The 72,089-nt window shown below is 41.9% G+C and overlaps 1 protein-coding gene across 1 annotated transcript; it reads right to left on the minus strand.

Annotated features, from left to right (window-relative positions):
• Positions 1-11,902: 11,902 nt before the first annotated feature.
• On the minus strand, positions 11,903-32,315 carry DUSP5 (dual specificity phosphatase 5). Its single transcript, XM_027851744.1, has 4 exons — positions 31,505-32,315; positions 24,492-24,634; positions 20,147-20,366; positions 11,903-13,695 (listed from the first exon to the last, which is right to left on the minus strand). Exons 1-4 carry the CDS (start codon positions 31,878-31,880, stop codon positions 13,292-13,294), a joined length of 1,143 nt encoding a protein of 380 aa, XP_027707545.1. The 5' UTR covers positions 31,881-32,315; the 3' UTR covers positions 11,903-13,291.
• Between the last annotated feature and the right edge of the window lie 39,774 nt (positions 32,316-72,089).

Below are 72,089 nucleotides of genomic sequence, written 5' to 3' on the forward strand. Positions count from 1 at the left end.
ATTTTGGGAGCTGTGTGGTTCCTGCTGAGTCAACTAACTAGGTGTTTGGCCCCAGCCTGCCTGAGGAGGCAGGAAGCGCTCCCACCCTGCTCCCGATGAGGGTTAGTCATTCTTCACAACACACAGGATGATGAACCTGGGGGGGGGGGGGGGGGGGAAGCAGAACTCCTAGCTGGTTGGGAGAAAAAGTCAGATAAAGAATTCTTAGAAGGCGACTACCCGTCTGTCCCCCCTGGCTTACAGGAGAAGAAAACAAGGGCAAGGAACCAGGGAGCCATTATTAGGAGAGAGGGAGGAGGTCGGGGCGAGGATCAGGTCGTAGGAGAATTCACCTCTGGCCCCTGGGAGTCATTTTCAGATCCTCCCCTGTGAACCGAGACTTTTGAAAATTAATTACCATTTGTCCAAGGCTTTGAGATTCCACGGATGAAAGATACCAGCAGTAGGAATGTGATGAGGAATTATGTTTATGGGAACCAACGGCTGATGACACTTCCTCAGTCCACTCTGGTCTGGCTGAACCTTCCCCCCAAGGTAGTCCATGAGATGGAGCATGAATTTGAATGAAAAGCATTCCAGAGACAAGGAGCAGTATGAGCAAAGGCATCATGGCCTTTGAGGATGACGATGTTTTGAGGGGTAGCAAGTGGTCTACCGACGGCTAACAAGGTTAGATGACTTTTCTAAAGGTCTCACAGGCTGTAACTGACAGAGAAAGGATTTGAACTCTTTGAGAAGGCCCTTTGCAATAGGTATCTCCTCTTCCTTTCTTCTCGGCCTCTTCTTAACTCTGTAATCAGCTTCTGCCTCATCATTCAACCAAAACTGTTCTCTCCAGACTTACTAAGGATCCCTTAATCACCAAATCCAATGGCTTTTCCTCAGTCTTCATCCTTCTTGACCTCTCTGCAGTCTTTGGCACTGCAGATCACTCCTTTTCTTGTTCTGTCTAGATTTTCTTGACATTACTCTCTCCTGGGGGCAGCAAGGTGGTGAAGTAGATAGAGCACTGGCCCTGGAATCAGGAGGACCTGAGTTCAAATTCAGCCTCCGACACATAATACTCACTAACTGTGTGACTCTGAGCAGGTCACTTAACCCCGATTACTTCACATAAAAAAAACAAAAACAACAACAACAACAACAACAACAAAAAAACATTGACATTACTCTCTCCTGGTTCTCCCTTTACCTATCTAACTGCTCCTTCTCAGTCTTCTTTGTTGGATCTTTATCCGGGTCACATCCCACTAGTGCTGGGCCCTCTCCTCTTCTCTTTTTATACTATTTTCCTTGGTGATCATTTATCACCTCTAAGCCAGTGATTCCCAGATCTACCTATCCAGTCCTACACTCTCTGCTGACCCTCAGACATTTGAATCTCCAAATGTCTATTGAATATCTGAAAATGAATGTCCCATGGACATCTTAAATTCAACATGTCCAAAACTGAACTCATTATCTTTCCCCACAAATCATCCCCCATTCCTAACTTCCCTATTACTATCCAGGGTACCACAATACTACCAGCCACCAGGTTTGCAACCTAGGTGTCATCCTTGACTCCTCACTTTTTCTCATCCCCCCACATCCACTATGTTGCCAATGCCTGTTGATTTCACCTCTGTAACATCTTTCCTCTGACATGGCCACCACCCTGGTGCAGGCTCTCATTGCTTCTCACCTGACTTATTACAATAACCTGTTGGTTGGTCTCCCTAACACAGTCTCTCCCCATTCCAGTCTATCCACCACTCAGTTGTCAGTCCCCCTAGTCAATAAATACTAATAGCTCCCTATTACCTCCTAAATCAAATACAAAATCCTCTGCTTCGAGTTCAAATCCATCCTTAACCTGGCTCCCACTCTCTCTTTTCAGGCTTCTTACCCCTACTCCCTGACATACATTCTTCTATCCAGTGACCCTGTCCTCCGTGGTCCGGAGAATAAAACATTCCATCTCTTTCAGCTCTGGGGATTTTCTCTGGCTATCTTCCGTGCCTGGAATATTGTCCTCATGTCTATCTTCTGGCTTCCTTGACTTCCTTCAAATACCAACTAAAATCCCAGCTGCTACAGGAAGCCTTTCCCAATCCCCCTTAATGCTGGTGCCTTTCTTCTGTTAATTTCCTCCTATTTATCCTGTATACAGCTCGTTTGTACGTAGTTCTTTGCATGTTGTCTCCCCGACTGGACTCTGAGTTCCATGAAAACAAGGACTGTCTTCCACCATTCTTTGTATCCCCAGTGCTTAGCAAAGTGCCTGGCACATAGTTGGTGCCTAGTAAGTGCTTTTTGCCTGACTGACCACAGGCTTCTTAACTCCCAATCCGTTGCTGTTTCAGCTGCACCACACTGCTTCTGCTTTCATCAAATAAGGCTGAAGAGGTAGGTTAGAAAGATATTGTTGACGGTTTTGAATATTTGGCTAAGGAGTTGGGACTTGGAAGACTTTGAATGTCATGGCTAAGGGGAGTAGGCACTGAGAAGCCATTGAAAGTTTTTGAGCAGTGAAATGACATGGTCATATCTGTACTTGAAGACAGTCCTATATAGGATGGAATAGAGGCACCCTTCCAAAAAAAATACTGGAAAATGTTAGGGACCCTTATTGACAGAGTTATCATAGCCCAAGGGAGTGATGAGAATGTGCTGCCAGAAAGCAGGTGCCCATATTGATCTAGGAGAATGTAAGTTCCTTGTGGGCAGGGCTGTTTCATTTTTGTTTGCATTCCTAGCCCCTCATACAGTGCCTGACACAAAGTAAGTGCTTAATAAATGCTGTCAGATTGAATTGTTTGGACTCTCGTGTAAGCCTTCTCTGACCCAACTATTACAAAATACCACATTTTCATCTAGCAAGAGACTGCAAGGGAAGAGTAGAATTTACATCAAGACTACTTGGTGGGGTTTTGACCTGAATGCTACTTCACTAGAGGTATGATGCCAAAAGAATCCCCCAATTTTTTTCTAATTTAAGAAACATAAAGTAGCTGATTGCTTCAACCACTGAAAATAATGAGGCAAAAACCCAGGGCAGTGATTAAATTAAAGCATCTGGTCATAAAACAAATTACAGAGGGGGAGCAAAATTACCAGGTACCAGAGAGGAAGAGCAACTGAGAATCACAGAGAGAAAGAAACTGGGAGGCAGGTGCAAATGTGGGTGTGGGGTTTTTTTTGGGGGGGTGGGGTGGGTAGGGAAGTGACCTGGTACTGGAAGCCTGTCTTACTAATAAGGTTGTGTGTGTGCATGTGTATGTGTGTACACAACAGAGAGGAGTGCAGCCCTATATGACTAAGTCAAAGTATGCTTGGCAGAGTGATGGAAAGAATACTGAATTCACAATCAAGAGACCTAGATTCTGGTCCCAGGTCTGGCCCTGATAAGCTGTATGATCTTTGGCAAGTCACAACTCCTACAGACTTCAGTTTCCTCAGTTATAAAATAGGAGGTTGGAGGAAGTCCCTTCTGACCTTCCATTCTGTGCTTGTGTGAATATGCTTGGAGGATGCAGGGATCCGGAGACTCCAACAAGCTCTAAGGAGGTTTGGGGAAACCTGGACAGTACCTTGCACAGGAAGAAGGCTGTCATAAACAGGAAGTCTGCTGAGAAGTGTGAAGGCTAAAGTAAGCAGCCCAGCACTGCGGGATCAATAAATATTATAAAGCAAACAAATCTGAAGCCTTCTGCCAGGCTGGGTAATTATTTGCCCTCTCTCACAACGTTACCAATATCCACTCAGTCATTTGTCCCTTGTTTTGGCTCAACCCGTGTGTTATCAATAGAGTGAGACATGGCAGGGTAAGACTTCAAAGCCAGCAGTGTCGCTGAAATGTGGTCCTGGTGAGGCCAGCCCAGCCTCTCTGGAGGTGTCATAGCTACTAAGTAAACAATATTAGGACTCTCCCCCAACACACCGAAGAATGCTTTGTGGCCAGCTCTGTAGTTCAAAGAGTTAAGTGATACTAGAGATATTTTAGGAATTTATTCCCTGAAGACAAGTTCAAGGGCATATTATCAGTGACCCAGAATTTGAAACAAGAATGGCCGTGTTCCACTCCTCAAGCTCCCATTTACTACTCTTATGACCATAACAAAGTCCTTTAATCTCTCTGAGCCTCAGTTTCTGCATCTGTAAAACAGGTATAATAGTACTTGTATTACCTATGTCACAGGATTGCTGGACAGGGAAAATGTGTAGAAAGTGGTTTCTAAATAATAAAGCATTATATAACTGTTAAGTGATTATTAGTATGAGAGTCAGTGGAGAAAAAAATTATTAACACCTTATACTTGTATAATGTCTTATAATTTACCAAATTCTTTGCACATACATTGTGTCACGTGATTCTCACAACTCTGGCAAATAAGCAGAATAACTAGTGTCATCCCTGTTTTTCAGATGAAGAAACTGAGGGCCAGGAAGAAGAGGGGATTTGCCCAATCCCTATTATTTAGTGACAAAGAAAGGACCTAAACCCCAGGTCTCCCAACAGAGAGGCCAATGTCACTTCCACTACACTCCTCCTAATATATCGCAATTATCAAACTTTGGAAAGAATGCCAGGAGGAAACAGCTCATAATAGAGGGTGTGTACCCATATCTCACACACGCACACCCCCCACCCCCCCACATACACACACACACACACACACACACACACACACACACACACACACACCACACACATCCCTACACCCTCTCTCCTGACAGTAGGTTAAGTGACTTGCCCAAGGTCATAAAGCTTTGTCCTAGTTATACTTTCTGCAGTCCTTTGCAGCTACATGTCCAAAGCTGAGTAAATTTTTTTTTTTTATAATATTAGTTTGTTACCTAAAGATTTCCATTTAAACTTTGATTTCCTATCTATCCTCTACTGGCCTGGCATCTATAACAAATCCTGTTGGAGCTAAGTTTCTGTTTGTGTAAGTCTTCTGTTTTAAGTGTAGGGAAGAGGGGTGGGGTGAAAATCATGTCTTCTGCATTTATAGGGTCATAGAATCATAGTTTTAGATCTGGAAGGTACTTAAAGATCATTACTTTACTACCCCTTCACTTTACAGAAGAGAAAGCTGAGGCAAACAAAGGTTAAGTGACTTGCCCAAGGTCATGTGGCTGGTAAGTGTCTGCAGTTTGAATTTGGACTCCAGTCTTCCAGACACCCAATACACCACTGGACAGAGAGATGTTCAGTCTATGCTCAATAAATCCTTATTAACTCAATGATTTATAGGGTCAAGAAGGTTACCAAGACCAGCCTGATAGAGTGGATAGAGTGAAGTCAGGATGATCTGGGTTCAAATGTGGCTTCTTGCATGTACTGTGTGACCTCAGGCAAATCTGAGACCCAGTTTCCTCATCTACAAAATGAGGATAATAACAAAAACATTTTACATAATAAGGAAAATACCTGTCCTACCCACCCCATGGGTCTGCTTCAAACAACATAATGTATGTCAAATGCTTTGTATACTTTAAAGCACTTTGTAAGTCAGTCATTATTAGAAAAGATGTGGGTGAATGTGTAAGGGGAAGTCACAAGTAGAGCTTATACCAGATAGCAGATTAAAAACATTATCACCTTTTGGGGGGGGGGGATATTGAATGTATGTGTTCTGAATACTGAATTATGGTACATATAGCTTTAAATCTCTGGTTTATTTATAGTTAAATATTTAATTCCACCTCTCTTTCCCTAGTTCTTCTGTAAAGTTTACCAAAATCTAGCCAGCAGGCTTGAGCTTAAAATAGATACTTCCTGAAAGGTTGATATATTTCTCCTTTTTGCCTCCGGGCAGGAGGATGTGCTCACGGGAGAAATAGCAAATTCATATTAGGCACAAACTGGAAATCTCACTAACACCTGACTGAGGAAGTTGTTCCTATCTCCATGGAAGGAAGAAAAAGGCCCTTTCTCTTCTTTGGAACAAAGGGAGTGAGACAGAAAAAAACCAAGCTGTGCTTCTTTATCAGGAGGAAGGGTTTGTTCGCAGAGAAGGCCCTGGTCTGTGACTTTCCTTCCAGAAGCAACCCTAGCCCAGGCTGGCCTCACTGTCCTAGATGAGGCTTCCCAGGAAGCAGATTCTTAGCTCCCTCCTTCTTGGAAGCCATTTTTTTTCTTTTCTTTTTTCTTTTCTTTTTTCTTTTTTTTTTTTTTTGGCGAGGCAATTGGAGTTAAGTGACTTACCCAGAGTCAAACAGCTAGTAAGAGTTTTATGTCTGAGGCCAGATTTGAACTCAGGTCCTCCTGACTCCAGGGCCGGTGCTCTATCCACACACCACCTAGCTGGCCCAGCAGCCATTTTCTAGACTGCTTACCTTTGCTTAGCCACAAAGTGGGCTGACTTTGACTTCTAACTTTCAGTGAAAGGCAAAGCCACAGACTGAGTACCCAGTAAGGCCAGAGCTCTTTCCCAGATGTAGGGAATACACCCAAAGTGAAAAGGAGCCCTGCCCTCAAGGAACTGACAGTCTAAAATGGGCAGATGTGGAAAAAACCAAAAATATATTTAAAAAACATTTTTGAAAAAGCAACATATATATATGTATGTGTATGTATATATAATTAGGAGGCCCAACTTCTATTACTGGCTCTGAAACAAAATGTACGATCTTCAGCAGGTCTCTTTGTGACTCTTTCTTCACCTGTCAGTTGAGAAGGGTAACAACTATCCTGCATATGGGATGTTTGAGGAAGGTATATGAAAATGCTTTGAAAATCCCATACATTAGCCCTATTGATGTATATAGAAATATAGAGTCCAGGACAAAGAATATACTCTTCCTTAGTCAGATGACATTCATTCCTAAGCACCACATTTTAGGAGGGACATTAATAAGATGAAAGGTAATAAGAATGAGGAACTCGAAACCCTGTAATAAGAATGATTAAGAAAGTTGGGGATATTTAGCTCATCTGAGAAAAGACTTAGGAGAATCATGATAAGTATCTTAAAACATCTGAAGAGCTTATATGAAAGAAGGATTAGACTTGGTCTCCAATGTTACAGGGAACAAATTTCTGTTCGGTATAGGAGGAATTTAACCCCTGCTGCCACCCAAAGATGGAATAGGCTGTCTTCTTTGACAGTGAGCTTTCCCATCCCTGGAGGTATGCTTTGGGAAAGAGTAGATGAGGAAGGATTCCTGAATCAGGTAGAGGGTTGAATCAGATGGCATCTGTTAATCATCCATTCCATCTTTTCTTTGATTCTGTGATTAACTCGAAGTCCAAGTCACTGTGCCTCAGTTTCCTTACCTATAAAATAAAGGGGTTGGGCTAGAAGATCTTTAAGGTACCCTTCAACTCTAAGATTCTAATAAAGACGCTCATCTATGTGTTTCTCAAAGGTAACCGAAGTGGAATTGAATCTACCATCCCTAATTAATAATAATACACAATTGTATAGCACTTTAAGGTTTGCTGAGAGCTTTATGTCCATTATCTTATTTGATCCTCACAACAATACTATGTGGTAAGCACTACATTTTACAGATGAAGAAACTGAGGCTCAGAGGTTAAGTGGCTTGCCTAAGGTCATAGCTGCTCATAAGGGAGAGCTGTAGGATACCAACCCAGGTCGGCCAGCATGCCTCCCACTAGTCATGCTGCCTCTCATTCGTTAGTTAGTTAGTACTCACTGAGTACTAACAGCTTTGTTTTTCAAGGTGATTGTAGTGAGGTGAAGATGGGAGTGCAATTTACAGGTGAGAATATTAAGTGTGGTGGGATTTACAAGAGTCAAATCAGCTCTGGAGTTTTATTTGCTTTAAACCCCATCTCCGTTCCCCACCACTGGTGACTCAACCCTTCTTATGAGCAATTGTCATGTGCCTTATTTAGAGAGAACTTACTCACACCTCTGAGAGTGGCTTTCTTGCAGAAAAGCCTTTGTCAGGAAATGGATTGCAGTGGTATCATTTCTCCCCCTTGAAAGACTAACTTCCTGCTGTCTGGAGCTCCTTGCATCAATGGCAGCAACTCCCCCGGGGAAAATCACGGCAGCTTGAACTCTCTGGTCAGTTAGCAGCCCTTAGCCTGCTCCTCCCTACAGCTATATGATACTGACCACAATGGGGTCGCTGGGGATTTTGGGTGGACTTAGGAGTTTTCTTCCTAGAAGGTGCTCTTTGTGGGAAACCTTGAATCACTGCAAGCATGTAAGACACATCCATGACAGGAGGGGGTGAATGGTTTGGGGATGTCTGAAGGAAACTCCTGATGGCCCTAATGATATATGATATTAGGGTTGTGAAGACCAGAAAGCAAAATGTCATTGCTGGAAGGGATCACAGAAGCTATCTGGTTCAACACTCTTATTTAAAAAAATGTTTATGTATGTATTTTAAAATTTTAATTTTTTAAATAAATAAATTTTAAAAATATTTTTTGTTATTAAGTTATAGTCACTTATGGAGAGTCATATATTCTTTCCTCCTCCAACCCTTTGAACCAGCCCTTCCTTATAACAAAGAAACACAGAGAAGACTATTGGACATCATCACTACTTATAAAAGTATACCTAGCGTTCTGTATCTGTAGTACTTCCCTGCCATCCAGATACAGAAAGGAAGCAAGAGCATTTTCTTATCTGTTGTTGGAGGCAATCATTTGTCATTATAGTCACTCAGCATTTAGCTTTGTTTTAATGTTCTTTTTGGTCTACATTCTTTTAGTAACTATATGTTGTAATCATGTATCATCCTCTTGTTTACTTCAATCTGAATATGCATCAATTCTTAAAAGTCTTCCCGTGTTTCTCTGATTTTCTCATATTTGTTATTTATTGTCACAAAATGTTCTATTTCATTCATATGCCAACCCCCCCCCCCACTATTCCCTGCCATAGAGGCACCCACTCACTTCATTGCCAGTTTTTCATACCACAAATGAATATTGCTATGCATATGTTGGCATCTATAGGTCCTCTCTGTCTTTGACTTATTTAGGGCATATACCCAATACGGCTACAAAAGGTAAGAACAATTTAGTGACTTTTTTCCCCTGTACAATTCCAATTTGTTTTACAAAAGGATGAGACCAATTCAGAGCTCTACCAACAGTATACCTGCCTTCCTGCATCCCCTCCATTATTGATCATTGCTACCTTTTGTTATCTTTGCCAACTTGCTAGGTATGAGGTAAAACCTCTCAGACTTAGTTTAATTTATATTTCTTTTATTAGTGATTTGGAACAATCTTTCACATATTTGATAGTTTATAATTCTCATTTTGAAAACTATTACATATCCTTTGACCACTTACCTATTAGGGAACAATTCTTGATCTTATAATTGTGCTAATTCTCTTTATATCTTGAATATTTGATTTTTATCAATCTGATACAAAGATTTTTTTTCCCCAATTGACAATTTCCCCTCTTATTCTATGTCAGTTTTTTTAAAAAAGCTTTTAAAAAATTTGTTATTGAAATTGTTTTCTTTTTTTTAATGTTCATTTCTATCCCTTTTTTTGGTTAATACTTTCTTCCCAAGGCTAGAAGGTTGGGATGTTAAATGTGCTGTCAGCCTCCTTTGTTGGTTTTCCTTAGCTGTTTTCCTTTATTACGTGGGAAGGCTGTGGGGAGAGAATGGGGAAAGGGGGGAAGATGTTTATCTAGAAATGACTATGATGTAAATACAAAAGGCATCAATAAAACTTATGAAAAGCACCTCCTTTTGTACTTCAATTATTTTTATTGATGTGACCCTTATGTTGAGGTTCATAACCATTAGGAACTTATTAGTATTTGGTATAAATTACTGTTGTAAATATATTTTCTGCCACACTGCTTTCTAGTTTTGTCATAGTTTTTGTCAAATTGGAAGTTCTTTCCCTACTAGTATCTTACACTTTACATTTGATGCAGATTTCTAGTAAGTAGTTGACAATTTGGGGCTGGAGCTCAGGAGAGATTTGGAAGTCATCTATCTTTAAGGAAAGAAAGTTTGAAACAGGTAGGAAAGAAGGAAACAAACATTTATTATGCACCCACTGTGTGCTAGGCACTGTGCTAAGCACTTTACAAATAGCATCTTATCTGATCTTCACAGCAACCTTGGAAGGCAGATGCTATTATTATTCCCATAAAGGAAACTGAGGCAGAGAATTAGATTTAAACTTTTGTCTTCCTGACTCTGTCCAGTGCTCTATCCATTGTGCCATCTAGTAACTCTTTAACAGCTGTTGTCAGGAGCATGATAGGGGAAAAAAATAAAAGCTGCTATGCAGCCATGAGGGCCTTATAGAGGTTAGGTAACAAGAATTTGTAGTGTGCCCAGGTGCCCCAGTTTTGTTACTTCCCCCAATGACACTCAGCAGGTTGGGAATAGGAACAGATAATGGACTGAAGAACTGGAAGTTTGACAGAGTATGAATGGCAACGGGGCCAGGGAATAATGTAGAGTTGAACTGGTAAAACAGACTCGACCACAAAGGGAAGAGTGAGGCCAAAGCAAAGGTAGCTGGGAAAACAAGGAGGGAACACTACTGAAAACTGAAATGAAGAAGGGGTTTAAGAGGAGTTAGAAAGGAATGAAAAACAGATTATGATCAGAGAAGAAATTCAGAGCTCTAGACCATAAGGTGGAATGGTTCTGAGGTTCTCACGAGTTCATCATAGTGAATACTATGATCTCTAAGTATGAAGACAGAGGTTGGAACCAAGACTGTGAAAGTGACTTTGTACTTGGTTAAGAAAGGAGGGCAAGTGGAGGCCAGCAGACCATGGCAAAGAGAGTCAAATAGGGCAAAACCGTGGCTTGTTTGTTGGAGAGATGGTAGTCTAATCTCCTTATTCCTCTATGCCTGTGTGGTTGGTTGTGACGGAGGTCTGAACAGGCAATGATTTGTTATGGTAATGGTGGAGGTCAGACAGAACATAACAGCTAAGGAGGGCAGAGTGAGTAGTTGCTGCCCTCACAGATGGCATCCAGAAAGGGGGCAGAGGAGGCATCTGTGATCTCAATTATCTAAAGGCTAAGGCTGGGTCTCCATCCTCCAGTCTGCAATGATGGGAGGTTGAAAACCCCAACATCAACAACTTCTGACTCCAGGATGGCACAATGGCAAAGTGTTTTCAGAGGAAAAAAAAAATCATGGCTGAGTTAGATCATTTTCTTTTTATTAGAAGGGGTTACTCTATCTGGGGAATAGTATTGACGTAGTGTAGCTAGATTTCATTTTAGCAAAGCATATGGTAAAATTTCTCATGCTATTCTTCTGGTCAATAAAGAAAAATGTGGAATAAACATAGTACTATTAGGTGAATTTATCATTGGAATCACCGGTCCCAATGAGTAACATAGAAAGAGGTCTTTGGCTGAGTGTTCAGGGATATGTCCTTGACCAATGGTACAACTTAGGATGACAGTATATGTGGCACCTATATGGTATAATATGAATGAAGCTGACACAAAGTTGGGATAAGCTAACATGTTAGAGTTGGTATCCAAAAAGATCTTTTAACAGATTGAAATAGGCTGAAATCTAGTAAGATTAACTGCAATAGGGATAAATGTAAAGTCTTACGCTTGGGTTAAAAAAAAAAAAATCAACCTCCTAAGTCTAGGGCAGGGATGGTGGTAGAAGGGATATCAACATAAAAGGACCAAAAACATAAGCTAAAGTTAGAATGATTCTGATTCTGGCTAATGTTCCTCCCCAACCATCACCACCCCTCAGCCTGTACTTTTAAAAATCTCTCTCAGCTTTAACTCCTAAACATGACTCACCAATGACTGCTTAATAAAAATCCAGACACTGTTATATGTGATATGTATATTGAGGATTCAGGATCCAAAGACCATTTGGGAAAAAATTCCTGTGATGATGCACTCATTCCAAGCCCTACTGAAAAACTAGTTCTCTTTGCTACATCACCCAGAGACACAGAAGAAAGGTTGTTGTTGTTTTTAAACATTTTTATTTTGTACTTTAAAAAAAAGCAACCAACAACATCTTGGTACAACAACATCTCAGCTTTCTTCACATTCACGTTATGTATTTCGGGAAATTATTGCCTCTTACCCTGGAGGAATAACTGACAGACAAGTACCATGTTTTTGGATGACACTGCAGATCTACAGAAAAATGACATTAACCCAATAGCTTAAAGACGACCTTCAGGGCAGGGATGGGAACGATGTTACAGAAACACACAGTACATTCCATTGTGAGCAGACAGATATACACACAAACAGGTAAGCAAGCACATACAACAGGCAAGCTAAAAACTAAGTACATCAAATTTCCAATGCTACTGACCTACAGAGCACAAGAAGCTATTTGTTTTCTTTCTTTCAAATTTTAAAGGAGCTGGGGGTGGGGAGGTTGGCTGTTTTTGGTCTATAGTTCAGCAGTTACCGTTTTCAAATGGTAGAAGGGTTTCTCAGGGTATGTCAGGAGATATTCAAGTATGGCAAGAGCCATGTTGGGGGGTAGGCTCTATCTTAATTGGCCACCTGGGTCCCTTTGTTTCACCCATGAATTAATCCACCTGGTCCATGGAAGTATTAACTCTGAACAGTGGGAAACCCAGGGAAAAAAAAAATCTCAGCTATCTGTCCCAGTGAAACTGACCTCCATTCTACCACAGGAGTCTATGACTGTATCTCCATCACACTCTTAGAAATTGGAAGCTCCAGAGAAAGGTTCCCCAAGAGCCATATACAATGTTCCTAATGGGACAGACCCGGCATGGTTATTTTCCTGACTATAGCTGATGATCAGCTTATGCCCTGATGTCACAGGAAACAGTTATTTAAAAAGAAAAACTAAAATAAAAAATAAAGCAGGTTGGCCAAATCCAGCCAAAGTTCTGGCACTGCTACCTAAGAAACTCAAGGTGAGAAATTGTGCTTCCTTCAGAGTAAATTGGCTTTTTAAAAGGTCTTCTCCCCTTGGCTGCTGCAGGTATTTATTGCCTACACTTAGGAATGAGAAGGCAGACCATGAGGTGGAAGGACTGAAAGAGTCCTCTAAGGAGGAAAAGGAGAAAGAGAAAGAAGTCTTCCAGCAGCCAGGAAGTTTTAGGCTGGAAGCACAGTAGGTGGCGCACCTCACAGCACATGAATGGCTTTGTGTCCCATGTCCCCAAAGTCCATTTAGTCTAATTGATTGGCTCTGGAGCAGAAACATCTCTGCTTCCCAGAACTACCCCCACCACTGCCCTGACTAGAGCTTGGATGGCATCAATGAGGTCATCAGTATTGCACAGTTATGAAATGTCTTGAGTTTGAAAAATCACAGTTGCTCTCAGGGCCCCCCATCTACCTCTTCCTGCCTTCAGCAGGTTGAAGATGCAGTAATGGGGCTCAGCTTCAGCTGGTGGACCGGCGAGTGGATGGGCACTGTTGTCAGCACAGAGGTAGGGAACGTGTAGCAAGAACCTTCAAACCCCGGGGTCAGAGTCAATTCATCAGTAAAGAACGAGGCAGCTGCCTCCCTCTTGCAGGAGGCAACCTGGGGGTTGGGCATGGAAGATAGGATCTCTGATTCATACTGCAGGAGCTGGCCCATGAAGCCAAAGTTGGGTGAGATCATGCTCCTCCTTTGCTTAATGTAATCAAAGGCCTCCTCCAGGCGGAATCGCTTGGTTTTCATGAGATAAGCCATGCAGATGGTGGGAGAGCGAGAGATTCCAGCCTCACAGTGAACCAAGATTTTGCCACCAGTTCTCTTGACATAGTCTAGAAAAGAAAGGGAAGGAGGGTCAGTTATGATATATGATAGGAAAGCAAAATCAAAACAAAGGACTTATCAAAAGCAAAATTATTATATCATAGCTTCATAGATCTGTAGCTGGAAGTGACCTTCAGTCTATGCAGTTCTACTCCTTCATGTTGTAGATAAAGAGACGGGGGCCTATGGAAGTTAGATGATTTGCCCAAGGTCACATAAATGGGATTTGAACCCAGGTCCTGAAGTTAAGAGTCAATGTTCTTCCATTGTACCACAGCATTAGAGGTCTTTAGATCACCATCTCCTTGGCTGAACCTAGGTAACATCATGACCTTATGTGTTGTGGCCTGATACTCTAACCCAGGGATGGGGTACCTGTGGCCTTCTAGGTCCTCGGGTATAGCCTTTTTGACTGAGTCCAAGTTTTACAAAACAAATCCTTTTATTAAGAAGATTTGTTCTGTGAAGTCTGGGTTCAATCAAAGAGCTGCACCTGAGGACCTTGAGGCTATAGGCTCCCCATCACTGCTCTAACCCTTAAGGGACCCTACTTCTGCAATTGGGAGCATATATCCCAAGCCTGTAGGATTTTAAGACCCTGAGAGTAGGAACTATTTTTGCTTTTCTCTTCATAACTTCAGTGCTTGGTTAGCAGTGTCTGGCTACGTAAGCACTTAATACAGGCTTCTTGGTTGATTTTTCCTTTTTTCTGTGGCACCTCTACATAGCCTAGTGCTAAAAACACAGTAGATATATAACAAATGTTAGTGGAATAGAATGAAAGGTAGAATTCTAGACCTCATCCAAGGCCTACCCCACAAATCAGAAAACTAGTGGCAGGATTCCCCACCAGGAGATTGCCCTCTAAGTGAAGGAGCTAAACACTAGGGTCCCTTTAGGTAGGAGTTCAATATTTTAACTTCCATGGGTGGGGTATAAGATAGACTTGTATAACTGATTTTCTTTGTAATCCTACGTATTTTATTCTTTGTGTTTAAAAAAATTATTATAGGAAGGGGGTCTATAGTTTTCACCAGACTGCCCAAGGGGTCCATGACACAGAAGAACCCCATGGACCTTGGGGAAAATAAAAAAACTACAAGCCATATGGCATTTAATCCCTAACTTTTTTTTTTTTGATTGGGATTTGGAGGGAAGCAAGGACAAATCCTTGCAAGACCTCTTTCCTACCTCAGCTTCTCCGAGGCTTTCAGATGGCACACATCCTTCCTTGGCTGTCACAGGAGAGGGGTGTCTTACTCAACTCCCCTGGGGCTCCCACCAACCAAATATACACTAAATAGTATACAATCTCTAATTACAGTCCTGTCTAAGTGATGCTTGAAATCAACTGAGGATATAAATGACTTTGACAAACTACCATTTTGTGCAACAACAGTAGTCACTGCTACAAGTCACCATCACGAATTACTGTTATTCTGGTTCAACATTTTAAATAAATTTTTGAAGAGCGGGATGGGAAAGGTTCATGCCCTCACCCACCTCCCCAAAACTGCTGTGAATAGCAACGACTAGGACCTGCTGGCTTTTGAAGGGATTGGAGGGAGTAGGAGGATAATAGGGGAGGAAAAAAGAGCTTTATCAGAATGAAACTGTAGAAACACATGGCCTTTCCAATTCCCTCACTTACTCGGTGAGGAAATGGTTATGCCACAGGGTGTTAAATATAGTTGTGTGTACGTAAGCACCAAGGGGGAGACTGGGTACATGCAGTCATTGAAGGTTTTGAAGACAAAAAAGCAATCTCCAATTTTGAAAGTTTTGAAATGAGTCAGCAATGTTAAATTCAAAGATAAGACACCTGTGAGACGAAGAGTAGGTGGAGTTTCCTGTGAAGCCAAAAGTCCCCCTGGAGCTTTTCAGAACTTAAGAGATAATTGGGGTAGAACTCTCACTCACGTCTGGGGGGATGGGAGAGGAGAGGGTGATGGTGGCATGGGTGAAATGGAGCTAGCCAGTCACCACTAAGGGGAGACTTAAAAGTTCTTGCCACCACTAAGAGGAGACTTAAAGTTCTTAGGACATTCTAATTAAGGAATCACCTCCTACCTGTTTCTTTGGCTCTCCACTTGCCCAGAAGTAGAATGTTAAGAGCCACAAATCTTAGTTAGAGATTATCTAGTTTATGGAGGTCTTTACCTGAGGTCCATGGGCTCAGCATCTATGGATAAATTTCAGGAGGACTAGATGTTTTTAAAAATATTGTGATAACTGTATTTCAGTATAACTGGTTTCCTTAGTAATCCTATTTAATGCATTTATAAATATTATTCTGAGAAGGGGTCTATAGGCTTCACCAGACCACCAAAAGTTACCATGATACAATAAAGGTTAAGAGCACCTGTTCTAGTCCAGTGCTTTTATTTTATAGACTCACTTGCCCAAGATAAAGCAGCAAGTTGATAACAGAGCCTGGACTACAAACCAAGTCTTTCAACTGGACCAAGCTCTACTAGGATCCCTTTCAAGAAAGACTGCCTTTCAAGGAAAGTAGTCTAGTGATGGGGTCCTTTGGACAGTTTAATACTTCACCTCCCATGGATGGGGGTGTGAAAGATGGACCTTACAAAAAAGACCAGTGGGTTTGGAATTAAAGGTTCTAGACTTGAATTTTGGCTTTTCTACTTATTTACTGTGTTGTGTGGCTGTAGGCAAATAACCTCTCTGTACCTCAGCTCTCTCATCTGTAAAATGAGTGGATTGGTTTAGCTTACATCTTCCTCTAAGGGGTTTCCCATCCTTTAAGCTCTAAATCCCATCCTTCTAATACCTTGTGAATTTGCATATCACATTATCTTTTTTTAATTGACCTTCAGAGAAAGAACTGATGGAGTTGGAATACAGACAGAAGCATACTTTTAAAGACTATTTTTCTTGGTTTTTTGCATTTTCTTTCACAACATAACTAAATATGGAAATGTTTTGCATGACCACACATGTATAATCTATATCAAATTGCTTGCCTTCTCAAGGAGAGGGGAGAGAGAATCTGGAACTCTCAAATTTTCTTTACACATTTTTATTTAAAGTTTTTTGAGCTCCAAATTCTATTCCTCCCTCCTTCCTTCCTCCCCTCCCTGACAGGGTAAGCAATCAGATGTAGGTCATACCTATGCAATTATGTAAAACATTTCCATATAGGTCATTTTGTACAAGACATGAATAAAAGAAAAAAGAAGGAAAGTGGAAAAACAGTATACTTCAGTCTGTATTCAATCAATCAGCTCTTTCTCTGGAGGCAGATAGTATCCTTTGTCTTGGATCATTGCATTGCTGGGAAGAGCTAAATCACTCACAGTTCCTCAAATAATATTGCTGTTACTGTGTATAATGTTCTCCTGGTTCTGTTCACTTCACATCAATTCATATAAGTCTTCCCAAGTTTTTCTGAAACCATCCTGCTGTCATTTTTTGTTTTTGTTTTTTGGTGAGGCAATCAGGGTTAAATGACACACAGCTAGTGTCAAGTGTCTGAGGCCAGACTTGAACTCAGGTCCTCCTGACTCGAGGGCCAGTGCTCTATCCATTGTGCCACCTAGCTGCCCCAGATCTATCATTTCTTATAGCACCATAATATTCCATTACAATCATATGCCATAGCTTGTTTAGCCATTCCCCAATGGATGGGCATCCCTTAGATTTCCAATTCTTAGCCACCACAAAAAGAGCTGCTATAAATATTTTTTTGTACAAACTGGTCCTTTTCCATTTTTTTTTATGTCTTTGGGATAGAGCTAGCAGTAGTATTGCTGGATCAAAGGGCATGCATTTTTATAGCCCTTTGAGCATAGGAACTAAAAAAAAAATTTAAAAACAAATGTTAAAAATTCCTTTTATTTGATCATTATGACAACCTACTAAGCAGAAAAGGGCATATTATCATTCTCATTTTATAGAACAAGACACTGAGGTCCACAGAGTTTAAGTGACTTGCCCAGGGTCACATTGTAAAATTAGGTATAAAAACAAGATGAAAACTCAAAGTCTCCTGATTCATGTATTGGCCACCTCAATTCCAGGAAGCTCATTTCTTCTTTGTGTTCTAATTTTTTTTAATTGCCTGGTACCACTCCCAAGGAAGCCAAAGCTCAGGCCTGGGTTTCTACTGAGTAGATAGATCCATGGTTCTGGCCTTCTCCCAATCTAAGCCACACCTGTTTAAACCAAAGGGCACCTTGTAGGTGTTCCTGACTTCAGCCTCCCTTCTGGTCTTCAATGCATTGTTCCACACCCCCTTAATTAAGATGTATTAGTCCTCCCTTCACCTGGGTAATAGCCTGGGAACCAACATGGAAAGGTTTTCCAAACACTGAGTGGGGGTTTGGGTATTTGTATTCATGGATTCTCCACACACAGGCACGTGAAGCCTGCAAATAAGGGGACGGAGGTGGATTTCATTACCTCGTTAAGGAGTTACCTAGAGAATTAAGTAACAGAAGAGGCAAAGGCATTCTTGATGACTGTGAGAAAAGACTAAAGATTCCCCAATGCGAAGCCATCATTTGGGGGTACTTCTAATAGTCCCCAAAGGAATCCAATCAGCCCAAAATCTCAGGGATTTAATAAATGTCTCTGCAAAAGTGGGAAGAAATTGTTTTTTTGTTTTGTTTTTTTGCCTCTGGCAGGATTTCCTTTGGTTGGAGTTCTCGTTTGGCTGAAATCATCTTTGTATTTACTGCCATCACTCCATAGCTCAAAGAGTTCCATGTAATTGCTGTCTGTGCCTTGTAATTATTGCTGCTTCTAGCTGGTCCTTCCTGGACACCTGCCTTTTCCAATGTCCCCAGAAACAGATTCTTCTTAGGGAGAAAAAAAAAATCCAGTCTCCTGTCAGGCAGAAGGCAATAGCAGGGAAAGAAAGAAACCTACATTATTTCCCTTCAAGTGGACATAGAGGAGGAGAAGCAAACAGGTCCAGCTGTATGGAGCCTACTCTCCCACTTGACTTGAAGAACTCTCATTGGCCATAGAGCCCTGGCCTCTGTTGGCTGAAATAGAGCTGGTAAGCCTCATATACACACAGGAGGCCAGCTTCATTTTCCGTCTTTATAAGATGATAGGACTGGACTAAACAGTCTGAAGGTTCCTTCTAAGTCTAACCATCTAAGATTCCAGTTTCCCCTACTGCACACATCCTTGTCACGGTAGTACTCACAAGTGTGTGACAAGTAGGATCAATGTCAGTCAGGGAGGGCCCTATCACTGATACCCCACATACCCTCAAAAGTTCCCCTTTCTACCTTCTCTGAGCCTCAGTTTTCAGACTTGAATAATGGGTCTTAATAGCAGCCTCTCTGCAGTATTGTAAAATGGACATATTACAGCTTTTAAAAAAAATGCATCATTTCAAAATACATCATGAAAATGACTTAAAAGTTATTTTGCACTAAATGCCACACTAACTCCAAAATTTGCTGATACAAGAATACCTTGTTTTTTGCACTTTGCTTTATTTTGCTTCACAGACAACTGTTCTTTTTTTTTAAATATACAAATTGCTTGCCTTTTCAATGAGAGGGAAAACAGGGAGAGAGAGGATTTGTAATTCTTAAAACTGTTAAAAAAAAAACCACCCCCCCCAAAAAATCAACCTCAAAACTTAAAAAAGGTTAAAAATTGTTTTTATATGTAATTCAAAAATATATACCTAATTACATAGAAGTCCAGTAAGGATACTTTGCTTGGTCCTTTCCCCCAGCCAGCCCCATGTATTATTATGTGGGAAATAGAAGTTTTTTGCTATCCTCTTAGCCAGGATCAAGAATCAAAGCTTCAGGGGTAGCACTATTACATGATATTAATCCATTTGTCTCAAAAATTAAAACTCTTATTCACTGTGCTTAATTTGCATGCAGTCATGGCAGAACTGACCTAGTAGTCCAAGATGGGCTATGGCATAATCTGAATCAGGACAAGGTGGAGAAGTGGGAGGCAGGATTGTATCACAGTGGCATGTGACCTCACTACAGCCTTTGTATTAACAATAAAAAAATTCTAACCAGGGCAAATGAAAACTAAAAGCTGCTATTGATAGCAAACTAAATACCCTTTCCTCTGCTTTTTCAGCAATCTCTCTTTGTTTGGCCCTATGTCTTTTTGCTGTGGAATCTTTTCCCCTCATTTAAAAAACAAAAATAAACTAAAGCAAAAACAAGGGGATGGGATTTCAAGTCAGAAGGGAATTTACAGAAAAGTCCCATCACCCCCATTTTAAAGATGGGGAATCTGATGCCCAGAAGCGAATGAGCTTGCCCGAAATTCCACAGACAAGAAGAAGCAGAGTTAGGACTGTAGGTCCTCTGATTCCAAATCCAACATTCAGACCATGATACTCCACACTGACATATTATAAAACTCAAGATTCCCCACCCTAACCCCTCCCCCCTCCCTCCATACTTCTTAGAGGTTTCTCAAACAAAGAAAAATGGTTGAACCTACCAATAAAGTCTATTGCTTCCTGAAAATGAGAGCTGATGTCTGCTGTGTGATTGTCTTCTACTGGGATCCACTTGTAGTCAAACTGAGAGGTACAGGAATCTGAACTTTTCCTGGAAACATTGAGTAGGGCAGTGATGTGGAGATTGGCAAGGAACTCGCATTTAGAAGCATGGTAAGCACTGCCAAGGTAGAGGAATGGTAGAATTTCAACTGGGCCACCCTGCAATAAACATAGTAGGTGGGGGGGGGGGGAGAAATCAAGAAATATATTATCTTATCCTTCTGGGGAGAAGATAGGAAAAAAACAAAACAACAACCCAACTTATTTTTATCTTCAAGTCATATCCAATAGTAGATTTTCTGGTAGAAACAGTTGAATGGTACAGCTCAGTCATGCTGATGTGGGTGTCGCCTCCATATTGAATAACTCTCCATCCTAGTATTATTGGCCTGTGACTCATCATGATGGCAAAGCCCACACAGTAAAGGTTTTCATTTTCCTGTACCCATTTGGAGATGGGAAATCCCAACTGCCCTCCTGGAGCAGCTAGTATCTTGTGCCGTGCTACGCTACGTGGTACACTGGATTCAGAGTTAAGAGGACCTGGGTTGGGTTCTGCCACTTATTTCCTGTGTAACCTTGGACAAATGACTTTACTTCTCCAGGCCTGCCTCAGTTTCCTCATCTCTGAAATAAATGGCTTCCTTCTAGCACTCAACCTATGATTCTATAATATCAATTTATTGAAAAGTCTGGAGGTGAAGGAAAGGCCACCAAACCTGGGCATCAAGAAACAAGATTAAGTCAAAACCTTTGACAAATTTCAAATAAATTGTTTAGACTAGAATGATCTCTCAGATTCCTCCAAGCTCTAATAGTCTAAAATTCTAAGAAGCCATCTAAGGGTTTTTAAAAGGTAAATGGCTCATCTCCTAAAAATAGATAAAATATAAGCACTAATGAGTGAACAGCTTCTCTCTCTCCCTAAAGCACCATCTTCCCTGACCTGAGGAGAAAGATAGATATAAGAAAGATATATAAACATATATCTGGCATTTCCACTATGCCCAATCTACATGCCACATTTTTTGAATCTAAAAGTTATACAGTTTCAGAATGAGAGACCATCTAATCCAAACCCCTATAAACTAATGGAAAAATCAACTAACATTCATTAAGTACCTAGTACTTGCTAAGCATTGGGGATCCAAAAGGAGGCAAAAGACAATTTCTGCTCAAGAAGCAGAAATAATCACAACTACAAAAACAATTACAATTTAATGAAACCTTATAGAAGCCTTGTCAAGGGATAAATTGTGTAAAACCCAAAAGACCACTCATCAAGTCAAAACCAAAATAGAATGGTAATTTAAAATTAATGTGACTTCAGTTACTTAATTTGGGCTACTACTGGACTGACTGTAAGTTCCCTGAAGGCAAGGTCCATGAAGACTTACTGGTTTCTTTGTTCTTTGTATCCCCTTCAATGACAAGCACAGGGCTCTCTCTGCATGTAGTGAGTATTGAGTTAAGTTTATTGAATTGGATACAAAAAATGTTTGATAATAGTAGAAACAGTGACCTGGTGTCAAGGAGCCCCTTTCTTAGATTTGGAAGTGAACCAGGCTGGAGGACACACCAGTTATTTGTTTGCACTGAGCCTCCTCCCCTCCTCTACCCCCCAGCCCAGTGCTACTCCTAATCTTTCCATTTCCTGTCCTGGCAGAGAGCAAAAGAGCATAATGGAAAGGCTGAATAGGTTGCCAGGCCCATGCTGGAGAGGAAGGATGGTGGTTAGAAACAGCTGAAGTTCCTGAAGTACATGTGGGTATGAGGCTTCTCTCTAAACCCAAGGGGGGGGGGGTCTATGTTAGGAGAAGGTTCAATTCCCCAGAGATAGATGTCTCAAATCCAGATGTTACATGGAGGAATTTTGGGCAGTCACCTATGCCTGCTTCCATTTCCCTCCAAGCACTTGTCCTGGAGGGAAAGGTGATGAATAAAATGAAAAGTAGATTTGTTTCTCCACCTTTAAAATGGGGGTAATAACTAACCCCTGACCATGTCACAGGTGTTGAGGATCAAAGAGATTGGGGGGCATATGAAAGTGGTAACATAACTGTCAAACACTAAGGTGAGCTTATTATTACGGTCTTAGATCCCTCTTAAAATAGCATCTACACAAGAGAAAGACAGCTGACTCTGCTGATTCTAGTCGTTGCCCTCCTCAGGCCCCTAGAGCCTTTCCTCAGCAAGATGTCACAGATTCCCAGGGTCCAGATACCCAAAGGTGAGTGGGTGGGTGAGGGCAGCCGTATAATGTAGCATGAATAGAGCAGGAGCTTTGAATGTGAGATCTGCAACCGCTGTTGTTATTGATGTTTTGATAACTGCTATTTCAATAGAATTGATTTACTTGGTAATTCTATGTATTTTATGCATTTAAAAACATTCTGTGAGTCTCATGGCACAAAAAAGTTAAGCATTTTTGCTTTTGAGAAACTTGGATTCTAAGTCTGCCACTAACTCATATTACCAACAAGTCACTTCTATTCTCTGTGCCTGTTTCCCCATGAGTACAAATTATAAGATTTCCCTCTCAGTCCTAGGGCAGTATTGATATGTTCTGTTCGTGAGGTCTTGAGATCTTGCCCACTTCCTTTAGTGCTGAGCCAAAACACCACTGAAATCAAATGGGCTCTTCTTTCTCTTTCTGAATTATTCAGAGAATTTATCTTGGGAGGAATGAGGCAATCTCATTTTAAAGAGCCTCCAGAGCCCCAAAGTTTACCATAATCTTGCCCTGGTGGTGCCAAGGGATTTCCCCCAGTACATCCCCAAGAGTTTGGACCGCCCACTGGGGTTTCACAACCTAATGATGCTTCTTGTTTCTCTTTCACTTGTTAAGAAACAAAAACAAAACAAAACCCTAAACAAACAAAACAAAAAAAATATCCCCCAAAAAACACAACTAGGTTAGATCCCTAACAAGCTGTGTCCAGGACAGGAAGCACCTGGCTTGGGGTCAGCACATCAGACCATATACACTCAGCACAACTGTTCCTTTTAATCTAGCCCAAAAGTAATGGGGATCCTTGACCAGAAAGTCATAGAAGAATTATCGCCCAGCATTTCCTAGAAGCATATTCCCAGGAGCATTAGAAAATGCCACTGCTGACTCCCATTCATTGTGTAAGGCAGGAAGCTTGGATTTCAGGCTGCATCTTTCAATATATATTCCATGGATTCCATCTAAATTCAAGTCCACTAATACTTGTTATGTTTCTGTCTTTGCTAAAAGCTTTAAGAGACCTTCCCTCCTCCAATGCCTAGAAGTCTAGTCCCCAGCTCTGCCACTGAATACTGTAGGACATTGGGTAGGTTCCTTGACTTTATCTGGCTCTGTTTATCTATCTGTAAGAAGATAATAGTTCTGCTATTTCCCTATTTCACATAGGAAATTACTCAAACATTTGCAAGGGGGAGGTGGTGGAGGTATCAAGAGCCCAATAAAAGCTCCCATTTCTACAGTACTTTATAAAGCATTCATAACATAAACAGCTTGTCAAGGTAGGCAGGCAGTTATTATCATTCCTATTTTACAGCTGAGAACACTGAGGCTCAAAAAGACCAAATTGACTTCCAATGTCACACAGATAGTTAAGTGGTAGAAGACTTGAAGTCAGATTCTTGGGATTTGTTCTCACTGTTCCCCACTGACTCTGAGAGTTCTTTGAAGAAAAGGAATTTTGTAAAAGAAAACTATTTTACAGTCGCACATATAAGAGTAGTGTCCTTGTGTGTCTTCTGGTCTCCTTTATTTCAGTAAGAAATTATAGAATGTAATGAAGAGAAACCAGAGAGGAACCTGGTTAAGCATTCACACAAGAGATTTTTTTGTTCCAGCTAAAATTACCAACGTGACAGGGCTTGATGGTTATTAGAGTGCTGGTGGTTTGCGGAAATTGCCGAACATGAATAAATAGGAAAGAAGGTAAACGCAGGAACCATTACAGCCAGCTCAGAAACTTGAGGAAAATGAAAACCGATCTGCAAGCTTCTCTGAACCTCAACAATCCAGCTAATAATAGGCTATCTCCCATTTCCTCTTTTCTCCAGAAATTGTCAAGCTCCCCATGGCTAGAGTTTGCTCCACTTTGCTTGCTAGCTGGACTCAAGCCCATTAGCAGAGCAGCAGTCACAAAGGCTTGGGGCAGAGCATCTTCCCACTCTCTCTGAGCTGCCCACCAGCATCACTGTTCAGTTTCAAGAACAGGATGTGGATAATGATGTGGGGTACAGGATGAAGACAGGAAGGCTGGGGACAAGTTCCCCTAAACATACCTGATCATAAGCAGGTTTTCGGCTCATGTTCTGTTTCTCACAGTGACTGATGAGGTTTTTCTCTGTTTCGGTTTTGTCTTGTGAAATGGGTTTTACATCCACGCAACACTCAGGATATTGTGAATAAAATGTCTCATATCCTCCTACAAAAAAAATTGTGGCAGAAGTCAGCAGGGAATTCTCATTCCACCAGAAAAAGGATTGCTAATGAAGCCAGGTTCAGAATATTGGTCTGGGAGTCCTGAATAGTTCAAATTCCAGATTGGTACTGACTCTCATTAGTCATTTTTTTTTGTCAGTCAAAATGACCCAATAGTGGCATTTGGTTTAAAAAAAAAAAGATTTTGCAACAGAAATGGCCTTTCAAGGAAAAATGATAGCCTCAAGGGAAATGATTAACTCATCCCAGTCTACCAGGGGCAGATACCAAGCTTCTATTGAAAACTAAGAGCAATCCCTCCCTTCCAAAAATAGATGCTAATTCTACAACATTCTTTCAACATAAACATATATGGCAATATTGAAAAGAATGGGACTTTGTCAAGGAGACATGTGTAAATGGATTTCTTCTACTGTCAGTCCATTCATAAGAGATTTTCAGGGATATGATGAAACATCCCCAATTCACAAGGGATCTAAACTCTTGAGTTAATGAAGTGGCAATTAAGCTCCTTGTGTGACATACTCTGCCAGAGCTAAGAGCAATGTTGACAATCCTCCCTATACTTCTAAAGAAGAGCAATTAATTCCATTAATTACCTCCCGAGCCAAATTTTAGGAGTTGTTAATTTATTTCATTTAGGAATTTCTAGCTAGCTTTGGAAAGACATAGAAATTCAGATCTACCCTCTCTATACTCCCTCCCTACTATACACTCTCTTTGCCTCAGGAACCTCCCATCATTTCCCCTGAATTTTTAATACTGGGAAATGTATATTCCACCTAATGCTGTTGACAGGTTCTTCTAAAATTTATATTGGGTGAAATCCAGTAAAATGTAAGCTCCCTGAGGGTAAGTGTTTTTGTCTTTTTACCCCCAATGCCTAGGATACAAGTAAATATTTTAAAAACACTCTCAATTTTATCAAAATACTATTGGGGGTGGGGGGTGGGGAGAGCAGTTAGTCTATAGGAACAAATTTATAAACAGGCAATCCCTGAATAGTACTGTATATATAAGGCAATTTCACAAGTAGGGTTTCATTATAATGTAGAAAAGATTACTGTGCAAAATGTTGATCAGAGCAACCTGAAATGAGCATGCTGATACTCCTGTGTGACCGGACTGCTTCCATCCTAATCTTCACCAATATGTATTTACAAACATGCCAGCAGTTTTGTTATCCTTCAAATAATCCCATTTTAAATACAAAATCCATAATTTTTAACTTAAAAATGGTAATATTAAAACACAAAAAACCCTTACAAGCATGTTACTTGCTGCGTAGGAAGCAATTACTAATGAGTTAGGATTAGAAGAATGGGAGCTCATTGATGTAAATAAATTTGGCCCTTTTAGATCACACACAACTGTAATGACTTAATCAAATAAGCCATGGCACCCAAATCTTCTGAATGAAATTTTTTGGAGCCATTCTAGTGGCAAGCACATTGTAAAACAGGCTGGCAAAAATATTAAAAAGAGATCACACCTGCAGAATATATTCCGTTTACAAGTATTATAACATGCATATGCCCCATTTGATCCCTATAACCTTGTAGTACAAATATTGCTATTTCCATTTTTACAGAAAAGAAAACTGAGAGTCACTGAGAAAGGTTAAGAGACTTCCCCCAAAGTCACATGACCAAGTCAATGGTGGTGGAGGTGAGCTCTAAGTCCAAGATTCTTTCTACTACCCTGCACTGAAAGACCTCATTGACAGCAAAAAAAGTGGAACCAAGGTGGATGCTCACAGATTAGGAAATGGATGAACAAATTAAAATTAGTTCATAGCTAGTGTAGATTATTATTCACAGTGAGAAATGAGTTCAGAGACATTTGGGAGTACCTGTATGAAATCTGTAACAGGAAATTCCTTGCCCTGCCTCTCTTTCCCACAGCCCATTCATTCCAACCAAGAAGAAGAGGATAAAGGAAGTCAAAGAATACTATACCTATACAATGGCTGCATCAATGTAAAGGAAAACACTAAATGACATTATAAGTTAAATCAAATCAATCCTGACCTCACCATCAGGTCTATTGGCTTTTATGGCAGAGGGCTAGGGGAGAAAATTTTTGAAAAGGACAGTTTGAAAAGGCAGCTTGGTGGTACAGTTGGATATAACACTAAGACCTGGAGTCAGGAAGACCCAACAAGTTCCAAATGCAGCCTCACTTACTAGCTGCATGATCTTGGGCAAATCATTTAACCACTGCCAGCCAAAGTTTCTTCATCTATAAAATGGGAGGGGGGGTGATAATAGCACTAACCTCCAAAGACTGTTGGGAGGACAAAATGAGATAATATTCACAAAGTGCTTCGCAAACTTTAGAGCACTATATATATATGCTAGGGGATATATATATTAAAGGCCATTTTGAAAAAGGATCTTGAACAATTATCATTTTGAATAGCATAATTAATAATTATTCTCATGAATCCCTTTACTATCTACTTTAAAGCCCTTCAACTCTTAAAATCCATTTCTGGGGTTTCTAATTCACAGAATTTAGATCTTAATTCAGGGTCTCTAATTAGCAACAACAGATCTTGAAAGAATCACATCTTGATTAGCTCTAGACTCTTCTTTTCCTGGTGCAGCCCTTACCTTCAGCGATCAAATGGTTAATGGATTACAAACAAGTCTCCAACATCTAGAGGCTGGCTGCGGCCAATTCCTAGAATGAGTCATTTTGCCATCATAGCTTCCTCTAGCTATCTCCCGCTCCCTGCCCCCTCTTCTTGAGCACTAACACCCAAACTTCCCTTGTGGTCAACTTCAGCAAATGCCATATTGCTCATCCTCTGACCAGGTTCCTGGACCTCAACAATGAATATGCTCCTGGTCATGTTGACTGGAGGGCACCTGGATGTTTGTTGCTTGCCTGACTCGATACAAGTATAGCCCAGGAGAGCACAATCCCGTTAGCTCCTGTTCACCAGTTCCCTAGGGTCCACTCCTCAAGCCTGGTATTTACAGATTCCTCCAAAAAGATATTTCTGTGCAATAAGCAAGACATTCCACCTTTGTGGAACTCTTATGTCCTTACTCATAAAATGGGGGGGAGGGGAGAGGACCAGTCTCTAAGGTCATCCCCCCCCACCCTTCCTGTTGTGACAATTATATAATTTGATGAAAAGTACTAAGCAAACCAGAAATGACTTGGGATTTGGGCTTTAGGATTAGAGTAGCCCAAGATAGAAGATTTTAAAAAAACAATGTCTGCCTTCTGTCTCAGACTGGGACAAAGATAAGGCTCCCGAACCATCCCATCTCATTGACTTATGAGTTGGCTGGGGAGATGAGGATGTGGGCAGATACTCTAGGCAGATAAAGTGGCTCAATATAGTAGAGGAACAGATAAATGTGGACTAGTCCCAGGGAGCTGGGGTCAACAATTCAACTTGCAATTATCTGCTATTCGAAGAATGCACAGCTAGGTGCTAGAAGGCGTGAGGGGGCCAATAGATAATGGTTGTAACTGCCCTCGAGAAGCTTACTGTCCAGGTAGAGTCAGAAACAATTGTTAGCAGTGTACAGTATCTCTTTTTTCTCACCAAACTCCACCTGCAAGGACAGAGTAGCAATGAACATTCCCCAACCTGCATGAAACTGACTGAATCCATACCTTTAGTCATTTTCAGATTGAGTCTTTCCATCACATATTGACATTACTTGCCCTCCAGCAAGTCTTAGTGCAATTCTAAACTTTAACTTTGGGATACCTTAAATATTGGGGGGGGGGCTTTTATGCTTAGATAGGTTCGTAGGATCATAGAATTAAAGCTAGAAGGGGCTTTAAAGAGGCCATCTAGTCCAACCAACCCCTTTACTTTTCATATGGGGCAAGATTAGTTCATTAAATGTCTTGCCCAAGACTATTAGTCTGTGGCAGGATTTTAACCCAGGCCTACTTGACTCCAAATCTAGCACTCTATCCACTGCACCGCAGAAACCCACTCAAGGACACATGCCTACAGAAAGCACTATGGCATCCTAGAAAGCGCCTTGACCTGGGAAATAAATCCTAGATGAATCCTGGCCTGGAAAGGATTTACAGGCTATCTGTCTTTGGAGCTGAAAGGGAACTTAGAAATCATTTATTCTCATTCCCAGACTTTACAGAGAATAGGTTCAGAGAAGAACAATGACCTACCAAAATATCAATTCACCTGGGCCTCAGTTTGTCCATGTTGTTCGATGGTGTCTGACTCTTCATGATCCCAAGAGGTCTCCTGGACAAAAACACTGGAGTAGTTTGCCATTTCCTTCTCCAGTTCATTTTACAGATGAGGAAACCGAGGCAAAAAGGGTTAAGTGACTTGCCCAGTAGTCACACAGCTGGTAAGTATCTGAGGCCAGATTTGAAGTCAGGTCTTCCTGACTTCAGGCCTGGCATTCTACCCACCTAGTTCTCCTGAGTCTCAGTCACTCCTCCATAAAATGAGAATGTAGAATTAGGCAAAAATGTGAGGTACTTTCTAATCCTAAAATCTTATGATTTTATAAACAGCAAAGTGAGAACTAGAAGACTTGTCTTCTGATTTAAAGCCTAGTCTCTGAGGTCCCAGGCAGTTTCTTTATAGAGACTTATGCAAAGGTTTTAGTCGCTTTCTGAAAGTATATTGCCCACAATCTGGGAAAAGGTTGCGACAAAGAGTACATTATTTTTCCTTTCTAAGTTTGAGATGCTGCCTGATTAAAACTTAAGAGTTTCTGAACTTCTGCTCAGTGTCTGCTGTTAAATGTCATTTTACTAAAACATAAGCCAAAAAAGTTTGTTTCCCTTCGATCACAATGACTTCAAACTGTTTCCTGTACTGAGTCAGCATTGATTGCTTGGAATGGGCTGTGGGAAGGAGAGGTAGGGTAAGGAGTTTCCTGGTACAGATCTTTAAAACCTCCTCGAACAGCCAGAAATATGTACTGTACTTAACTCAGCCCCAGAACAGAAGGCAGAGAAACCACATTAGGAAGAAAAGGAAATCTGTGGTGCCACTCATGAAACCTCTGCCCTGCTGAGGAGGGGCAGGTCTGATTTCCTCCAGCCCTCCCTGGGTTTGCCAAACACCTTTTGTCTCTTCATTTTGGTCTCTCTCTCCGGATCTCAGAGATATGCAGCCTTTTCTTCTGTCTAGGTGGGTGATCAAGGGCCTACATACTCGTGATAGGATTCCAACTGGGAGTAGAGGGGAAGGGAGGTGGAGGTGATTCAGGCAAAACCATAGCTTAAGAAGAAAATTCCAAGGACTCTAAGGCAATAGGGTAAGAGAACTTAAAGAGAAATCTCACAGGACTGGATAGGTGGGGAGTTGTTTTTTAGAAAGGGGCCTGATTTTGAACCATATTTAGATCTGGAAGAGACTAACTCTACACTAGCCAATGGAATCGTGAATTTGGAGGGGCTTACAATACATTTGTCATTGTTCTCTAATTTTGCAAAGGATCTATGTGCATCTCCTCTCCCCAGTAGAACTGTAAACTATTGGGGAGGAGGTGAAGCAGGGAAGGGCTGTTATCATATACTCCATTTACTGAGTTAAAGGAAGGGCTGAAATATGCATGATTCAAAGGATGAATGTTGCTTCTGTGGGGTTTATGTGGGGACGAAGGGAGAGGAGATTTAGAATGACTAAGTACAACCCATGAGAGAAAACCTAACAAGGTCCCCAGTACCTCACTCAGCAAACTCCCTGGCCTGCTTTCTCTAATGCCCTTTTGAGATTAGTTATGGCCAAAGCACCTCTGGCAACCATCTCCCACCCCTAAAGTGAGCCTCTAAGCCACGTTCTCTTCTGTGAGCCCTACGAATGTTACTTCTGAAAGCCTTCTTCAGAACTCTCTGGACCACAGCATGGGGTTTGGTGGCAATGATTAATCAGGTTGGGAATGGGCTCTCTTGGAGGAGGCTGGGGAAGATGAAAAAAGAAGCCAAGAAAGACAGGATAGGATGAGAGGAGAGGGATCCAGGGAGGCTGAGGGGAGAAAAAGAAAAAAGTCAGGGTGGAACAGGATCACAATGGAGACCAAAAGACAGCACTGCAGGACAAAATGCTGTTTCTTTTCCCAGAAAGATTGTAAGCATGAGAGCCTAGGTAAAGGCGCCACTTTCCCCAGGGTGTCAGGACAAGCTAATCTCTGCCTATCTAAATCTCAGAGGGAGAGAGAAGTGGCCGCATAATGCTCTGAGGGGTGCCGACCCGATCTCCCAACCCCCTTTCCCCCCTGCCGTGCCACAGACTCCCAGAGTGATCCCAACCCGCTTAAGCACCGGCCCCCACCCTTGAACCCCCACCTCTCCAGGGCGGGAGGAAGGAGTGTTAGCGGGCATGAGTGGGCACACTTTCTTGCTTTTGATTTCTGCAAATGCTTCCCACAATCTGAATCCTCTCTCGGCCCGGCTTCAGTGCTACCCAATACAGGCCCAGTCCGGCCAGAAGGATAGAGCACGGCCGCGCTTTCGAAGAAACCAAGGTGGAAGCTGGTAGCCCCAAGAGCCCCGGTCCGCCGCGGCAAAGCGTGTCCCGCTTTTGTCGCGGCCTCCAGAGCTCTCAGCCCACAGCGTTTCCAACCCAATTTTCAGGTCGCCCTCCCTCCACCTCCAGCCCAAGCCCCTCCAACTATTACAAAAAAATAACTAAGAAGAGAGACGGTGGGGTGGAGGTGGAAAAGCACACGTCCAAAATGAAACCACTTCAGTCCTGGGCTCTCAGTCCTTTGGGACTCCTTGAAACCGAAGAAGGGAAATCCTGCTCCATTCTTCCCGACCCTGTTTTGCGCCCGCCACCCACGACTGCCGATCTAGCCAGCCACCCCTAGGTCGGAACGTACGGGGATGTCCTCACCTTTGAGAAAGCAGATCCTGGGGCCGGCAGGGAGGCTGGCCAGCAGCGTGCCCAAAACGATGTGCGCCGTGCTCTCTTTCCGCAGTTTCTGCCAGTGACGGGTACCCTGGTCCAGCACGATCACGGTCGTCGCGCCGGCCCCGTCCTCCTGCAGCAGCCGAGCCCGGGCCGCCTCGTCGGGCACCACGAAGCGCAGCGGCACGGCACCGCCCCGGGCCCGCCGAATCACCACCGAATTGAGGTTCACGTTGAGCGAACCCCGCACACTGGAGGCGGAGAAGGCAAGGTAGGGCCGGCAGTCCAGCACAATACAGCGGGCCATCTCCTGGCGCAGCAGCTTCCTGAGCTGGCGACCGTCGAGCGAAGCGACCTTCATCCCGATGCCCCGCAGTGGCTCCGGGCCACTTGGACGGGTCGGTCCGCAGGTGGCAATGGCCAGGGTGCAAACCAGGAGGGAGGGGAGGCAGTTGGGATTAGGCAGCCGCGAGGCTAGGGGTGGCGAGGAACGGGTGGGACGGGTTCGTAGGCGAAGGTGGGGTCAGGACGCCCCGCGCTGGGGCTGCTGACGCTCCTGCCTTCGGATCGGCTTCCCTGCTCGGCTTCTACAAATCTTTATTTTGCAGGTGACCGTGACTCGTTTCCCCTAAAGCCGGGGATTCCTTCTATTTTATGTGAATGGAGCGCCGGGCCCTGACGCCTCTTACCATATAAGGCGAATGACGTGACGCTCCCTGCCCAAACATGGGCATCCCCGCCCCCTTCTCTCCCCAAGGACACGCCCCCTGGGAGGGTAGAACATCCAAGTGAAACTAGCAGTGGGGCGGGGGAGATTCCCCTCCTCCCCCGGTGAGCGGAACGCGTGGGGATGGGAAGTGGGAGAATAGGGACGGGGGGGGAGGGGGGAGGGGGGAGGGGGCGACAAGCGTTAGTCAGATTGAAAAATAGGAAGTTGAAAAGGACTCTAAAAATTCTCCATCTCGTTACGACGCAGTGGAGTCATTGAAGCATCACCCTGGTCTGTCAGCGGGGTTTCGAGATCGAAACGCCAGGCGAGTGACCCATTCGAAAGGGAAGGGGAGCAGAGGAGGAAGGAGGAAGGAGGAGGAGAGGTGATAAGAAGAAAAAGGGTCTCTTTTTACCCTCCTTTGTGGAGGGGGTGGGGTCAAATTATTGTCAATGGGAGAGAAACCTGAATTGCCTTAGAATTTGTTGCAGTTTTCAGATTCCCAAAGATTCATTTTGTGTAAACAAACAAAAACGATCTTCCCCACCCCCTTTTAATGACTCTTTTTTTCCTGAATTCTGGAAAGTCCTTTTGCCAGATCATCTTCTATCACCACCTCCATCACCCTCACCATCACTGAGCAACAAAAGCCACAACTTAGCTCAGGAGCAGACTAGGTAGGATCCGTGCTCTCCACAAAAAAATCACATTTCACGTCTACATCTCCTTCCTCCTTCCTCCTCCCCACAGGTCTGTGAGGTAGAGAGTGCAAATACTATCTCCATTTTACAAATGAGAAAGCTGAGATTCAGAAGTTCCCCGAATTGCCTCCTTGAATCTCCCACAGCACTGTATTTGCATTTCTTTTACGTACTTCTTTCATTCTACTTAGGATTATCAAATGAGCATTTCACCAACCTTAAACCTTATATAAATATAAGGTTGTATTGCCCACTGCCATTATTAACGTAGTTATTGGCAGTCTTTGGTATAGACTAGGAAAGAACCTAGGTTTGGAATCAAAGACTTGGATTTGAGACCAAGCACAGCAATGCAACCTATAAGTACCTATAACCTATAATGTTACCTATAAATTGTGTGACCTTCAGTAAGCAACTCCTTCTTTGGGACTCATTCTTCTCTGTAAAAGGAGGAGATTACATGATCTCTAACATCCTTCATCCTATAACATTTTGTAACTGTATATGTCATCTCTAAGGCAGGGACTGTTTCATAGCTCTGGGTCAACAGCCCATAATCATAGAGCTGAAAAACAGGAAATGTCTAAATTCAGTTCAGGTCTTCTGATTCCACAGTTGAATGTTTTTTTCCCTCGCATCCAATCACCATCTCCTTTCTACATCCATCCACAAATAAAACCCCTAATGAGGGCCTGCTGTTGCTTACTGTTTGGCCCACTCCTGTCAAAATTTATTCTTCTTAGAGCTTATTCCATGCAGCGAATGTTCAATCTGACTCTATCCCCTGCCTGACTGCTAACATCTTTGCCCGACCATCTTCCTGACTCTGGCCATCAGCCAAACAGTGCTCAGATGATAAAAATGAATTTTCATCTTAACCTTAGTAGAAATACCACTTGGTCTCTTGCCCTCACCAAAGAAGCCCCTAGCCTCTGAAGATATGCCTACTTTGCTATTAACAGGAGGTCAGGGGACCCTTATTGAACATAATTAGGAAGGAAAAATAATCATATTAAAAGCTGAACACAAGCAAACCCATTATTGTACAGTTGCCAATACACTTCTGGTCTCCTGACAAATGACTTCTTTGTAAAAGCCTGATATAGTGGAAATGGCACCAAACTAGTTAAAAGTCAGGAGATTTGGAGTCTAGCCCTAATTGTTGTAACTGGGGGCAGGCAATTTCATTTGCCCTCTCTAGGTCTCAGTGTTCCCATCTTTAAAATTTGAGATTGATCTTTCAGGTCCCTTCCTACTCTAAAATTCTGTGATCTAAACTACCCAGCTCCCCTGGGACAGGATGTCTTACATTTATTTTACATCCCACTCTTCTGGTCCCTAGTATTGGGCTTCAGAATCGGAAGAGCCCTAGGCTATAGAATGAGGTAATCACCCACCCCAGGCCTGGATTAGGTGCTTGGTCACACATTTCAGCTCAAACATTGCTAAAGGCTAGGGAATGATTCTGGGAGGCAGGTGGGCCGGAAGAGAGCCTGGGAAGGAGATAGCTTTAGCAATGGGTCCTTTTTTTAAAGACCAAAGACTTTCAATTATGAGGTAATCACCCACCCCAGGGCTGGGTTAGGTGATCGGTCACACATTTTGGCCCCAACATTGCTAAAGGCTGGGTGGTGACTCTTGGGAAGCTGGTGGGTGGGATGAGAAGGGGAGAGAAGGAGATACCTCTGGAAATGCATAATTTTTTTTAAAAAAATCATCACAATTATATCCATGCCCACTGCCCATCATGCTGCCCTTTTGTCACTTTTTTTCTCTTAGAAAGCCTCCATACTGTCATTTCACCTTGATAGGAACATTTCCTTGGAGAGAACACATATCCACACTTGTTAGGCTGTCCCTAAATCCCAGGACATGCCTGAACACAGTAGGTGCTAAATAAATGTGTAGGTGCTGTTATTATTTCCATTTTATTGTGGAGGAAACAAAAGGCAAATAGAAGTTAAGTGATTTGCCTGAGGTATACAACTAAATAAGTGTTTGAAGTCAAATTTCAGTTTGGGATTATCTGACTCCAGGCCTGTTGCCCTATCCACTACATTACCTAGATGCCCAAGGCAAAGTTTACTTCTGGTAAAATAACCCAGTCGAAAGGATTCATTTTCTCTAGAACCAATATGCTGACCTGAAGCGGGTACAAACTAGGAAAATAAGTGACACGAAACTAGAAAAAGAAAAAAAATGCAGCTCATCCTTTCTTTTGTGAATGCACATTTATAGCACTCCTTCTGAGTGCCATGGCTGATGGGGGGAGAGGGAGAGGAGGAAGAAGAAGGAAGAAATTTCTTTCTCCCCCACTAAGAGATAAACAGCTAAATTCTTTCCCAAATGCTGCTGGATTCCTTCAGACTGCCTCCAAGTCTCCCGAGCTCAGCAATTGAAAGCGCCTCTGGCTTGTGCTTGATTTTTTTGCTCTGTCAATTAATTGTGTTGCCCCTTCAGACTCACTAGAAAAAGGTACTCATACCTAGCAAAGAGAAGGCGATGTTAACACCTTAATAACAAGTCAATTTCAAGTATATTTTACGACCTCAAAATTGAGTTAGAGCTAGGTGGTACAGTGAATAAAAAATGCTGGACCTGGAGTCCGGAAGACCCGAGTGTAAATCCAGCCTCAGATATTTACTAGCTGTGTGACCCCAGACAAGTCACTTCCTTCATCTATAAAATGAGCTAGAGAAGGAAATGGTAAAGCACTCCAGTATTTTTGTCAAGAAAACCCCCAAAGGGGTCATGAAGAATCAGATGTGACTGAAAATGACTAAACAACAAAGAAAACTTTGCCTGAGGGATTGGAAACCATGTTCTTTTGGTAACAATTGAAAGAACTGGGTATGTTCAGCCTGGAGAAGACAGAAAGAACATGATTTCTGTCTTCATTCTGAAGGCTAACATATGTCCCCAGTTCTCTTGGGGTCATGTGTTTAAGCTGAGTGTGGAAGGAAGAGAATCATTCTATGAGGCAGAGGAGAGGGGGGAAGCCTGGAGGATGGTGGGTACAGAGGTGCAAGGGCAAGGGTGGGAGATGGAGTGCCATATGTGGGGAACAGAGAGAAGTCCAGTTTAACCAACCCCCTCATTTTGCAGATGAGGAAATTGAGGCCCATAGAGGTGAAGTCATTTAGTAAAAAGCACAATGATAAGTTGCAGAGCTGGGATTCAAGGTCCTCTACCTCCAGATCTAGTCCTCTTTCCACTGTATTGCTGTTTCTACTTGCTTGATTTCTTTGAAGTACTGGGGTCTAGCTGCTTTATCTCTCCGACTCATTTATAAGCACTTGCAGATCAGGTTTCATTTCTTGTTTCCTGCTTATACCCACAGTAACAGCCCAAACCCGTACACAGAAGTCTGTTGAACTAAATGTAAAAAAAAAAAAAAAAAAAAAAAGGAATTCAGAACTTCGAACAGTTACAGAGAAAAGTTACAGGGAGACAGATTTTTGCTCAATATAATAACACTCTTGAGGTAGTGACTCTCTCTATCACTGGGGGTATTCAAGGAGAGAGGGAAGACAATTCCTGAAGGATACTGTCTAGAAGATTTCAGAACTGGGCAGGATGTTAAACTAGAGCAGAAGTATCAAACAGCCATTTGCAGCCCACAACACTTTTACCAGCAATATAGCTGTCACACTGGGAACCAGATTTAAATGTAATTGGGAAATATATAATAAAATAAAATATGATAGACCATAGATAATGTGAATATGTGGTTTTCTAAGTCAATTAGAGGCCCACAAGGATTTCTGTCTGGTGATGGTTAAGCTCTCCAGGGTTATTGTTAGTGGTCAAAGGTAAAATAAGTAAAGCACTTTGCAAAGCAAATGTCAGCTGTTTTTATTATGATGATTCTATGAATTCTGAACTATTAAGCTCTAGGGAACAATTCTCCTTTCTTAATGAGGTTCCTGATTCCCTAGCATTTAACTCTCTTTCATCCTGCTTTAAAATTCTGAGAATAGTCAGATAAAGGAGTCTGGGACCAGTCAAAGGATGGTATTCCCGGCCTAGGACAAGTAGCCCAGTAAAGGAGAGGCTTCCTGATTGCCATAGGCCTGTGTGAACATGACAGAAGAAAGAAGAATGAGGGTCAGCATCTTAGACTAGCCTTCTACATCTGGATCACTTCATCTAAATCAGAGGATTTAAAATGCATATTTTCCTAGAAGGCCTGGGAGTTTGGGTGGTGATGCTTTGGATTCATTTGAGGATATTTTTTTACTTCATTCTTGGCGAGATTTACCCCTTGCTGGTTTCATTCTTTTCCTCAGCCAAAACCAAAGGGCAGAGCCGCTCTGATATGCATATGAATGAGGAAAGATTTTGGTAAAGAGGGAGCTTCTTCCTCAATGCAATGGAGATGGGCAAAGGGAAAACTATGAGGGGATGTCTGGAAGAAAAAGACTTACCGGGGTCGTACTGGAGGAGTGGGGAAGTGGGTGGGTGGAAATGCAATAGAGACGGAATGATTTTAGGATGATAGATTTAGAATTAGACCTTAGAGATTATCTAGTCCTACTCAGCCCCCACCACAAATATACCTATTTTATGGATGAGAAAAATGAGGCCTAGAGAAATGAAATGACTTCGTCACATAGGGAATAAGCAGCAGTCAGGATTTCAACTAAAAATACTAAAAATCACACCCCCCTTCCCACCTTTCCTTTATAGACCATAAAATCCAACTTTAGTCTTTGCTTCTCTGAAAACCTTCCCAGCCCAAGCAGAAGCTGAGCCCAAAATTATTTAACCATAGGAGCCCTAGGCTACTTCTTGCACTTCTGTTTGTATATTTATGTATGTTGGGTATAGAATATATACCTGGTCCTGTGTCTATAGTAATATATGTGTGTGTCTTCTACAGATTTATAACCCTAGGTCTACATCTTCAGACTTATCTTTTTGTGAAAACTCTTCTTCAACTCATATTTTGAACAGATAGCAAAGTGATGTTCTAAGGGACAGGTCTAATCATGTCATAGTTCCCCAGCTCCAGGGACTCCCTGTTGTATCAAATACAGACTCCGGGGCTTGGCATGGAAAACCCTTCACGGTTAGGCTCCAGCCTGCCTTTCCAAGTCTATTAACTGTTAAACCCCTTCATTTAATCTACGTAGAAGTCTTGTTGTCGTTGTTCCTCATGCATGACATTGGATCTCAACCTCTGTGCCCTGGCACTGACTGCCCTCCTGAAATGTACTCCTTCTTTACCATCACCTCTTAGAAACTCTCAGGTCAAGTGCTGTCACATACAGTCCTTTCACCACAAGCTGCTAGAGGGGCTCCCTACCCACCCCAACCCCTTCCCCCAATTGCCCTGGATGTATTTAATTAGTTTATTTAATATTTTATTTAATTGAGATATACTTATATGATACAGTGTTTCCCCTGATAAAATGTGTTTTTAAGAGCAAGGACTGTTTCATTTCTGTTTTTCTATCCCTAATACCTGCCCTAGCACTTAGTAGGTAATAAATAAATGTCTGTTGATTGATTGAATAAATGTTTGATGACTGAAATCAACAGGGCAGTTATTATTAGTCCCATTTTATAGAAGAAGAAATTGAGGTCAAGAGAGGTTAAGTGATTTGCCTAAGGTCCTATAGATAAGAAGGGGCAGAGCCAAGTTGGAAATTCTGCTCTCCTGATTCCCTGTCTAAGCTTTTAGTCTCCTCTCTCTGTATTACAGAGATGGCCTCAGCTTACTTCAGAAGGATTGAGGGTAGAAGTGGAAGGGGCAGGGTTAGAGCATGTAGAATCCTGTGGGAGGCATTAAATATGACAGGGAGTAGTGATGCAGAGGAAATACAAAGAATCCAAAGGAAACATAAGGCACTGAGTACTGCTTTGAGGACCTGACAATATACTCAGAAAGACCAGAGTAGAAGGAGAGAGAGATCTTTGGGGCTGAAAGAAATACTAGAGTTATCTAGTTCAGCCCTTTAGGGTTTTTTAAAAATTATTTTATTTCCCCCCTAATTAACAAAAATATGTTTTCTCTCCAACCCACCTCCCTCCCCTCTTCATTGCAGGAAAAAAGAAAAAAGAAAAACCCTTGAAATGAATATAGTAATAGCCTTTGTATTTTACAGATAGAGAAACTGAGGCTCATGGCAAGAAAGCGAGTTTCCCAAAGTGATCTAGAGAGTGTCACGTTTGGGACTAGAGGCCAGGTCTTGTGACTGATTCCCAGTTCAGGGATCTTGCCACTACTATCACATGGTTTACATTTCAAAAACAGCCCTTCAGGAACCGCAGATGATTAAAGTCCAGGCCAAACATATGGGTGCTGGGAGGAAAATGTTCTGGAGAGAAACCACAATTGTGAGTCAGGTGCCATTCGGGGCGGCAAAATGAGAAGCTGCAGAGAAATCCAGCGCTCCTCACCTCCTCCTCCTCCTCCATGACATCACTCTGAGCTGCCTTCACACAGAAGGACTCCGCTGAAGCTTCTCCCTGTCAGGACTCAGGGCTGAATAATTCTCCCTGTGACCTACCTACCCATCCTCAGTTTGTAGGCGCCTCAGAAAGCATGTAAAAGGAGACATTCTTGAATTCCACTGGGCTGTTTCACCACACTGGAAGGAGAGATGATTCATTCCTGAACCCGTTTTCTTGTAAGCATGTGTCACACACACTTTAAGCTCCAGCCTTTATGCACATTCCTTAGCATCAGCTACAAGAAACAGACCTCGCCGTTTAGAAGAAAGAAAAGAAAAAAAAAATCTCAAGAACACATGGAAGGACTTGCTTCAAGACATGGGAGGTGGAGGGTGGGTGGGGGGGGGGGGGGAGAGGCAGGGCAAGGAGTGGTATCAGACTTCTCATTCCAGAAATGGAAAAACAGGTCTGCTGGGATAGAATGACTTAGAGCTTCTGTTCCTCTAGTATGGGTACCCCTCTGCCGTAAATGTCGGTCTAGCACAAACCAATTAAACAATCAATAAATGATTGATTTTACTTACTGTGTGCCAAGCTCTGTGTTAGGCACCCAGGAATGATTCAATGGAGTGCAAGCTCTTTCCTTCTGGAAGCTTAGTTAGGGAGACAAATTAACATACAAGAAGCCATAATGAATAATATTAGACTATATTTTAACCACTAAATTGTGGGAAATAGACTATATCCTGTAGGGAGTTCAGAGGAAGTAGAGGTCCATTCATTTGACAAACATTTATTAAGCCACAATTATATGCAAAGCACCTTGCTTGGTGAAGGTGTGAGGGGGTGGAGAGGAGAGATGCAAAGAACAAGGTTCCTGCCCTCAAGGAGTTCTTATAGAGTAGGAGGGCTGAAGGTAGTGGAAGAATGTTGGAGGTGAAGAATTCTATGTGGAGAGACCCATAGCAAGGAAGGAAGGAAGTGAATCATTGATGAACATGGATGGTATACCCCTAGGCCAGTGAGGAGGCAGATTTGACCAGATCAAGAGATGTGTATTAAGAATAGTGGGATAAAGTTGGAAAGATGCCATTAAGAGTTTCTCCAGCATTCAATATCAGGAAAACTATCAGCATAATTGACCATATCAATAACAAAACCAACAAAAAATCATATGATCATCTCAATAGATGCAGAAATAACTTTTGACAAAATACAATACTCATTCCTAATTTTAAAAAAAGCCAGCAGAAAACAAAGGAATAAGTGGAGTTTTCTTTAAAATGACAGGTAGTATTTATCTAAAACCATCAGCAAGCATTAATTGTAATGGGGATAAGCTAGAAGCCTTGCCAATAAGATCAGGGTTGAAACAAGCATGCCCATTATCACCCCTATTATTCAATATCGTACTAGAAATGCTAGCTATAGCAATAAGAGAAGAAAAAGAATTAGAACAGGCAATGAGGAAACAAAACTATCACTCTTTGCAGATAATATGATGGTATACTTGGAGGATCCTAGAGAATCAGCTAAAAAAACTAGTTGAAATAATTAACAATTTTAGCAAAGTTGCAGGATATAAAGTAAACTTACATAAATCATTAGCATTTCTACATATTACCAACAAAGTCCAGTAGCCAGAGATAGAAAGAAATTCCATTTAAAATAACTATAGACAACATATAAAATATTTGGGAGTCTACCTGCCATGACGAACCTGGGAACTATATGGGCATAATTACAAAATACTTTTCACACAAATAAAGTCAGATCTGAACAACTGGAAAAATATTAATTGCTCATGGGTAGGCTGAGCCAATATAATAAAAATGACAATTCTACTTAAATTTATTTACTTACAGTGTCATGCCAAACTACCAAAAAGTTATTTTATAGAGTTAGAAAAAATAATAACAATCATAAGAAAAAATGCTCTAAATCATTAATAATTAAAGAAATACAAATTAAAACAACATCTGAGATATCATCAGATTGGCTAAAATGATAGAAGGGGAAAATGACTAATGTTAGAAGGGCATGTGGAAAAACTGGAACATTAATACACTGTTGGTGGAACTGTGAACTGATCTAAACACTTTAGAGAGTAATCTGGAATTATGCCCAAAGAGTTATAAAACTGTATATACCCTTTCACCCAGCAATACCGCTATTAAGCCGGTTTCCCAAGGTGGTCAGGGAAAAAAGAAAAGAACCTATGTGTTTTAAAATATTTATCATAGCTGTCTTTATGATGGCAAAGAACTGGAAAGTGAAGGGATGCCTATCAACTGAGGAATGGCTAAATAAGTTGTGGTATATAATTGTAATGGAATACTAGAGTGCTATAAGAAATGATATGGGGCAGCTAGGTGGCACAATGGATAGAGCACCGGCCCAGGATTCAGGAGGACCTGGGTTCAAATCCAGCCTCAGACACATAACACTTACTAGCTGTGTGACCCTGGGCAAATTACTTAACCCCATTACCAAACCAAAAAAAAGAAAGAAATGATGAGCTTTTTAGAGTTTAGATGAGTTTTTAGAAAAACATGGAAAGACTTGCATGAGATAATGAAAAGAAAAATTAGCAGAAGCAAGAGAATGTTGTATACTTAACAATAATATTGTTTGAAGAATAATTGCAAGCATCCAAGTTATTCTGAGTATTATACTCAAATAAACTACAAAGAACCTGTGAAGGAAGATGCTATATACCTCCAGAGAAAGAACTGATAAATAGAGGTATACATAGTATGGTTTTACATATATTTATGAATCTGTTAAATGGTGACTTTCTCTAGTGCATGTTGGGGAAGGAGACAGTTCAGGACTGGAAATGTAACAAAAAAAATTTTTTATAATAATTTGAATAAAAAGAAAAATAGTAAAATTCATCTGGAAGAACAAAAGGTCAAGAATATCATGGCAATTAATGAAAAAAAAATGTGAGGAAAGGTGGCCTTCCTTCTCAAACTCTGATCAAACTCAGATCTCAAACTCTGTTACAACATGGTAATTATCAAGATAATCTGGTACTGGCTAAGAGATAGAGAAGTGGATCAAAGAAATAGATTAGGTACACAATGCACAGTAGGTAATGACCATAGTAATCTAGTGTTTGATGAATACAAAGATTCCAGTTTTGGGACCAGAACTCACTATTAGACAAAAATTGCTGAGAAAACTGGAAAGCAGTTTGGCAGAAACTAGATAAAGACTAATATCTCACACCATATACAAAGATAAGACCAAAATGGGTACATGATTTAGATATAAAGGGTGATACTGAAGCAAATTAGGAGACTATGGAATAGTTTACCTGTCAGATCTATGGATAAGGGAAGAATTTATAACCAAATAAGAGATGGAGAACATCACGAGATGTAAATTGGAAAATTTTGATTACATTAAATTAAAAAGATTTTACACAAACAAAACCAATGCATCCAAAATTAGACAGAAAGCAGGAAACTGTGGGGAAAAAAAATTTACTGCAAGCTTCTCTGATAAAGGCCTCATTTCTCAAATATATAAAGAACTGAGTCAATTTTATAAGCATATGAGTCATTCCCCAATTGATAAATGGTCAAAAGATATGAACAAGCAGTTTTCAGATGAAGAAAGCAAAACTGGATCTATACTCATATGAAAAAATTCTCTAAATCCCTTTTGATTAGAGAAATGAAAATTAAAATGACTCTGAAGTATCTGAAGTAAAAAGATTCTGACCTCACATCTATCAAATTGGCTAATATGACAGAAAAGGAAAATGCTGAATGTTGGAGGAGATGTGAGAAAATTGGGACACTAGTGAATTTTTGGTAGAGTTTCAAATTGATCCAGTCATTCTAGAGAGCAATTCAGAACTATGCTCAAAGGGCTGTAAAATTCTTTGACCCAGCAATACCACTACTAGGTCTGTATCCCAAACAGATTAAATAAAAAAGGAAAAAGAAAAGGATCTATATGTACGAAAATATTTATAGCAGCTCTTCCTGTGGTGACAAAGAATTGAAAATTGGAGGGATGCCCATCAATTGGAGAATAGCTGAACAAGTTGGGGTATATGATTGTGATGGAATACTATTGTCCTATAAGAAATGAAAAGCAGGATGCTCTCAGAAAAAAACTGGGAAGAATTACATGAACTGATGCAAAGTGAAGTGAGCAGAACCAGGAGAACATTGTACAGGTTAACAGCAATATTGCATGATGATCAATTATGAATAACTTTGCTATTCTCTGCAATTCAAAGATCCAAGACAATTCCCAAGGTCTTATGATGAAAAATGCTACCTCCAGAGAAAGATCTGATGGAATCTGAGGGCAGATCAAAGCATACTATTTTTTTCCTTTCTTCATTTTTTCCATTTTGTTTTGGGTTTTTTTTTGGTCTATTTTCTTTCATAACAAGATGAGTATGGAAATATGTTTTGCATGACTGCATATGTATAACCTATATCAAATTGCCTGCCTTCTCAACGAAAGGGGAGCGAAGGGAGGGAGGGAAAGAATTTAGAACTCAAAATTTTAGAAAAGAATGTTAAAAATTGTTTTTATATGTAATTAGAAAAAAATAAAATATTTAATTAAAAAAAAGTTTCTTCAGCAGTTGGAAAGTACTGTTGGAGAAACAAAACTGAGCTGGTGTCAGCCCACAGTCAATTCATGGCACTTAACCTCAACTTGGTGGTTTCTTGTTTGTCAGTCCTTCAACCATACCTTTATTGACTCCCTAAGCCCTATCTCAGGACTTAAAGTAATTTTCAGATCTTCTCTTCTCTCTTTCCACTTCAACATCATATCCTCTCCCCTCCCTACTACTCCCCCAAAAACACAGCAGATGACTTAGTTTCCTATTCTCATGAGTTCCTTCAGTTTCCAGCCTCATAACTTCCCGTTATTTTTATCTTCTTTGATCTGATCAGAGAAGAGGCAGCTCTACTCTTCCATAAGGCTAACCTTGTGCCCATCATCCCATTCCCTCTTGCTTTTATCAGAACCTTGCTCTGTGATTAGGATTAGTCATCCTAATCATTCCCTGTGTCTTTGATTGTTCCCAGATCAGTGGTTTCTTCTCACCTCCAGACACACTGTACTTGAATCTTCCTTAATCTTTTTAATCCCATTCTATCTCCCATCTTCTTTTCGTTGCAAATTTCTAGAAAATATTACTCATACTTGACTTCTCTCCACCCACTCTTTTCTGTTGTTGTTGTGGAGTACTTTCAGTCCTATAAGATTCTTTGTGACCCCTTTTGGGGGCTTTCTTGGCCAAGATACTGGAGTGGTTTGCCATTTTTTTCCAACTTATTTTACAGATGAGGAAACTGAGGCAAACAGGGTTGAGTGCTTGCCCAGAGTCACACAGCTAGGAAGTGTCTGAGGCCACATTTGAACTCAGGTCTTCCTGACTCTAAGCAGAGTAAGCACTTCATCTACACTGCAGTTCCTTGTAATCAATCATGTTCACCTACCACCCTACCAAAATAACATGTTCAAAGGTCACCAATAACTGCATAAAATTATGGGTTTTTTTTTCCAATCCTCATCCTCCTTGACCCCTCTGTAACTTTTGACATTGTTGACCACTTCCTCCTTCTGAATTCTCCCTTCCTCCTAGGCTTCAAAGTCACCACCTTCTTTCAGTTCTCTTCTTTTTTTTAACACTTCCTCTGTTGACTTCATTGACTCATCTGAACTCCTCAATTTGGGTGATTATTCCCCAAGATTCTATTCCTTGGCCCTCTTTTCTTCTATCGCACTGTGTACTCTCTTTCTCAGCAATTTCATTTATTCCCTACCTTCAACTCCTGCCTCTATGCTGATAATTGCCTAAACTCTTTCAATAGTACTGAGCTCTGTATCACCTATTTCCAGCTGCCTATTGTATCTGGTAATATCCCATGGCCACCTCAAACTCAACATGTCCAAAACCAGGTTCACTATCTTTCCTCCTAAATTTGCTCCTTCTGACTTCACTGTTTCCATCTCTTTCATCACTATTAACTCATTCTCTGGAGTTGGAAACTTTGAGTTAAGTTATCTTTGATTTTTTCTGCTCCCTTACTTCTTGTATTCAACCTGCTACCAAGTCCCTTGGGCCATAGTTCCCTGTTGCCTAGCAAGTCAAATGCATACTGGCCTTCCATAGCATACTGGCTACCTTTGCAGCCTTTTTTAACTTATTCTCTACTCCACCTGACTCTTCTTTGTCCCTGTGGGCTCTTAATGCCATGACTTCCACTCCTCGCAATGCCTGAAATGCCCTCCCTACCCATCTTCAGCTACAAATGGTCTCCCTATCCTTGGTAAGCCTCAGCTAAAACAGATCCCTCCAGAAATCCTTTCTTGGATCCCACGTAGTATTTTGTTTTGTGATTCTCTAATGCATTGTGTATGTTTTATTGTGTTTAAGAGATCTCTAAGATGGATGGATGGATGGAGACAGATAGAAAGACAGGTAACAGGTGGACACTGTGCTAAGCACTGGGGATATGAATACAAGCAAACAAGATAGTCCTTGCTCTCAAGGAGCTTACATTCTAACAGTGAAAGACAACACATAAAGGAGAGTTAGAAGGAGGAAAGGCCATCTAGATGAGTCTGTGAGGTGGCGTGGAGGGCTGGGCCCCTCTTTCTGTCAGACCAGAGGCACCCAGGGGCAAGTCCAGGTTACTGATAGGGAGGATGTAGAGGTGATGATCTGAGCAGAAGGGGCATGGGTTAGGCATTTAGTAATTGTTTTGTCAGATATTCTTTGATAGTGCCAGAGAAGGAACCTAGTAACCTGCCTTCTCCTCTAGGGTGCTGTGTCCTGGGTTAACCTACTTCCTTCAGTAAAACTGACTGGCCGCTGGGAGAGTAGGAATTTTAGCATTTGGCCCTTCAGCAAGATCAGTTTCAACTGAGTTGCTCTATGCAGAACAGTTAAAGGGTAAGTTCAGAGCTCCCAACCCTTCCCACAAGTAGAGAGAACACACCAAAAGTCTGAGGCTCTGTTGTGGTAGCATCATGTAAATAGTGTTTCTTATTTGGGGAAGTCCGCTGGGTCCAGTCTCTAGTGTGTCACAGTTGCATGCAGTTTAATTGTAGCAGATTATTTATATGCTCTCATCAAGGATCTCTGCTTTCTTAGTGCCTTCAGGCAGTGGCAGGGCTGTAACTAGGAATTCTGGAACCCAGAGAAAATTCACTGGAAGGAGTAGGTAAGTCAGTATGTCTCGGCCAAGGTCTCCCCAGAGGCTAATCCAAGTTCCTGTGGTCCAGTGTTCCCCCATCCCCATCCTTCAGGGGTGTTGGGAATGGAATGGGTGGTTGCTAGGCAGGGAACACAGTGGGAGGCAAAGTAAAGACTTCAAGAAAGGCATTTTATGTTTCTAGGACCCTTTGGAAGTGGCAACCAGGGATAGGAGCAGAGATAGTTGCACCTGGTGCCAGGGCTGGTAGAGAGACCAGGTAGTGTAGGGGTGATGGGAGGGAAGACTGGCACAGGAAGAAGTGTGCCCCTTGGATTCTGGCCACCCTTGACTCTGTGGGACAAAACTCCAGTTGCTCCTCCCTAGTTGCAGCTCTGAAAAAAAGTCTCTTGTAAAATGTCTTACGATGGTGCCTACATAGCAAAGAGCCTTAATGAATTTCATCTGGTGTTGATCAGACTCAGGTCTTTTCTTCTGCCTCTTTCTGATCTATTTACAATCCTCCTAGGAGCCTTCACTGAGTAAGTGTTATCAAGAAGTAGTTTTCCGTCAATTCCTAAGGAGCTTCAGAATTTGTATCCTGTCTTCCTCTTCTTCATTAACCTTCAAGCTACCAAGGGACCTTCTTTATAAGTCACAGGGCCTTAGACAGGAAGGGAATTTATTTGTTCCAACCCTTTTACAGATGAGGCATGAATCCCAGAAAAAAGTGACTTGTCCAAGGTCAAACAGTTTATCAATGAGAGAGCCAAAAATAGAACATGGGTCTCCAGAATTGCAGGCCAGGGTTCCACAATATCAGGATGCTTCTTCGAAAAGATTAGCTCAAAGTAAACAAAAAATGTATAAAAACAAACAACAAAAAAAGAAAAGAGTAGCTCAAGGGCCATTTAAGCCTGTTCATCTCTTTGCTACCAGCTAGGTACCCTCCAGGCCAATAGTAGGATAACTTTTGTGTTAGCCAGACCTGTAAAAAAACTCTTCCACTACCACCTGACCCTTGCCTTTGCCCTGTCTGTCTGAAGCGACTCTTTGACATCCCTGGCAGAATGGAACTGGAGCTTTGAAAAATTGGTGAAATAATAAGGATCAAAAATAGCCCTCCTAAAAGCAGTTTCAGAACTGGAACAGTAAATAAATCATTTAAGCAGTGACTCTGGTCTTTGGAGACCCCTACCTCCTTAACCCCACTTAAGCTTTACATCAGCTTATGCCATCTGGTGAGAAAAGGATGTAGTTTATTAAAGTTTAAAGGCCTGACTTAAAGACAAAACACTGCATTCTCCAGGAGAGATTTAACTAGTGGATAGGATGAGGTTGGTACACAACTTTGTATTCCTTTCTGAGCAGTCCATCCACTTTAGCCAGGGAGGAAACAAGAGTTGGCCTGAGAACTTCTATTATTACTATTTTAAATGGACAAAAGCCACTTTCAAGGTGAAGGGGTGAACTCTCCATTCTTGGCTTTCATTCTGGCATTAAATATCCTCACTTGTGGTGTCATGAGAGGGCTTCACCTCAGGCTCGGGAAAGGCTGAAAGCAAAAAAGAGGAAGAAGAGGGAATTTCCAGTAATTATAAAGGTCAAGGCCAACAAGGAAAAGCCCTTCTTTTTTAAGGAAGTTGTTAATTGTGGTTAAATGGGACTAACCTTGCGTCCTCTTGGGGAGGCTAGCTGGGAACCTTGGGAATCCCCTGGACAAAAGACCCCAACCCCTATAGGCTTTGAAAGAGGCCTGTTAGGCTGAACCTTTGATATGAACTAATGTGTTGGGAGCCCTGTTTGCAGAGACCCCTCTTCCCATGCCCAAAATTCTGGGGTGGGGCATGGGTGTGGGGTGTGTGTGGAGGGAGGTAATAGTTGAAATGGGAGACAAGTAGGCCTGGGTTTTAGTCTAAGCTCTACTATTTATTTATTAGATGTGTTGTGTGACTTTAGACAAGTCATTTTACATCTATAGATCTCAGCCCCCCTCCTCTATAAAATAAGGAGGTTGGACTAAATGATTTCTAAGTTATTTTCCAACTCAGTCTTTTAAGATTCTATGCCACTGCCAGCCTTTGCCTTTGCCTGCCCATCCCCTACCCCCAACTGGGTGAATCATTTCAATGCCAGGAGCAGATGAAGTGATATATGAATGCTTATATAATGAGGTAAAGTGATGATATGTGTAAACTACAGGCTAATATAACCTGACCCTAGGGCCTTGAAAGCTCCCTCAGATAGAGAGAGAGAGAGAGAGAGATACTATAAAATGCAGGGATTCTCCCATGGGACACTTTGAAGAGGACTGAAACATCTCTCTAATGATAGCCCTGAGGGGCCATACCAATGCACCTTCATAGAGGGAGACCTCCTTCAAAAAGAAGGCCTTTTCAGGACTGCAGCAGCTTCTGGGCTTGGGAGTCGCAGGGAATCAGGAGGGCCTCATACTGAAGCTGGCAGTGGAGTGAATGATTTTCCCAAAAGTTCCTGTCTTTTAGCAGCCATCAGGTTACGAGAGAGGTATTCTGGTATAGATAGACAGCCTCTGAGTCTGAAAGTCCTGCCCCATAACTGTATGATTTTGGGAAGATGACTTCAACTCTCAGTGCCCTGGGCAATGCTCTAAAACTGTTAGTGGCCTAGTTGCCTTGGCTGAGGGTGTTTTCTAATTGGGAGTTTCCTATATTACAGGTTGGGACCAAAAAAAAAAATTATAGTGATGCTAACTTACCCAGAAACCTTCAGTTCTCTGGGGTTTGAAAGGGATGCAGTTGCTCAAAGTAAGTAGCCAATAATTCAAAGCACATTTATTCAGCCCTTGCTGTGTATGGGTTTCAGGGTGGGTTACAACGATGAATAAGACAAATCCTAGCCCTTAGGATGCTTACAAGTAGATAAGATATTAATAACTACAATACCAAGTAGAGCATGTTAAATGCCTAAGAGGTGTAAATAAAGTGATATGAGTTTTAGTTTGGGTGCATGTCTAGAGATGTCAAGTTTTCTTAAAAGTGACAAATATGGTAGCTGGAAGCTAAGGGAACATGGGCATTTGACAGATGTAGCCTGTTTTCCAATAACAAACTATTTCCTCCCCCCTCATACACTCTATGCAAATTCCACTTCCTTTTTTTTCCTAATTCTCTTTGGTTACACCCAGGTAAATGTTTCCCATAGTGCCCATTACTGGGGAACCTCACTTTAATTATTCACTAGGGAATTGAGTCCTAGCTAAGGCAATTCTGTCTTAGCCTCCTTGATACTGCTCAAGTCATCTCTCTCATAAGGACAATGTCAGGCAGCATTGTATAAAGTTTCAAATCCCAGCTTTGCTTCTGAACTGTTTGATGGTGGTAGGAGCTGGGGAAAGGGGACTGATGGTAGTATGGTTTGGATTATATGACCTTTGGGTTTCCTTCCAGATGGAAATCTATGATGATTTTATGGACAAGATGATTTCAAAGGTCCCTTCTAGCTCATGATTGTAAGATTTGTCTGGTTGTGGAGCAGGGGTTCCTGGCATTAGGAAAAGATGGCACAATGTATGGAGCATCAGGCCTGAGTTCAAATCCAGCCTCAGATATTTACTAGTTGTACAACTCTGGGCAAGTCACTTAACCTCTGTTTGCCTCAGTTTCTTCATCTGTAAAATGGAGATAATAATAGTACCTACTGACCAGGTTGTTGTGAAGATCAAATGAGATTGTATTTGCAAAATGCTTAGCACAATGCCTGGCATAGGTGTTATATAAACATTAGCTATGATTATTATTATTGTTATTATTATGGGCTGCTTCACTTTTCCAACAGGCATTTTCACTCCATTTTTGCCTCCTCCATGAAGTCTTCCCTGACCACTCTACCCCACAGTGATCTCTTCTTCCTCTGAAATCTCATAGCATATATTTTCTGTACCAGTGGTGTCAAACTCAAATAGAAACAGAGGCCACTAAACTGTACATAAAGATCCCTACGGGCTTCATGTTGACTTGGAAAGCTATGTATTAATATTAGCCATGTTTTATTGGATTTGCATTTATTTTAATATTTCCCAATAGAAAGCCATGTATTCATTTTAAAAAAATTTCCCCATTAATTTAAAATTAATATTTTACCTATGTTTTATTGTATTTGCATTTATTTTGTTAATATTTCCCAATTACATTTTAATCTTGGTTCTAGAGTCACTGGGGAGGGTTATGGGCCATGATAGCTCTGGTCTATACTATTCATCTGGCATTTAACATACACATCTGGTATCACTGGTTACCTCTTCGTCTATATTCCTACCTTCTGTGAAAATGAAGCAGTGACCATTACATTGTACAATCCCCAGTGACACTGCTCTTGAATTTCATGATGAGGTAAATTTCTGTGGAACATGGGCAAGTTCCAGGAGAGGAAAGGGGAACATGACACCACTGGAAAAGAATAGAAAGTGTTTCTGGATGACTCTTTCAGAATTATCGATTTGGAGAGAAACATAGAGTTCAATGCAGAGTTACTTGCTATTTTCCAAAGATGACTGAATTTCCCTGGAGGAGAATTCGGGCTTCCCCTCCCCACTCCCGTCAATCCCCATTTCCAGTCACAGCAAATACTCAGTGTGGGTGTCGTCTTTTCTGCTGCTGTATCTTGTTTCCTGGTTTCTATTTACCTATTTTCCATTTCTAGGGGATCCCTCCTGCCAGGACTCCTTCCTGCCCCATACCCCAAGGGAGCCTACCAGTTAACATAACAATTAAAACAGCTTTCCTAGGACCCTACCCTAAGCCATTCCTCCAAGGTACAACCAGTAGCCTTCCTAAGTATGATATAATCCATATCCCTGGCCCTCAGCCCCAAAGGCTGTGTACCTCCCCTTCTTTCAAGACCTAGCTCTTCCTTCACTGACTGCCTCAACCTATCCAGAATTCCTCTTGCACTCGGATATGCCACTCACCTGGCATTACTCATGTCTTATTTTGTACTGTTAATTTCCTTTCTCCCCAACTAGACTGATCCTGAAAGCCAATGACCATGTCTCCTTTTCCTCTGTGAACTTAGTGTCTTGCACATAGTAGGTACACAATAATGCCTATTGCTTGATTGATTTAAGTGCAGAGTAAAATCAAATGCCCAGAGAAGGGGGCTAGCTTCTCTGAGGAGCTAGCTTCCTATGATACCTGATATAGATGCCTGACATATAGTAAGCTCTATATAAGTGTTAGCTATTATTATTACTATTATTATTACCCACTAGGCAGAGTTTTTCAGAAGGCAGAAAGGAGGTCCAAAGTCACGGTTATTCAATTTAACAAATAGACATAATTTTACAAAAATTTTATAGGTTATTGCTTGTCAACACAGACCAACTGGACCCCCAAAGGTTGGGGGAACGTAGTGGGATGCTCAAACACTGATCCTCTTGCCAACACTTTATCTGCTAGAGCCTTTTAGTGATTCCTTTTTGCAGTGTAAACACTTTTCTCTGGTTGGGTCAGAGGGGAGGAGAGAGATTTCTCACTCCAGCTACAGATGGAGACTACAACTCTCCATCTGCTTGTACTGATTCCATGTTTAGCTATATAGAGGCCTTCAGGGATGTGGCCAATTTTCAGCCCAAGGCTACCTCTTCTGATTCAATCAGAGAAAGGTGTTCATATGTACTAAAGGGATAACAAGATATAACCAAGTCTTTACCTTTACTGTCCACGCCCCCCCCCGCCCCCTTAGGCAATTGGGATTAAGTGACTTGCCTAGGGTCACACAGCTAGTAAGTGTCAAGTGTCTGAGGCTCGGATTTGAACTCAGGTCCTCTTGACTCCAAGGCCGGAGCTCTATCCACTGCGCCACGTAGCTGCCCCCTATCTGGGGGCTGAAACCAATAAACCATCTCTGCTTCTGCTACTGGATGAAGGAATCAGGATTCAAAATAATTTCAACAGATTAGAATGAATCTAATGGGATGAAATTTAATAGGATTAAAGGTAAATTCCTATACTTGAGGTCAAAGAACTACTCAAGCATAGGATAGGGGATGTATTATTAAAACAGTCCATCAAATTAATGTACACAAATGTAATGGAATACTACTGTATTCCATTCAATGGTGAAAGACATGGTTTCTGAGAAACTTGGGAAGACTTGTATGACTTGGTTCATAGTGAAGGTAGTGGAACAAAAGACAATAATTTATACAAAAGCAATAACATTGTAAAGGCAAATGACTTGGAGAGATTTAAAATCTCTGATCAGCACAAAGACCAACCAGGATTCCAGAAGACCAATGATGAAACATCCTACCTACCTCGTGAGAGGGGTAGGTCATAGATTCCAAGTGCATAATTTTATAAAATAAAAACAGCTAGCATTTATGTATTGCTTTGAGGTTCACACAGGGCTTTACAAATATTATCTCATTTTTATCCTCACAACAATCCTGGGAGATAGGTTCGATATTTTACAAATGAGGAAACTGAGGCATGGAGAGTTAAATTATTTACCCAAGGTCACTTAGCAACTAGTAAATGCCTGAGGTCGTATTTGAACCCAGGACTTCATGAACCAAGGTCCAATATTCTATCCATTGTTCCAAATATCTCTTTCCTCCCCTCTCCCACTTCCCTTCTTCCTTTTCTCTCCTCTCCCCCATCTCCTATCTTCCTTCTCCCATGCAGGAATTTGTTTTGCTTCACTGTGTGTATTTAATAGAATGGTTTTGTTTTTCTTTTCTTTCTTTTTTTCCAGTGGGGGCAGAAGAGGTGGGAGGGAGAGAATAGATTTTTGTTCATTGGAAAATAAAAAATTAAAAATACTAAAAGATATTTTATGTGAAAAAGATAGAGTGTTTAACAAAGTGAAAGCTCAGTATGAGTCAACACTGTGTGCTGGCAGTCATAAATCTCACAACACAAATTTGGTCTTGGTTTCATTAACAGATTAATTCTAGTGTCTGGAAAGAAACACACAGACTCTACTTTATCTTTAAGATTTAACACTTTAAAGCTACACTAAGACTTTTGGGACACCCTTTTTGAACAGTGCATTTTGAGGTAGCAAGGAAAGGGAAATAAACTAGATGCCCAAAATTGAGGAATAGCTAAATAAATTGTGGCACATGGATGTAATAGAATAGTACTGTTCGGCATGAAATGATGGTATGGTGAATTTAGAGAAGCATAGAAAGACTTAACTGAAATGCTGCAAAGTAAACTAAGCAGAGTATAGAAAACATATATATATATATAATAACATATATATATATAATGACTATAACATTGTAAATGGAAAGAACAGTAACCATAAAATCATCAAAATGAATGTTGTAAAATTACAAAGAACAATCTAGGCCCAAAGAAGAATAAGAGAAAACACCTCTCCCCTCTCCTTTGCGGAAGTGGAGGGCCCATAATGTGGAACATGGAATATAGTGTTAAATTTTTAAATGTATCGATAGGTTTTGTTAAATATTTTCTTTTCCTAAATTCTTTGTTATAAAAAATGGCTCTCTGGGAAGAAGGTGGGGAGAACTGTAGGGAGAAAATCTAAGCAATGTAAATACAAAAGATATGAATAAAAACTGATTTTAAGTCAAGAGGCAGTTCATAAATATTAAAAATAAAATAAAACCTTTTGAAAAACTATTCCTTTTGGGGAAAAGAGTCATTGACTGTAATTCACAGAGATCTATCTATATACCAATGGTTATACTCTCATCCAATTTTCTGGGTCATCCAAATTTAGACTCTGCATATATCTTGAATATACCTAGTGATTTATATGTTTTGCCCATTAGAATGAGAGCTGCTGGGGCAGCTAGGTGACCAGTGGATAGAGCACCAGCCCTAGAGTCAGGAGGACCTGAGTTCAAATCCAGCCTCAGACACTTGACGCTTACTAGCTGTGTGACCATGGGCAAGTCACTTAACCTTGATTGCCTCACCAAAAAGGAAAAAAAAAAAGAATGAGAGCTCCTTGAGGGAAAAGACTGTTTTTGTCTTTTTTGAATTCCTATGGTTTAGCACAGTACCTGGCACATAATAAATATTTAATAAAAGCTTATTGATTGTGTGACAGTTTCATGCTTCCCTGACTCTTACCACAAAATGTCCGGTCCAGAATATATATTGCCTTGGGTTTGGTCGAACCATAGATCGCTATTAATACAAATGACAAATGAAGAAAGAAGAACCAGAAAAACAATATACACAATGACTGTAACAATGTAAATGCAAACAATAACCAAACAATCTAAACTGAATGCTTTGGGATTACAATGATCAAGCTTGGCCCTGAAGAAGAGATATAAAAACACCCCTTTCCTTTCTCTTTTGCAGAAGTGCAGAATACTGTATGTAATGCCAGACTCCTTTAATATGTTATTTAGTTTTATGGATTTTTTTTCTTCCTTTCTTCATATTTCATCATAAGGGATGGTCTCTGGGAGGAAGTGGAGAGAAGAATAAAGTGGGAAATATAGGTGATCTTAAAACAATATTTGTAAGGTTTTTTTTAAAACCCATTGTTTTGGGGACCAGAATTTTTCCCAAGAATTTTAGCTGGATATATGATTTCACTCACTCGATTTTGGGTAAACCACTAATGATGTAGGATGGATGAAGCCAAACGTTCACTTAAAACATACTCAGATAGGCACTAAGTTGGGTAGTTGAATGCAATGGGTGAGCAAACTTGTAAGGGGAAAGAAGTAGGGGTGGTATTGGGAGGGTGTTCTGAGCTAGGCCTGGCTCAAGATTGGAAAAGAATGAGATTACCTGGTCAGCAGGAAGCCAGAGGAGCTCACAAGTCTCCTGGGCTGGGTTTTTATACTTAGGTGACCTGGAAGCTATGTCAGTGGTTCAAGCCTTGACCAAATTACATCTGTAAGATATTTTCATTACCTTTTAGAGAAAAACCAGTCTAGATTGCACAGGGCAGACGGTGCTTCTACCACCCATGGGAAGAATGGATTTTGAAGGTAAAGGCTACTTTGGAAGTTAAATTGTTGAGTAAAAGCAGCTCAGAGGTGCACAGATGTCCATGTTGAGATGGGTCATAGGTTTATAGCAGTCCTTACTCTGGCTATTTTTGTTTTTCATCATGCTAGTGAGTGTGAGAGAGTGAGTGAAAATTTGGGGATGTACCAGCTTTCCAGTGCTGGGACTTGTCTATTCAAAATCAGGACTAGGATCCAAAATCTTTCCCCTCCCCCTAGCACACACACCCTGAAATCACGTGCACCACCACTTCCTTGGAGGCCTACAAAAGGAAAAAAATAAAAGGATTTTTCTCTCACGTCATCGGCTTTGATCACATTTCTTTATTTAGAACAGCCATTACTGATGCTTATTTAATTACCTTTGAGTTCACTCAAGCAAATCTAAACCACAATTGCTTTTTGGGAGCATTTTGGCTGTGGAGAAATGTTCCTGAAAATACTTGGACAGCTGGTACTAAGCTTAGGCTCAGGTTCATTTAGTAACAGTTATGCTCTTTTTGATGGAGGATTCATTTTAGCATTCCATGCCTGTCCTCCTGCCCTGTATAGCTCAGTGTAGAGAAAGGAGGAAAGAACTTATTTAGCTCGTGGTCTGAATCAGTCACTAACCTAATACCAATATTTACTCTTATTTTTGACCTTGTGCTCGCCATTCCAACCAGGTTTACCTGTTCACAGTTTATCTGTTCCCAACTTTGAGCTATGGCTTGGCCATGCCCTGGGACTAGCTCCTGCCCTAGGAAGAAACATATCAGAGACCCCCCATCTGAAAAAGTATTGGCTTCACTTTCATTGTCTCTGACTTCACTTTTAGTGTCCTGAGTTTATGTCTGAAGAATGAGTCACTTCATCTCCACCTTCCCCCTGGTACCTGTGTGCTGCCTGATACCTACTGTTTGACAGGTTTTGCATCCCCAGAGCTGTCTTGATCACCAACTTCTGAGCATTCCATGGGTCTTGTCAGCACAGAGCTATAGGTGTTGGGGTGAAGTTACACTGGTACTGTGGGCTAAAGAGGAAGCCAATAGCCTTCGCCTATACTTGGGTGAGAGTGGAGGGAATATTTTGGCAGAGTCCAAAGAAATGTAGACTTCAGACTGGTTGCCCTTCAGCAGATGTCATAGAGTATGTGGGAACAAGACATTTAAGTCTTAAAGAAGTAGTACAATGTTTAGCTGCGGTGATCTGCCCTTGGTATCCTTCAGTCCTCTTGGGGAAGCAGCCAGAACTATGTAACATCTGTGTCCCCTTGGTGTTTAGGGGTACCAGTAACTGGGTTCTGGGTAGCCTGGACATGGAACATTACAAAAAAGAAGCTGAGCTATGATAATGTATACTGCAGATTTGACTTGAGAGCTGCATTTCTGAAACTCACTTGCTGAACTCACTTTCCTATCCCAGGAGAGGAATGCCAAGCAGGGGGTCTAGTTCACTATGGGGACTTTCAGACTTACCTTTGCTCTCCCAATACTGACCTCTCACTCTATCATCCACTACCACCCATAGTCCTATTGGGACATCATGTAACCTTGGACAAGACTCTGAGCTTCAACATATTCTTTTATAAAACATAAGTAATAATATCTGCCCTACTTCAGGCAGGTAGCCAATAAGCACTTATTAAGCATTTACTATGTGGCAGGCACCATGCTTGTTGATGAAGATACAGAGAAAGGTAAAAAACAAACAGAACAAAAACTTCAGAGTATTTTTGTGAAGATTGACATATGTCAAATTCCTCTTGAAAAGTATAAAGGATAAGATATTGTCATGACCATCTCCTCCCTGGAATAGCTATATGTCCATAGGCAGCTGCCCTCCCATGAGTAACATCTAACTGTCAGCTTGGTTTTTTAAGGACGAAAATACATATCCACTCAAAATCACAGCATGCAAGCCCTAGTAATGTGTTTGTCTTAACAGTCAGCTAGAATATACAAATAGTTAAAAGCAATGGTATTTAATGTAATGACTCTGTAAGAAAACTGGCCACAAAATATTTCTCCCCAAACCTGGGCACTCTCCACCACCAGTATGTACACCATCAGCAAAAAGAGTGGACACCTGTCAAGAACACTTAGAAGGGGTAACCATGTAGTAGATACATGTAGCCAAAGCTCATTGTGTAGGGGGCACTCATAGAAAGCACATACATCCAAGGCATGAGTATGAAGGGTGATACATGTAAGAAAACAGGGGTGTTCAGGGCACATACTTGGAAGAAGAATTCATGCTTCTGTCACTGCAGGGCACCTGATGTCTTCAGATTATGTCATTGTGTTGATGCTGCTGGTCTCTGTTGGACATGTGGTCCCTGCCTAAGGGACACTGCTCTGCAGGTGCATCCTCACTGGTAGATACAGCCAGGCATAGCCCCACTGGGCACATGCCTGGGGAACTATGACTCAGCTCAAATCTTTGCCTAGGGGACTTTCTCTGTGATGCTCTTTCAGTTCAAAAGGCAGGAAATATTTTCGTAGCTCTTTTAAAGAAGCAGCTGCCCTCGACCCAACCATAAGACCAGCAACAACCCAAATGGATAAAAAACAACAACCCTTCTCAGGTGTACATGGAATTGCCAGTCCACTTGATTCCATTGATCAAAAGCCATTTATCTTTAGCAGGAGAGCCTTTGCCCTAAGCACAGAGTGGTTAGAAGAGATCAGAGTCCTCTCAGGGAGCTAACCCTCAGACTTAACCTTTCTTTAAAATCCATTTCCTGGTCCAGGGGTTTGGGTCTCTCTATTGGACACATCACCTTAGCTTATGGGGAGTATTGCCTGTGCCTTGTGATTGTGATTTCTGAACCTTGAACTAACCCTAGTCAGTAAGGAATATTTGCCCAATAACTACCAGACAGAACTGGGTGTTTCCTCCTTTTCCAACTCCACCTTCCATCCTAGACAAGCTAGTGTGGAAAAGGCAAAGCCAAGTTTAGGTGTCAAAGTCATTATCTCCTCCACCTGCCCAGCTCCACTTACTCTTGCCTTTTCTTTTACAGATATGGCCAGAAAAGTCTCCTTACACTTACTAAACCACACATAATGTAACTCATTCTGTGCTCACCCAGTCAACACCACCAAACAACAGGTGGTTTCTGTATCCACCAAATCACTCATAAGACAGCAGTCTTCCTCCTTTCCATCAACTCTTCTGTAACCAGTTTAGCAAAAATGGTGGAACCAATTACTTACACTAGCTTCAGCTGAACTGCACAATAGAAGGAACAGAGGAGAGGTCAGAAAACCATACTATGAAAAGTGACATCTGTTTTTACTTCTGCTTTCCAGCCTCCTGTTGCTTTATTGTCCCTACTATGCTTATGCAAACTTTATTTTTTGCAGGGAACCTGTTGATCTCTTCCAATGCACATCAGCACTTGCTCTGCACTTACCTATATAATCTTAGAGGGTGGCCTGAGGCACTCAGAGACTAAATGGCTGGCTAAATGGTTGTACCATCAGTATATAACAGGGGCAGAGCTCTATCCCACGTATTCCTGAGTCTGAGGCCAGATTTTTAACTACTACACTAAACTGCCTCTCAAACTCACACAAACGTACGGCACAAAATTCATGGTCACATTGTTGAATTCGTCATCGATTTTATTCCTACTTATTACTGAATGGGACTGGAGGTGGAGATAAGGGTAAGATGCATAAGGGAAGCATTTTATAGCGAGGTCAAGAGGAGAATGCATATCTGAATTTCTGAATTTGTTGAGAACTATATTATTCTTCATTTCATGCTCAAAGTTGAAACACGGTGCTTTGGTAGGTATGTAACTTTTGACAAGTTTGCTTATAGGCATGCCTACCAAATGGGAAAAAACACACAGTGAATATACCACACATACACTGCCCCCACACACACCTATTTACACATGTACATACACACACAGTCCATCTTCCCTCCTTTCTAACCCTAGTATCTCTCCTAAGTTCCAGTCTTATACCACAAACTGTCCAGTGGATATTTTTAATTGGATGTCTTAATATGGATCTCAAACTCAAGATAACTGAACTCATCTTTCCCTTCAAACCTATTTTTTCTTCAAAATTTTCCCATCTTTGTCAAGAGGACCACAATCCTTTCAGTCACCCAAGTGGCAACCTTGGAATTATCTTTGACTCCTCCCTCACCCTCATTCCCACTTCCCACCCCCATAGCCAATCAGTTACCAAGTCTAGTCAATTTTACCTCCACAACATCCCCCTTATCCTTCCCCTTCTTTCCACCCACACGGCCAGCCACCCACTACCTTACTGCAAGGTATCCTCACCTCCTGCCTTGGAATAGCTTCCTATTTGGTTTCTGTCCTCTCTATTCCATCTTCCACATAACTACCAAAGTGATATTCCTATCCCAATTTAAACTTCAGGGAATCCCTATTATCTTTAGGGTCAAATACAAACTGCTCGGTTTGGCATTTAAAACCTTCCAGACCTAACCCTAATATATCATATGTACTATATATTACTACCTTCATACATTCCATAGGCTATCCCCCCCATGCCTGGAATTTATTCCCTTTTTATTTCTACCTCTTAGAATACCTAGTTTTCTTCAAAGCTGAGCTCAGATACCACCTTTGTGTAGAATCTTTCCTAATTCCCACAACTAAAAAATTACTTTTATATAGCTTAAATATACTCCACTTATAGGATGCAAATTCCTTAAAAGCTGAGACTTCCTTCCTTCCTATCTTCCTTCTTTCCTTCCTTCCTCCCCAGTGTTAGTATAGTTCCAGGCATACAGTAGAAACTTAATAAGTGCTTGTTGACCATCATTTCCAGTTCCCCAGTCCTAAATTGGCAAAAGACATGTTTCAACGCTCCAAGGTCATTCCTATTGTTTCTTCAGCACTGGGAAACACATGTGTACAACAGTGGCCTAAGACACACTGGGAGTGGCAGAGAAGATGCTGAATAATTTGTCCTCCATTCCTGGATCAAAGATTCCTTGTTTGTCAAACTGGTAATCTCCTAGTGATATATGGCATCCTTGGAACTTTCTCTGTTTTCAAGGGATTCAATTCCTTTACAAACAGCCCAGTGGACTCACATTCAGGGAATTTGTCTGGCCTATTTGGGGAAGTGTTTTCAGTTACAGAATTAAAGATTTCAAGCTAGAAGGCACCCATTTAATCCAATTTCCTCATTTTAGAAATGAGGCGTATGTGGCTCAGGGAAGCTAGCTAAATTAACAAAGATCACACTGGTAATGTGTCAGAGCCAGTATTGAACGGAGGTCCTCTGATATCAATCAAGTGCTCTTTCCAATGAAAAACACTAATTACTAAGTGAAAGAAATGAATGAGTCAAAAAAAAAAAAAATAGAGTACCAGTCTTGGAGTCAGAAGGACCTGAGTTCAAATCTAGCCTCAGCCACTTACTAGCTATGTGGCCCTGGGCAGGTCACTTAACCTCAATTGCCTCCAGAAAAAAAAAAAAAGGAAAAAAGAAAGAAAGAAAAAGAAATTATCCAGTTTCTAGGCTAGAGAGCAAAATTTACCTTCCTGGCAATCTTCAGGACCAGGGTTATCCCAGGAGCAGGCTGGTGCTCTCTTGGAAAGGGAAATTGGAATACGCCTGGTTGAATTCTGTCTTGAAATTCTTAGATTGAAAGTGTAGCACCAGCCTCTTGGGGAAAAGGAATGAGGGCATCTTCCCAAGGAGTGAACTGTGTCCTGGGGGAAGCTGGCTTATTCAGTTCACAGGCCAGACCGCATCACTGCCATTAGCATCTCTTTGCCTGTAGGCAACCAATATCTCTAGGCAACTGAAAGTGAAAAATGAGCCTGGACTGATACCCTCGTGCTCTGAGCAGGTACTCCTGGGGGCTTGAACTGCAGGAAACCAGGACAGCTGAGTCAGAGCAAGTCCCAGAAATGGCTTCTGCCCTTAGGAGTCCTGCCCCCGCAGCTTCCTCCCCACGTGCCGTTTTGAGTCATTGGCTATTCTGCCTGTGGGGGGTAGGGAGGTGCTACGGGTGGGTGATAACCTTGAAGCTGGCAACTTTAAGGTGGGCTTTTTTCCTGGCTTAGTGGGTCCATGCTGTCCTGCTGGGCTTGGCAGCTTGGCTAGTAAAGCCAGGGTCAGTGGATGCCTCTGTCAGGGAGAGGCAATAATAACATGAAAGAGAGGTAACATGGTGTAATGAGAGGCTGGGGAGGGAGAAGAGCCCTGGGCTTGACAATCCCAACTCTGACATATTAGTTGAATGACCTTGGACAAGCGCCTTACTTTCCACATCTGTAAAGCCAGGGAACATAATATGTGTATCATCTACTTCAATCAAGTAATCAATCAACAAGCACTTATTAAACTCTTACTATATGCCAGGCACTATGCTAAGCACTGGGCCATACAAGGAAAAAGCAAAAATAGTCCCTTCCCTGGTTTACATTCTAATGGCAGGGACAACATCTATAAATCAGGACATACAAAATAAAGACAGAGTAGGTGAAAGGGATGAGGCAGCCACGTGGCTCAGTGGATGGTATGCTGGGCCTGGAGTCAGGAGGACCTGAGTTCAAATCTGACCTCAGACACTTACTTGCAGTGTGACCCTGGACAAGTCACTTAACCCTGTTTGCCTCAGTTTCCTCATCTGTAAAATGAGCTGGAGAAGAAAATGGCAAACCACTACAGTATGTTTGCCAAGAAAACCCCATGAACACCATTGGCATGCTATGGTTCACAGAGTCACAAAGAGTGGGATGCAACTGATGGGGTTGGGATCTGGGCCCCAGAAAGGAAAAACCCTGGACTTTCCCACATGGCCAAATCTCTGGCGTTTGCCTGAGGCTATAATCCCATCAACAGGCCTTTCATTGTGTCTACACCCAATCTCCCCTCCATTGTCTTCCCACACTTAATTCTAGCTAGGCTCCATTGTCCAGGTCCCAGGAGTTCAGTTCACCCCAGCTTCCTGGCCACTCCCATCCAGATCTCCTTAGGCCCTCTTCGCATCACCCCAAACTACTTGGCCACTCCTAGATCCCTCCCACAGGCTCACTGTATATAAGGTCCATCTTGTCTCCATTAAGATGCTCTGATTTTTATAATTTAGTCAATAGCCCGTAGATGCTCAGACTCCTTAAGAGTGTGGCTAATATGGTGAATCTTCAATAAACCTTGTTTTTGGCTGAAAGAAGGCTTTGGTCGAATTCTTTTGGGCAGGACCTGCGTGTTGTGATTTTGGGGTCCCAGGACCCCTAAATCCCTAAACAGCATCACAACTAAATAACAACACGAAGTGAAAGGGGACCTTAGAGGGGATGGTACTAGGAGTTAGGGAAACCAGGAAGGGCTTCCTGTAGGAGATGGCTCTAGAGCAGAGTCTCAAAGAAAGCCAGGGATTCTGAAGGTCAAAGGGTGGGAAGGAAGGAGCATTCCAAGCATTGGGAACAGCCAGTACAAAGTGATGGGAGATGGAGTGTCCTGTTTGAGGAACAGCAAATAGGCCAAAATGGTTGGATTGTGGAGAATGTGCAAGGGCATGGAATGTAAGAATACTGGAGAGGTAGAAAGGGGTCTACTTTGTGATGTGCTTTAATGCTAAAGGACTCTAGGTATGGTGGTGGAGATACACTGAGAGAGGGGAGGGTTGCACCAGGGTTAGAACTAAGGCTTCCAAGTTGCTGTGGAGAAAGGCCTTTGTAAGCCTTATGGAAATGTGAATTCACAGTAAACAATACTGAAAAATCTCACAGACCATCTAGTCCAATCTATATCTGACCAAGAACCCCCTATACAGCATCTCAAGACCTGGTTGGCCAGCCCCTCATTGTTATTTTTATTTCAGTAGAGCTTCACAGGCACAATTTGAAAGACCAGGAACATCCCCAGGCCCACCTCATCCACCCTTCCAACCTCTGCCCTCTACACTAATCCATGGAACAATGGGAAAGACACTAGACTTGGATTCAGATGACCTTAGTTTAATAGAGGGGATGTTGGACTTAGGGTCAGAGCACTTTGGTTTAACGGAGAGGACATTGGGCTTGGAGTCGGAGCACCTTGGTTTAAATCTCAGACCCAGTTAGAATCCCAGACCTGCCACTTGCTAGCTATGTGACTTTGGGCAAGTCACTTAACCTCTCTGGGCTTCAGTTTCCACATCTGTTAAAAAAAAAAAAGGGAAGGGGGGGAATTGATGGTTTTTTATGTCCTTTCCAGCTCTAAGTCTCTGTTTCTATGACCTCATTTGTATAATTCCAATGTTAGTTATTCTATGGTGTTAATCACTGCACTCTTCAGGTTCTTCTCTTAAATTCTTCTGGCTCTGTATTTAAAACAGAAATAACGTATATGGTCACAAAATTAACCATATATGCGAATGAGTTGAGCAGATCAAAGAGAGAGAGAGGTAGGGGCTAGCCTGAAAGCACATAAGTGTGGGGTTGGCAGAATAAGCCCTAAACATGAGGTTTAGGTGAAAAGGGTATCTAATCCTTGCTCCAGCACCATTTAATTTTGGGCTAGTCACTTTCCTTCTCTGGGCCTCAGTTTTCTTCTCTGTAAAATGAGGTTAACATCCCATAATTCTACAACTGCTGAAAGTAGGGGAGAGGGCACAAAAAGGAGAGTCATGGGTGGGGAGAGGAGGGATAGGGAGAGGGAGGAAGGAAGAAGAAGATCCTAAAGAAAAATTTCTCAGCATGACCCAAGGCAGATAAGACTACAATGCTGATACTTTAGGGGAAAGGAGCAGAAAAGATTCTTGTCATTTAATTAGTCAGGATATATTTAATGTAAAATAGGCTTTCTTGGGTTTCTAAGTGGGCTTCCTTTTGGGATAGGGCTATAACCCTGAGGGATTTTGATTTCTTCTTTGATTTTATCCTCTGTGGACTGCCCCCTCCCCTTCCCTTCTCTGTCTCTTGTGTTTCAGGTCACTCCCTTCCCTGGGAAGGTTGGGGAGATGCCACCCACAGATAGAGCTGTGGGCTACAGCTGAGTCATGAGACCCATGGTGCTCTGTGGGGTGAGGGTGGCAGATGGCCTTGGCAGGGCTAGGATGGGGGGGGGAGCTTCAACCCAAGGCCAAGCAAGGACGTGAGGAGGAGGTGGCCAGTGAGTCAGGAACTAAGCGGAAATCGGACCCAGGAAGGTCTGTTTGCAAGTCATTACTGTTCATGACAGCTTGGGCCTCTTCTCCCACTGTTTCCTCCCCTTCACTGAGGATTAGCACCCCAGGGACCAGCTGACCCATTTCACATGGGAGCTGGGGTTGCTAAGGCCCCATAACAGGGTCCAGTAGGGCTAGGAGCCAGGCGTGAAGCTCCTGACCTGTTGCCCCAGGGAAAGTGTACAAATCAGGGAACATGGCTGCCCTGCAGCGCTTGTGAGCTAACCATACCGGCTATTGGGAGGGTGGAGGGGCGGGGCAGGTGTTTACTGTAGCTGGGATAGTTCCGGAACAGATGGGTGCTTTGGAAGTGTTTGAGGCTGGAGGTTTGACACATATTAGCTGGCAGGTGACTGTCTGCCTTAAGGTGCTTGGTTTGGTTGCATTTTGAAAAGATTAAGAAATTCTCACACCAGGCTTCTAGATTGGGTGCTCTGAAAAGGGCAAATCTGTCTCATGGGTGCTCAGATAGGCCCTTTGAATTCCACAAAAAGTTCAGTTCAGTCCCTATGCATTGGGTGCTTCCCAGCACAGTCTTGATGAAAAGCTTCTCTTTAGGAACAATGATCCCAGCCCACACAGTCCTGGGCAAGGAGGGGATCCCCCTGACCCCCACCCAGAGTATGAGGACTGCTTCCTTCACTCCCAGAGCCCAAATACTTAACGGGTTAGAAATGGGCTTTTGTGGGCTGACCTAGGACCTAACTGATAGGGTTGGAATCTGAGCCCCAGAAAGGAAAAACTGGCCCTGATGGGATTGGAATTTGAGCCCCAGAAAGGAAAAACCCTGGACTTTTCCACATGGCCAAATCTCTGGAGTTCCCCTGAGGCTATAGTCCCATCAACTGGTGCCTCTCTATGGCCCCAGACCACTTCCTACCCTTGGTCCCACCTAGGCTCCATTTTCCACCCTTGAGAATTCTATTACTTCATGGACTACTTGGCCACTCTCCCACAGTCTTTTTGTATATAAGGTCCATCTTGTCTCCATTAAGATGCTCAGATTTTTACTATCTAGCCAATAGCCCATAGATGTTCCTTAAGAGTCTAGCTAATATGGAGAATCTTCAATAAACTTTGTTTTTGGCTGCAAGAAGGCTTGGGTCAAATTCTTTCGGGCAGGACCCGGATATCATGATTTTGGGGTTCCAGGACCCCTAACCTCTAAACCACATCATAACCACCACCTTTTAGGACTGAAGCAAGTGAAGGGGAATATTGCAGCATACCTGCACATGCTCTGAATTAGCCCCATATTACATACTCATCATCAAAAACTTGGAGAAGCAGACATGGGTTGGCACATAGAGCCCACTGTGTGTGCTCTGAGGACAGGACTCCACTGTCCTGTTAGATTTATAATATTGTCTCTATGGGGAAACTGCTCCAAGATCCAAACTTGTAAATTAGCTTTCAAAATTATTTTTATTGGTTCCCTTTAAACATTAGGTTCATTCCTCCCCCTCTCTTACCCAAGGAGCCATCCCTTGGGACAAAGATTTTAAAAGAAATAGAAAAGAAAAATAATAACTAATATATTGATTGTTTCTGTTAGTGTATACAATATTTCACATCCATAGTCTTCCACCTCTGAAATGAAGGGAGGGAAATACCTTTTTCTCATCCTTTCTTCAGGGCTAAATTTAGTCATTTTAATTATGAAATTTGTTTCTCATTTTTAAAAAAGTGCTTTGATTTACATTGTTATAGCCATTATTTGTATACATATACATACACATATGCATATGTGTATGTATGTTAATACATAATGTACACATGTGTATATATAACATATGTATATAATATGTTTATAGATAAGATATATTATATTGCATGTATATATACATGTATGTACACACATACGTGCTTACATATATATCCCCTGGTTCTGCTTATTTTGTTATTCATCAGTTTATACGTCTTCCCTCAATTCTCTTAATTTTTCATATTCCTGGGTGGTGTTTTTAACCTCTCAGTAATATTCCACTATGTTCATGTTACACAAGCAAATGACCTTTTACAACACAGGTTGGGATTACCTGGATAATTAAATGCTATATTTTAAGTCCTCAAGGAGTTGAGAGGGGAGAGAGGTTAAATGAGAAATCTGGAGTCCATAGGGAAACTGAAAGGAGAGAGAGGATTTGGATGAGTAGAAGGGAGAGCTGCCAGTCTGTGGGAAGAAGGGAAATAATATTCAAAGATCTGAGGAGGGAGAAAGAGCAAGGAAGGCCCTATCTATTGCTAAGGAGAAGTTCACTCTTCAGTAGGCACATGTCAGTGTCAGTTGACTAAATTAGCCACTTGGACAGAGGAGTATTGAGAATTAAATAACTTGAAGAAAATTATGAATAAACATAGTTTCTTAACTGCTTCTGAGTTCCTTCCATCTCATACTAACTGCACTGAATCCCCACGTTTCCCAGTCGTTTGGCTGGCTAAATTGCGAACACTTTTGATATTTCTGTTCCTCAAGACTGTCTATTTGTCTTCCCTTCTAGGCCACTATAGACAAACTCTTGGCTCTAAGACATCAGTTTAGAACTGGAGGTGACCTGCCAACAGGTAGGCCCACTAATGCACCTAATGCTCGCTCCCTGGGATACTTAAACACAATTCTTGCCCTATCAGTTGATCCTTCTCTCAGCAAATTCCCCGGCACATGGTGACCAAGGACTGAGCCAACTGTTCTACAGTAAGGCCAACCACAACTCTCATAGTTAAGTCTGCAGAGTTCACTTCCAAGAACTTGGCGACTGGTCTATCTGAATTCATAACCTGCTTAATTCCTCTTAGCTTCTATCTCTTTCAGGTGTTTGGATGATAAAGGCATGACTCTCTAAAACCTCCCTTCCTTTCCCATAATTGGGAAACCCCAGCCAAAGGAATAAATTAACGATCCTTTTTATAACCCCATGGACTATGCTGTCCATGGGGTTTTCTTGGCAAAGAAACTGGAGTGGTTTGCCATTTCCTTCTCCAGTGGATTAAGGCAAACAGAGGTTAAGTGGCTTGCTTAGGGTCACACCGCTAGTGAGTGTCCGAGACTGAATTTTAATTCAAGTCTTCCTGACTCCAGGCCTAGCACTCTGTCCCCTGGGCTGGGAAATTTTACTGACAGGCAAATGAGATCATTGTGCAGAGCCTCTTCTGTACAACTCCCTGACAAATCTTCCTTCCTTCCTTCCTTCCTTCCTTCCTTCCTTCCTTCTTTCCTTCCTCCCATTCTTCCTCCCTTTCTCCCTTCCTTCCTTTTTTTCTTCTCTGCTCTCTCTACCTCTCACTCTTTCTTTCCCTCCCTCCCTCCCCTCTTCTCCTCATCTCTCCTCTTCCCCTCTATTCCACTCCTCTCTCGTTCTCTGTAGTGATATAGTGGAAAGAATACTGGACTTAGAATCAAGAGCGCTAGGTTTTAGTCCCAGCTATATTAACTGTGTGACCTTGGGTAAATTACTTTCCCTCTCTAAGCCTGTTTCCTCACTTGTAAAATGAGAGATTTGAACTGGATGACCTCTAAAGTCCATTCTAGCTCTAACAGTCTAAGATTTTATGACTCTCAGCAGCCAGTCCAAAAGAAATCAGGCACCTACTTTGTTCCTCCCCGACCTAAATAAACCAGGCAAATTGGCCTGGCGAAAGGGGAATACTCCTTTTCCGTAACTTCTGTGTATTTCTTCATCCCCTGGGAATGGGAATGGGTGAGAGAGTGGGGTAATGGAATGTGGTCGCTGTTAATTAAATCAATCAGCAAGTATTGATTACGTGCCTGCCACCTATTGACCAGACCTGTGCAATTCAGTGACAGGATCCCAGGACCCCCCTCTCTGGGCAGTCAGAGATGGCAGATGGGGCCAGACCTAGCTGGGAAGCAGGAGGACTGAGCCACATTTGAAAAGTTTCTGAAACATTTGAGCCTGAAGATCTCGTTGGAAGGGATTTTAGAAGTCTGGTGGTCCTGTCTCCTCATTCTTCAAAGGAAGCAAATGGGAGGAGTCACAGGGCTCATTAAATAGTCAGAGTTAGCCCTGGAAAACAAGTCTGGAGTAGGAACTCTACCATTCTCTCACTGCCAACCTCAGTACAGAAGGTGTTGAGGAGAGCCCCAGAGTTTAGTAATCTCAAAATACCAAAGCAGAGGTCATTAACCTTTTTATGGTTCAGCGTGTCTGACTCTTTGTGACCCCATTTGGAGGTTTTCCTGGCAAAGATACTGAAGTGGTTTGCCATTTCCTTCTCTGGCTCATTTTATAGATGAGAAAACTGAGGCAAATGTGGTTAAGTGACTTGCCCAGGGTCACACAGCTAGTAAGTGTCTGAGGCCAAATTTAAACTGATGAAGATGAGTCTTCCTGATTCTAAACCCAGTACTCTATCCGCTGTGCCACCTTAGCCTTTTTGTACAAAGAACCCTCTCTGACCTTCTGGTGAAGTCTGAAGACTCTCAGAATGGTGTTTTTAAATTCATAAAATAAAACAAGTAGGATTACAAAGGAAACCAATGGTTTGGAAACATTTATCAAATAAAAAAAAACCCCTACAATTTGTTTTTTTCTTAACATAGCCCCAGGTTAAGAACCCCTGAGAGGGAAGAAATAAAGGGCCTCATCTAAAGGAGCCCATGTCATTATGCTAAAGCCATCCTAGTCCTTAGTCCACACTTAGGTGGAGAGGAAGAGATGAAAGCCAGCTTGGGTCATTAAGGCCTCCTGCATTTTCCCACCTCCCCTCAAACCAGAGTCCGGAGCACTATTGTCCTGGTGAGAGTCCCCTTGGCTAATGACACTAATTAATCCTCCCTGGCTTTACCTGGAATTTAGGGAGTGCCTTTTCAACTGGGACTAATCACAGGCTCCACTTCCTGTGCTGAACCTGAGGAAGGAAGAGGCACCATGCTGGGTGTAGGATGAGAAATCAGTGGGGAACCAGACCCCGGCTGGGGGGAGGAGGAGAAGGGAAATAGAAGCTTCGTGGAGGCTTGAGAACTGAGAGGACAGAAGGGACCTCAGAGATCATCTTGTCTGATTTCTTCATTTTACAGAGGATGAAACCGACTGAGACAGAAGTACCTTTCCCCAGGTCACCCAGCCACAGAGCTAGAATCAAGTGTACAGGGCTCTTTCTGCTCCATCTCTTGGCATCCTAATGGCTGTGATTCTTCTTCACAAGCACAAGAACCAGTACCAACCAGCTCTCACTTATATCTCAGGTTTCTAGGTCTCTTCTTATCCCCTGTCAGCTGACAAGGTTGTTCTGGATCATGTCTGATACTCTCTATAGAAACAGGACTTACTCAGGGGTGGAAGAGATCAATAGATTAACACGCATTTATTGAGCCCTTAAAACTGAGTACTAACTCTAGGGGCAGCAGGAATTCAGAGAGGGGAGAAAAGAAGTGTGGACTTATAATAATAACTAGCACTTTAAGGTTTGCAAAGTACTTTGAATATGTTAATTCATTTGATTTCATAACAACCCTGTGAAGTAGGTACAATTATTACTCTCATTTTGCAGAGGAGGAAACTGAGACAAACAGAGGTTAAGTGACTTGTCCAGGATCACATAGGTAGCTAATAAGTGTCTGAGGTCAAATTTGAGCTCAGGTCTTCCTGACTCCAAGTCCCATAATCTATCCATTGCACTACCTAGGTTACCCAGGGAAAGCTTCATGGAAGAGGCAGTCTGAACTGGACCTTGAAGGATAGATAGACTTGGGATAATGAGGATGGAGGTGGGAGTGAGAGGGGTGGCTAGGAGTAAAGCAAAGATAAAAGTGAATGAATATGGTATTTTTTCTGAGGTGTCTTCCTTTCTGTTGTTACGCTCCTCAGTTCTCAAACCTCTGTTGTTTTCACTCTGCTTCCAGGTTTTTAGTCTTTATTTTTTAGTCTGATTTGTTATTTTATCAGTATCAGGAGTGCTCTGGTGAGGAAACTCCCTCTATCAATGCTATTAATGGTTTCTCACTCCTCAGGGTTATTTGTTCATCTGTATAAGTGGTATTTTGGGTGGGTTTTTTGTGACCCTAGACAAGTCACTTAACCCCATTTGCCTCAGTTTCCTCATCTGTAAAATGAGCTGGAGAAGGAAATGGCAAACCATTCCAGTATCTTTGCCAAGAGAATTCCAAATGTGGTCAGGAAGAGTCAGATATGACTGAAAAACATTTTAACAACAATTTTACTGAGACTCAGTCCATTTGCTGATTCTCTAGGATTTTTTACTTAAACCATGTCCTTAGCCAATAGAGATAGTTTGTTTTTCCTCCTTTTTGCCTTCTTTATGCTTTATACTTTTTTTCCTCTTGTTTATCGCAACATTTCTAGATCAATGTTGAATAATAGCTGGGAAAATAATTTGTGCAAATGTCAGAATAATTGTCTTGAGGGCAGGGACTTTTTTTTTGCCTTACCTCTGTCTTCCCAGCACTTAGCACAGTGCCTTACATAAGACAGGCATTTAATGATTTTTTAATTTGAAAGGAAGAAGGTGTTTCTAACTTCAAGCTTTCAGAACCAATATTGGCCAAGACATTAATCTAGTTCAGACGCTTATCACTATTCTCCTGGACTATGGTAACTAGCTTCCTAATTGGTCTCCCTGACCAAATCCTTGCCCTCCCCATTCCTCCATACAGCTGCAAAAGGGCTATTGCTAAAGCACAGACCTGACCATATGACTTCTCTGCCCCTTAAGCTCCAGTGGCTCCCTATTACCTCTAGGATCAAATACAATTTCCTCTGATATTTAAAGCCCTTTACAACCAGGGCATCAACCTATTCTTCCAGATGTGAAGAGTATATTTGATTTACTCTCTCAGACCCAGGCCAGCTCCATTTCCTTCTCGAGTTCTAGGAGAACCCTCAGGGATTGGGGAGGGGTATTTTTTCCAATGCCACTGACTTAAGCTCTTAGGAGTTGTTAGGTGCCAGTGACTAATGCCCTAGTTCCCTTTAGCCATTTAAAATCACTAGCTTTTACAAAGGGATATTGACTTCAAAGATGTGTAAGTAGAATAAAGTAGAAACACTTCTTCCCACCACCTTGGAGACACACTCTGCTCTAGCCTACCTTGGTCTCCAGGGAGAGTAAGCTTATTTGACACGGTTTCTGCCGAGTTCACATCCAGGTGAAGCATGAATACCAGGTGAGTCCTCCTGTCAGCTACCAATGGGCTGAATCCTAAAAGTCTCTCTTTGTTCCTTGGGGCATTGATGCTGCACTGGCTGCAAAATCATTGGACGCTGGGATACAAGGATACCCAGAAACTTGTGTGCTTACTTACCCTCCTAACCTTTCAAAACACATAAGGTTAGAGGCTCTAACTCCTTCACATAGAAGGGAAAAGACTAAACACAGAGGCCACGGACCTAGGCGTGTTTCATAGGGCTGCATGTCAGCCTCAGTAGGATGGACCAAAGTCCTCTTCTCTTAAAATATTGTCTCTCACCAGACACTATCA

The sequence above is a fragment of the Vombatus ursinus genome, unplaced genomic scaffold (assembly GCF_900497805.2).
Source record: "Vombatus ursinus unplaced genomic scaffold, bare-nosed wombat genome assembly UNPS02009205.1, whole genome shotgun sequence".
In the NCBI taxonomy this organism is placed as follows: domain Eukaryota; kingdom Metazoa; phylum Chordata; class Mammalia; order Diprotodontia; family Vombatidae; genus Vombatus; species Vombatus ursinus.

Coding starts and splice junctions, on each gene's coding strand:
- DUSP5 (XM_027851744.1), bottom strand. CDS start 31,880: ATGAAGGTCGCTTCGCTCGACGGTCGCCAGCTCAGGAAGCTGCTGCGC. Junction 24,635..31,504: donor CAGGATCTGCTTTCTCAAAG/GTGAGGACATCC, acceptor TTTTTTTTGTAG/GAGGATATGAGACATTTTAT. Junction 20,367..24,491: donor GAAAACCTGCTTATGATCAG/GTATGTTTAGGG, acceptor TGTTTATTGCAG/GGTGGCCCAGTTGAAATTCT.